This window comes from Primulina tabacum, chromosome 11 (genome assembly GCF_025594145.1).
Source record: "Primulina tabacum isolate GXHZ01 chromosome 11, ASM2559414v2, whole genome shotgun sequence".
In the NCBI taxonomy this organism is placed as follows: Eukaryota; Viridiplantae; Streptophyta; class Magnoliopsida; order Lamiales; family Gesneriaceae; genus Primulina; species Primulina tabacum.
Window position 1 is genome coordinate 27438627 of NC_134560.1, and position 72089 is coordinate 27510715.

General features: G+C 35.8%; 3 protein-coding genes and 1 long non-coding RNA gene across 7 annotated transcripts; 2 read left to right on the forward strand and 2 right to left on the reverse strand.

Moving 5' to 3' along the window:
* The first annotated feature begins 3718 nt into the window (after positions 1–3718).
* Positions 3719–4270, forward strand: LOC142517695 (uncharacterized). Its single transcript, XR_012813359.1, has 3 exons — positions 3719–3950; positions 4035–4153; positions 4240–4270. It is a non-coding gene; the product is annotated as an uncharacterized LOC142517695 (long non-coding RNA).
* A 15782-nt stretch (positions 4271–20052) lies between these two features.
* LOC142517660 (protein LAZ1) lies at positions 20053–26816 on the forward strand. Of its 4 annotated transcripts, XM_075620022.1 has the most exons (9): positions 20058–20423; positions 20504–20560; positions 21030–21061; positions 22178–22286; positions 22491–22678; positions 22784–22872; positions 23372–23633; positions 24327–24578; positions 26052–26816. In XM_075620022.1, exons 1-9 carry the CDS (start codon positions 20327–20329, stop codon positions 26403–26405), a joined length of 1440 nt encoding a protein of 479 aa, XP_075476137.1. In that variant the 5' UTR covers positions 20058–20326; the 3' UTR covers positions 26406–26816. The 4 variants fall into 4 exon arrangements, 2 of the variants coding, with proteins under 2 accessions (XP_075476137.1, XP_075476136.1); XR_012813354.1 differs by lacking the exon at positions 21030–21061 and having other exon boundaries at positions 20053–20423; positions 24304–24578; positions 26052–26293; XR_012813355.1 differs by lacking the exon at positions 21030–21061 and having other exon boundaries at positions 20053–20423; positions 24322–24578; positions 26052–26293.
* Positions 26817–27632: 816 nt separating this feature from the next.
* On the reverse strand, positions 27633–29280 carry LOC142518768 (F-box protein CPR1-like). Its single transcript, XM_075621581.1, has one exon. It carries the CDS (start codon positions 29203–29205, stop codon positions 28060–28062), a length of 1146 nt encoding a protein of 381 aa, XP_075477696.1. The 5' UTR covers positions 29206–29280; the 3' UTR covers positions 27633–28059.
* A 1932-nt stretch (positions 29281–31212) lies between these two features.
* LOC142519718 (uncharacterized) lies at positions 31213–34761 on the reverse strand. Its single transcript, XM_075622745.1, has 5 exons — positions 34325–34761; positions 34146–34230; positions 33844–33988; positions 33142–33317; positions 31213–31539 (listed from the first exon to the last, which is right to left on the reverse strand). The coding sequence occupies exons 1-5, from the start codon at positions 34759–34761 to the stop codon at positions 31213–31215; spliced, it is 1170 nt and encodes a 389-aa protein (XP_075478860.1).
* Positions 34762–72089: the final 37328 nt, after the last annotated feature.

The following is a 72089-nucleotide window of genomic DNA, read 5'->3' on the forward strand; positions in this document are numbered from 1 at the left end:
AAACACCGACCAGAGGCTCTTACCAACATCCTAGGATATGGTTTGAACCATGGCTAAGGGCCCTAGTCCAGCCACAATTCAAACCATACCTTAAATGCGCCGCACGTCCCACCGGAGACCAAATCTGCGCTCATGGGGAGTATTGCTTCGTTTGCTGTCATGGACCTTTCCACTGGCCATTTGATTGACCATGGCATGATCTAGACATCATAAGGTATGGTATGAACCATGGCTAAGGGCTAAAAAGCCAACCAAGGTCCACCCCAATACCATATACTTGAAACTCACACATGTAGAAATGAAAGGGGGTCGAAGGGATTGTCTTGTTTTGTTTGAAAACCGATGCAACCATGGACCAAGCCTTGAAAGGCCGACTTGATCACGTATTAGACATGCCAAGGAGGTGTCCCAACCATGGATATAGCCCCTAGGGCAGCCAAGACCAGATACGTCCTCCTTTGACAGCAAGAATCAAAAATCGAAACTCAAAGTGACACTAAGGATGAGTTGCTGTAAATTCTGAATTTCAGCATGCATAGGGCTTGAACCAATGGACAAATGTGTTCCTAAAATGTCCTAGTACATGCCTAGGAGCAGCCTTGGAAGACTGGAATCGAACCATACCCTGAAACCACCAAAAACGTAGGAATTGTGAAGCACAAGAGGAACCGAAAAATTCTGTACATAAGTTTTTGAAAGGTGCTTGATAAAATTTCGGTTTTTGGCTAACAAAACATGATCATGTAATGTTTAAAAATCATAATATGACTTGATTGAAGAGTCAATAAAAATATAAACATGCCTTGGTTTCGTTTTGAAAAGAAAACGAACGAAACGACGACGCGGCGCGGAGGAGGCGGAGTGATCTTCTTGATCTTCCTTCTACTCAATTATTTTCTCTCTTACTCAAGCTATGAGGCTCACGAAAATGCTCTGAAATGCTCTCAAATTTTCGGTGCAAGGGGAGAGGAAATGATGGTTAGGAGAGTGAGGGGGAAGGGGTTGCAATATAAAAGGGATGGCAAGACCAAGTCTTGCTCTCTTTTGAAATTTGAAATGGTTTGATATCAAAATGATTGTTGGAGGGTTAGATGGGGTGTGACCGATTCTTCATGCTAAACAAGGTTAGGATAATGATCTAATATTAATTAATGGGGTTTAATAGATTAAAGGATTATCATGCCAAGAAATAATAAAGAAGGAGTCAAAGGTGGTGAGTTGTCAAAGAATTGTTGTCTCACTAAGGGGTGGCTGAACTTTGAAATAAAATGAAGGGAAATATTGTTTAGTTAGTGTATTTTAAATCTTTAGAGCCTTACCTATCCTTTAAATAATTTAGTGAATTAACACCTTAATTATGGAACATAAATGAACTTATTTCCTACTTACCTCAAGTTACTTAAATAATTCCTTAAACCTCCTTTTAACTTAAACTAACTTATTAGCTAGCTAAAATAAATTCTGGGAATGATTTCTAAATCTTAAATTTTATCTCAAAACTCCAACTCCAGTCCGGCCTCACTGAATTAACTGAAAAGATAAAAATTTAAACTACTGCATAAAATAATTAACTTTAAAGGAAAGAATAAATACTCACGCAAAAATAATAAAATCATTTTAATTTAAGTTACTAGAATTATGCATGGTTTATACGTAGTCTAATTTACGGGTTCTACAAAAATATTACAAATGTGGGGTGTTTGTAAAAATATAACAATACAGTGTAAAAAACTCCGGATTCAAATTTTTTTAAAAAAAAAATTAAAAGTCACGAATTTAATGAATAGTCTGTCGCGGATTCATTGAGTCCCGTGACTCCAATTCCCCAACCCGTGACTCCGCCCTTCCATTCCCGTGACTCCTTTCTCCAATTTAAATTGCGCCGAAGACGTAACAATTCGAACACATTTTCTCAGCGCAAGTCTTCCTTGTTTTTCTTCTTCTCTAGTTTCACTCATTTTTTGTTTCGTTTTTTGCGGCGACAGTTTCTATTAATAAAAATTCGTCTCGATCGGACGTTGTGTTAATAAGTTTGATTTTATCGAAAATTATCAGGTATGAAATTATTTTATTTTTATTGAATTAAAGTTGTTTTATAATTTTTGTTATTATAATAATGCTTAACTTTGATAGGTTATTTCATACCAGTGAATCCTAAGAGATAACGTTATTTTTTTTTAAAATTTAATATATTATTGTTTTGGAATTAAATATATACGTGAAATAACGTTATTTTATTGTTTGGGAAATTAAAATATATTTTAATTTTTTTAATTTTCACATATTATTTTTTACAATAATATGTGAAATAACGTTAATTTTATTGTTTAGGAAAGAACATTTTTTAATTTTTTTTAAATTTTGGTAATTAATTTCCAAACAATAATAAAATAACGTTATTTCCCAAACAATATTTCATACGAGTGAATCAAAAAATTTATTATTGTTTGGGAATCTTAATTGTTTTGGAATTTAGAAGTTGCGGTAATCTTTTTTAACATTTTGGGAATTAAACAAATTAAGATTTTCATGTTCCTCTTAAAATATGAAAACAATTATTTATAGCTAGTAAATAATTTACAATTTTTTTAACATTTCATTGTTAAGTTACGGTAAATTTAAAAAATTACATTATTTATACTAATGACATTAATTTAAATATATTTATTTATAGTAATTAAATTTAGATAATAATAACATTAATTGTGTATTAATTTTTGCATCCACGTTTAAACAAATTTTTAATTCAACATAGAATATAAATATATTATGATATTAATTATTTAACTAATCGTTTCTATTTAGATTAATAATAGTCTTAATTTACAATAGTTTGAAATAATAACAATAATAATAATTATTATTATAATTATTTTAATTAAAATAACTAGAATATTTGGAGTATTAGTATAATCAAAATATTTATAGTTATTCATATTACTATTGTTATTAATATAATTATTTGTTACTATTATAAGTAAAGACAATATAATTATTTACAGTAAGTAGTTTATTTACGTATTATAAATTACTATTTATATTTTAAAAAAACTTATCATCTTTATAACATTTATCAATTTATCATCAGCATATACGTTTTATTATTTACAGCAGAAAATTAAAAATAAATTTCGTTTAATATAAAATATGTAGTTACATTTTTTGACAAAAATTATAATATTTGTTAACTAATGATTTTTTGTTTGCAAGATGGCTGAAAATACGGATAATGTGTTGTATTTGCGGGGTAGACACATATCAAATAGTATCAACGCTGAGAACATGGATGCACTAATTCCGCCGCGCCGGTCTGACAAATGTCTTTGGAGATTGCTTAGTGCTGGGATTCACCTCGGTGTCCGTCTATGTCTTGCACGCATGGGTTTCTATGGTGTCATTCAGTGTGGTCCTATTAAAAATTATGATAATCATTTGCTTACAACCCTTGTTGAGAGATGGCGACGTGAGACACACACATTTCACCTTACCGTGGGCGAGGCAACAATCACCCTACATGAAGTTGCCCTTATTTGGGGGTTGAATATTGATGGCATTCCCATCACTGGTGTAGATACCGCGTACATACATTACAAAAGCGTTTCGTTACTTAGTTGGGTTTTACGCCCACATCTTCTCAGATTAAAGGTGCACATCTTTATCTAATCGCTTTGCTAGACCATTTCCTAAATAATACGATTAATGATCAAAGCACTGAAGAGGACGTGACACAATATTCTCGTTGTGTTGCATTAATGATCATTGGTGGATATATTTTTCCGAACTCGGAAGGTGATGCTGTGAAACTTATGTATTTTCAGTTCCTTGAGGACATAGAATTAGTGGATACGTATAGTTGGGGTTCTGTTGTGTTGGCATATCTTTATAGAGAGTTGTGCGACACATCAATGAGATTAAAAGTCGATTTGTGTGGCCCAGTTCAGATATTCTAGGTATTTGTACACTTCTACGGTCGTTATATTTGTTGTACTTATTTTTTCTTATGATTTGACTATTTCTGTTGTATGTTATTGCAGATTTGGGTGTGGCATAGAATTACTCTTCTTTGCCCTGATAGAGCGCAACAGGTATCTATTTCAGAAGAGCAGGCTGCGGATGTGCTTCAGGGTCTACCATTCCCCTCATACGGCGCACGGTACTATTAAGAAATAATTAACATTTATTATTATTATTTTGTTATTTTGTTTAAATTAAAATATTGTGTACTTTTATAAATTACAGGTGGAGACGCGGATTCTCTTGGACACACACGGCCCATCATTCGGTCCGTATAATGAGATATGCTTGACATGATAGTAGAAGGGCATGTAGATATATAAATTAGTTGTTTAGAGTTTGAAATTTTTTTACAAATTCAGTCTGAATTATATATTATCAAATTGCTAATCTTTTTTTCATTTTAATTGCTTCAGTTTTTATGGACAGTTTATGACATGGAGTCCCCGGAGGTTGGCAGAATTCTTGATGGAAATAGAATTCATCTATGTCGATCGGCATGCGCATTGATAAATTTTCATATAGTTGAGATGCATAAATTGTAGACTATCATCATCTGTGATATAAACATGTTCTTCAATGTAACGCGAGCTATAACAATATTTCGTTGACAATTTGATGCAGAATTTTGATTGGTCAATCTCCAGCTTCCGATGCACATTCACCCGTTGGGAAAATGTAGTAGACCGAGGGATTTTAATGGGCTTGATCGCGGGGATACTATATCCAACCCTACCATCTTCAATAATGACGTAGCCACCTACATAAAATAAGGCTCTCACAGTATCCATGTCTTCATCAAAAACTATGACATAATGTATACAATCATAACAAAATTTAATTATGAATTTCTTACACATATATTAAAATCATGACATAATGTATACAATCATAATAAAAGTTCAAAAATCACTTACAAATTTTTTTCATTATTATTAAATTTATATTGTCAAATCAATTTAATTAAAATTTATATTTAATAATACCAATATTTTTTTAATAATAATAAAAAAATTAATATGACTTATATAAAAAAATTAAATTTTTAAACATTTGTAATTATAAGACGCTAATATTAACTCATTCTCATATTTAAATAATATAATATAATTACATTTAAAATATGAACTTTGAGATTTTTTTCAAACATCAACAATTTTAGTATTCGGCTTAATAATTTTAAATATAAAATATAACAAGCCGTTAAAATTTTTGCAAAATTCTCACACTTGTTAGATTTTATTAATTTATAATATTTTTTTAAAAAAAAGCCGTTAAGCTTCCGCACATTTATCATATTTAATTTAATTAAAATGTTTAGTAGTATCCTTAATAAGCAATAATACAGAATTTAAAAGTATTTAATTAAAACTAAATATTGTTTTACTACATATTATTAAATAATATGTACGTGTCATTTTTTAATTTTACTATTAATTTTATTTTGTTTATTAGCTAATTCCTGTCACTAATAATTATTATTGCCATTAGATCATTTTTTCTTAAAATATATCACTCATTAATATAAATCAAAAAGTATATAAAAACAAATTGAGAATAAGTTTTAAAATTTCACATAATTTTAACCGCCCTAATTTGGTATATAGGCTGGAAACCAATAACCTCCATGTGTGCGAAAGCCACTAAGGAAAAGTTTGGTGTAACAACGCCAAGTATCATATTCCTCATCTTGATCCCAAGCCCCAGATGGTATCAGAGCCATGGAAATAGTCTGGATAATAATTTAGCACTTTTTATTCAGATGAATATTTTCGGTTTTAGAGAAACTGTTCAAAACAGTTTAAATGAAGAATATGATTTACCTGATAATTTAGATTTATTGAATAAATGGACTATTCCTAAGATAGATTCTAAAATGATCTATAAGTTAGGAACCTTTGAAAAAATTGGTTTTAAACAAGTAGTTAAAACTACAGAATCATCAGTACCTCTTCATGATAATGAAATGGTTATTAAATTGTTAAATAATAAAGATATTTTGCCTTATAGGAAAAATTACAGATTCATGCATATAGGTTTAATTCAAATAGCTTTTAGACCTTTAACATTAAAAGGACTACCAGAAAGCTTCATAGCAGCTTTAAGAGATGGTAGAAATTTGAATTGGAAACAATCCCTTATGGGAATAATTCAATCTAGTCTGGCACATGGTCCAGTATATTTTGAAGTTTATCCGAATGTATCTTTATCTTTGTCTGATATTAATATATTAGATTCTTTAACATTAAATGTTAAAACTCATGGATATAATTATACTCCCGGTACAGAAGTTATATGTATTTGTTATCGTATTTATTATAAGCCATTATTTACACTAAATCCTATGTGTAAAAGAATAGATAAAAAATTAAATGAAACTATTCTTATAGAAACTAATTTTAATAGATCTAATATTACAACCCGTAGATCTATAAAATGGGAAGAAATTGAATTTCCAGAAAACTGGATAATTGAACAAGCTGTTCCTAGAAATCCTATAATAAATAGGGATTTACAACAAGTTATTCAGAATAATGAAGGATATGTTCAAATACAGTTTAATAATGAACAAAGAAGATTACTGCCATCTTCTATCTATACTAGATCAAGATCTAGTCATTCTTTTATTTCGCCTTTAGATTATTTGGTGGATATTCCTCAAACTTCTAGAGCTTCTACTTCTCAGATAAGAGAAGATGTTGAGTCTCATGTACAAAATACAATAGATGACTTAATCATTAATCAAAATAATATTGTTCATAAAAGTAACTTTCAAAAAGTTAGAGAAACTGATACAGTTTCAGATATGAATTTTAGTATTTAATGGATAGTAAAACTAAAATTGATTTTACTAAAGGATCTCTTGCTAGAGCAAGAATCAATGCAGAATTTTATTTATCCAAATGGAAATCTTTTAGAAATTGGTACTTTAAAAGTTTTTCTAAAGAAGAGTTTGATTATATTGTTGTGGAATTTTATAAGTATTGTGAAAACCAGAATAAATTGATTCATTTTGTTCCTTGGTTTTTTAAAACATTTATTATAGATTATATTTCTATTCTTGAAAGAAATTATAAACTTTCTTCTGGACAGATTCAAAAATCTGTCTATCCTCCTCAACAATCTTTTATTATAGAAAAGAATAATAAAATTTTAAATTTTACTGCTTTTTCTAAATTATTTGAAAATGATATGTTACAAATAACTGTTAAACATATTAATCAGATAATAGAAAAACAGAATTATACAAATTTGTATCTTACGATAATAGGTGAAGAAATAATTTCTCTTAAGGATCGTATTGATAAAATTATTCTGGCTATTAATCAAATTAAACCAGATGTTCATATTCAAACTAAAGAAGAAGAAACTAATATTGTTTCTATTGCTACTTCTTCTATTCAATCCCCTCCAGATATCAAGGATTTTAAATTTAAATCTTCTGTTTCTGATATAGAAAAATTATTAGAAGAAAAATTTAAAAATCTGAATTTGAATACTCTTAATGAAGAGTTTGATAATGATGATAATCATTCTGATGAAAAAATTAATAAAATTAAATGGGCAAATAAACCTACCCAAACCAAATATTATTATAATAGACCTACTCCCATGGATGTTCTTATTGAAGAACAAGAATATATATTTGCTAATAGTTATAATGGGAAAAGTATTTATGAATGGAATATTGATGGTTTTAATGATAAACAAATTTATAATACTGCTCACAGAATGCTTATGTATAGTACTGTGTGTAAAACTTCAGGCAATACTGATAAAAATATTGCTAAAATGATTATATCAGGTTTTATTGGCCAACTTAAAGGTTGGTGGGATAACTATTTAAATCAATTCCAAAAGGAAGATATTATTAATTCTATTAAGATAGAGAATAATATTCAATCAGAAAATGTTGTTTATTCATTATTAATGACTATGATTGAACATTTTACTGGAAAATTCACTGATGATAGTGAAAAGATTCGTACTTTATTAAGTAATCTAAAATGTAAAACACTTACTGATTTTAGATGGTATAAAGATACTTTTTTATCTCGTATATATGAGATACCAGATTGTAATAATAGTTTCTGGAAAGCTAAATTTATAGATGGTTTACCTTTTCTATTTGCTGAAAGAATTAGAAAAGTATTAAGAAAAGATGAGATTAATATTCCATATGATAATTATACTTATGGAAATTTAATTAATACTTGCATCAAAGAGGGTTTAGCTCTATGTAATGAATTAAAATTAAATAATCAAATTAAAAGACAGAATTTACTTGAGAAAAAAATAATTAGGTAAATTTTGTGATCAATTTGGTATGAACTTACCTAATAAAGGTAAGAAGAAAATTAAAGAAAAAGATGAAAAACTTTATAGAAAGAAAAGACATTTGTCTGATAGGCAAAGAGATAAAAAGAAGAAAAGAAAAGAAAACCGTGATTTACGGAGAGAAGAAAATTATAAAAACAAAAACAAATTAATAATTTGTAGAAAATGTAAAAAGCCAGGTCATTATGCTAATCAATGTTGGGCTAAAAACAAAATTAATAATTTAGATATAGATGATAATCTAAAAGAAACATTATTTAAAATAATAATGGATTCGAATAATAATTCTGACAGTGAAAATGAGAATTCTTCAGAATCTTATATTTCAGAAGAAATAATAGATAGTGAATCAGATATTTCTGATGATTTAAATGAATGTAATAATTGTATACAAGGAAAATCTTGTTTAAATCATATAGAAGATAAAAATGATGAATTTTATAAACTAATATCTCAATTCAATGATTTAAATATTAATGTATTAACTAACAATAATATTATAGAATTTCTTAAAATGATTAAGGATCCAGTATTAAAATCCACAATTATTGATCAAATGGAGAATACTGCTTCAACTAGCAATAATAATAATAATATTCTTGTTAAACAAGAACAAGCTTACTCTATGAAAGAAGTTAAAAATCTTCTTCAACAGAAATATAGTAAACAGAATCCAGTTACTATACAGGATTTAGTTAAAGAGATTGATAATCTTAAAGAACAAGTAAAAATTTTACAACACAATAATAATAGTTTAAATTATCGTGTTTCAATCATTGAAACTAATAATAATAATTCGGTTAATAATTCTGATAGTTTTGATAATTTACAAGATATTTCTTTTCCTGATCTAGATAAAAAACATTTATCTGTTTTAAGCATGATTATATCTCAAAAATGGTATACCAATATAACTTTATTAATTGAAAATTCTTATAAAAAGAATTTCATTGCTATGATTGATAGTGGTGCAGACTTAAATGTTATACAGGAAGGATTAATTCCTACGAAATATTTTCATAAAACCACTCATTCTCTCTCTCATGCAGGAGGAGAACCATTAGAAATAAATTATAAATTACCAAAAGTTTATATTTGCAAAGATAAAAACTGTATTCAAACCAGTTTTTTATTAGCAAAAGATATTTCTAGCCAACTTATACTTGGTCTTCCTTTTATTTATCAAATTTATCCTTTAACTTATGTTGATTGAACAGGTATTATAGGTACTTTTCAAGGTAATCCTATTTCCTTTAAGTTTACAACTAAACCTGTTTATAGAATTCTTAATGAATTACAAGAAAAGATTTTTAGGAAGTTTAAATTATATTTCTCCTTATATTAAAGATCTTACTAAAGATTCTGCTATCTTATATGATAGATTAAAGAAAAATCCTTTACCTTGGTCTGAAAGACATACAATAGCTGTTAGAAATATTAAGGAAAAGGTTAAAAACCTTCCTTGTCTTATGCTTGCTAATCCCCAATGGGATAAAATTGTGGAAACAGATGCATCAAATATAGGTTTTGGAGGAATCTTAAAACAAAAAGATCCCCAAAATAAACAAGAATATCTTATTAGATTTTATTCTGGTAAATGGAATAATGCCCAGAAAAATTACTCCACAGTAGCAAAAGAAATCTTAGCTATTGTCAGATGTATTTTAAAATTTCAAGATGATTTATATAATCAAAAGTTTATTATAAAAATTGATTGCAAATCTGCAAAATTTATGTTTAATAAAGATTTTAAACATAATGTTTCTAAACAAATGTTTGCAAGATGGCAAGCTCATTTAGCTCCTTTTGATTTTGAAATCATTTATAAGAAAGGTGAAGATAATCACTTGCCAGATTTCTTAACTCGAGAATTTTTATCCTAATGTTTTCATTTACAGATATGTATTCCCGAGGAAGAGGAGAGTCCTCTTATAGAGGGCGAGGAGGTAGGGGAAAACCCCCTAATATCATTGCACAGCATGGAAAACAGAGGCTTATAGCCCAAAACTTATCCAGTTCATCAGCCAGTAATACTGAGCAAAATAATGAGTTATACAATGATTTCAAGAATTCTTGAAACAAAAGAGAAGTAATACAGATTCTCAATCTTCAGCATCATATGCTAATATCATAAAAGAAGATGATAATGATTCAGCTCTATATACAGAGACAAAACATCGAGAATTGATTCTTCTTATAGAAGAAAAAGATACCCAATGGGAAAAAACTCCATGGACTATAATGGAAAGATATTTAACCAATACATCATATGTATATGGTTCTTACAAGCAAAGAGGATTTTATGAAAATCTTCTGATATCTACAAAAAGTGTTGACATAACTCACTTTTTCAGTAATACTCAGCAGAAAGGAAGTTATAACTTCTCAAAATTTATCATCAAGAAGATTATATCTATTGAAGAATGGGGTATATCTCCATTGGTTTAAAAAGAATTTTATTCTGAAAATCATAAAATGAGTTTTAAATTCAATTTTTTGGATTATATTGAAAGTTTTAATAAAACCTTGTTTTATGAAAATGAGAAAAGAAAACATACTTGGTTTTTAAAGATTTGTGAAAATGTTTTTCATTACCCAGTTCCAAATTGGTTTTTAATTTGGTGGAAGATTTTTGGTCCATCCACAAAGATTTTGCCAGAGGTTTTTATAAAACCCATGAATACTTGGTTAAATGTTTCTCCAAGTATTAAAAAATCATTTTCTGAACATTGGATCGATGGTAAGACTTTATGTATATTTTTCATGGAATTTGGTATCCCATGGATTTGGAAATGGCAGCCAGAATTCGGTTACACTGATGAAGGTATCCCTTGCATATGGAGGGTCAGTTCCACAAAATTCTGGGACAAATTATTAAGAGATGATCCAGCAACTGGAAAACCATATGGTTATGAAACTCTTCATCAAATGGAAGAAAAAATTTCTTTATATCAGCAAGAAATTAATAATCAACAAGAAAAGGAGAAAGCCTCTATGAGTCCTTTCAAGATTCTTACTCAGAAATATTCTGAAATATATTCAAAAGAAAAAATGATTGAGATCTATATTGAAGAAATGAAAAAAGATCTTTTCCAGAATATTGGAGGTTCTGATTCCAAATCAGATAAATCTATGGCGTCCGAATCTAGTGAAAACCAATTTATTCATCTAATGAAGATGCAAGATGCTCAAAACCCTGAGGATGATATTCCTCAATTTTCTCAGATCGATGATATTTTTGAGACTTTGAAAAATTCTTTAAAAGACAATATTAAAGATGATTAAGATCATCAGAAGAATCTGCAGTTAGTGGAATATCACATCTTATCATGACATATCGTGACAAAAAGTGGGTGGCATATCACTTTTACTTTTTGAATTTTGTAACTATGTTACTATTTGCTTTAATAAAGCATTTACTGTTTTTATTTTAAGATGGAATCCGGGGTTTGATGTCCGGCTCTTCTATCTATAAATAGGTTCATTCTGTGTCTTTAGAAGGACACGGTTGAGTTTGCTCCCCTCTATTCTCTCTTGTAAAAACCCTTCTGAAGTATTATCAATAAAAGTTTAAAGTTCAGATAACAACTTTGTAAGTTCTTACTGTTTTTATTTTCTATTTTTATTTACTGTTTTATATTTTTATTTTTTATAAGTTTAGCCTGAATGACAGGCTAAAGTATTCGTGCTAAATTATTACCTTACTATGACATGATCTATATTTATTTGTTCTTGAGATCAAATTGAGATAATAAAAGATCTATTTAAATTATTGGAATTTAATGTAATATAAGGGTCTTTGGTTAGAACATAAGGTAAAGAGATGAACCAAGAAATGGTAAACACAAGGTTCGAGTTTAACCAGGAAAAATAAATTCATGTTATATCCCTTTAGCCTGCTTAGCCGAGAGATGGCGTTTAAGGCGTTCATGGGTATTTTTTATGAATTTATGATTCTGAGGTGGACCTCGGTAAAATCCTCTGTTGTTTAATTTCTTTGGTATATCTTTTATAAATCCTTTTATGTTCTGTAAAAGTTCCAAATATGAATCTTATATTCATTTTATTCTGGGATTTAAATTCTTCCTTTTCTTAGCTCAATACGAGTTGAAGATGGTATATAGGCTGGAAACCAATAACCTCCATGTGTGCGAAAGCCACTAAGGAAAAGTTTTGTGTAACAACGCCAAGTATCATATTCCTCATCTTGATCCCAAGCCCCAGATGGTATCAGAGACATGGAATAAAATGAATATAAGATTCATATTTGGAACTTTTACAGAACATAAAAGGATTTATAAAAGATATACCAAAGAAATTAAACAACAGAGAATTTTACCGAGGTCCACCTCAGAATCATAAATTCATAAAAAAATCACCCATGAACGCCTTAAACGCCATCTCTCGGCTAAGCAGGCTAAAGGGCTACAACATGAATTTATTTTTCCTGGTTAAACTCGAACCTTGTGTTTACCATTTCTTGGTTCATCTCTTTACCTTATGTTCTAACCAAAGACCCTTATATTACATTAAATTCCAATAATTTAAATAGATCTTTTATTATCTCAATTTGATCTCAAGAACAAATAAATATAGATCATGTCATAGTAAGGTAATAATTTAGCACGAATACTTTAGCCTGTCATTCAGGCTAAACTTATAAAAAATAAAAATATAAAACAGTAAATAAAAACAGAAAATAAAAACAGTAAGAACTTACAAAGTTGTTATCTGAACTTTAAACTTTTATTGATAATACTTCAGAAGGGTTTTTACAAGAGAGAATAGAGGGGAGCAAACTCAACCGTGTCCTTCTAAAGACACAGAATGAACCTATTTATAGATAGAAGAGCCGGACATCAAACCCCGGATTCCATCTTAAAATAAAAACAGTAAATGCTTTATTAAAGCAAATAGTAACATAGTTACAAAATTCAAAAAGTAAAAGTGATATGCCACCCACTTTTTGTCACGATATGTCATGATAAGATGTGATATTCCACTAACTGCAGATTCTTCTGATGATCTTAATCATCTTTAATATTGTCTTTTAAAGAATTTTTCAAAGTCTCAAAAATATCATCGATCTGAGAAAATTGAGGAATATCATCCTCAGGGTCTTGAGCATCTTGCATCTTCATTAGATGAATAAATTGATTTTCACTAGATTCGGACGCCATAGATTTATCTGATTTGGAATCAGAACCTCCAATATTCTGGAAAAGATCTTTTTTCATTTATTCAATATAGATCTCAATCATTTTTTCTTTTGAATATATTTCAAAATATTTCTGAGTAAGAATCTTGAAAGGACTCATAGAGGCTTTCTCCTTTTCTTGTTGATTATTAATTTCTTGCTGATATAAAGAAATTTTTTCTTCCATTTGATGAAGAGTTTCATAACCATATGGTTTTCCAGTTGCTGGATCATCTCTTAATAATTTGTCCCAGAATTTTGTGGAACTGACCCTCCATATGCAAGGGATACCTTCATCAGTGTAACCGAATTCTGGCTGCCATTTCCAAATCCATGGGATACCAAATTCCATGAAAAATATACATAAAGTCTTACCATCGATCCAATGTTCAGAAAACGATTTTTTAATACTTGGAGAAACATTTAACCAAGTATTCATGGGTTTTATAAAAATCTCTGGCAAAATCTTTGTGGATGGACCAAAAATCTTCCACCAAATTAAAAACCAATTTGGAACTGGGTAATGAAAAACATTTTCACAAATCTTTAAAAACCAAGTATGTTTTCTTTTCTCATTTTCATAAAACAAGGTTTTATTAAAACTTTCAATATAATCCCAAAAATTGAATTTAAAACTCATTTTATGATTTTCAGAATAAAATTCTTTTTCAACCAATGGAGATATACCCCATTCTTCAATAGATATAATCTTCTTGATGATAAATTTTGAGAAGTTATAACTTCCTTTCTGCTGAGTATTACTGAAAAAGTGAGTTATGTCAACACTTTTTGTAGATATCAGAAGATTTTCATAAAATCCTCTTTGCTTGTAAGAACCATATACATATGATGTATTGGTTAAATATCTTTCCATTATAGTCCATGGAGTTTTTTTCCATTGGGTATCTTTTTCTTCTATAAAAAGAATCAATTCTCGATGTTTTGTCTCTGTATATAGAGCTGAATCATTATCATCTTCTTTTATGATATTAGCATATGATGCTGAAGATTGAGAATCTGTATTACTTCTCTTTTGTTTCAAGAATTCTTGAAATTCATTGTATAACTCATTATTTTGCTCAGTATTACTGGCTGATGAACTGGATAAGTTTTGGGCTATAAGCCTCTGTTTTCCATGCTGTGCAATGATATTAGGGGGTTTTCCCCTACCTCCTCGCCCTCTATAAGAGAACTCTCCTCTTCCTCGGGAATACATATCTGTAAATGAAAACATTAGGATAAAAATTCTCGAGTTAAGAAATCTGGCAAGTGATTATCTTCACCTTTCTTATAAATGATTTCAAAATCAAAAGGAGCTAAATGAGCTTGCCATCTTGCAAACATTTGTTTAGAAACATTATGTTTAAAATCTTTATTAAACATAAATTTTGCAGATTTGCAATCAGTTTTTATAATAAACTTTTGATTATATAAATCATCTTGAAATTTTAAAATACCACAATAGCTAAGATTTCTTTTGCTACTGTGGAGTAATTTTTCTGGGCATTATTCCATTTACCAGAATAAAATCTAATAAGATATTCTTGTTTATTTTGGGGATCTTTTTGTTTTAAGATTCCTCCAAAACCTATATTTGATGCATCTGTTTCCACAATTTTATCCCATTGGGGATTAGCAAGCATAAGACAAGGAAGGTTTTTAACCTTTTCCTTAATATTTCTAACAGCTATTGTATGTCTTTCAGACCAAGGTAAAGGATTTTTCTTTAATCTATCATATAAGATAGCAAAATCTTTAGTAAGATCTTTAATATAAGGAGAAATATAATTTAAACTTCCTAAAAATCTTTTGTTGTAATTCATTAAGAATTCTATAAACAGGTTTAGTTGTAAACTTAATGGAAATAGGATTACCTTGAAAAGTACCTATAATACCTGTTTCATCAACATAAGTTAAAGGATAAATTTGATAAATAAAAGGAAGACCAAGTATAAGTTGGCTAGAAATATCTTTTGCTAATAAAAAACTGGTTTGAATACAGTTTTTATCTTTGCAAATATAAACTTTTGGTAATTTATAATTTATTTCTAATGGTTCTCCTCCTGCATGAGAGAGAGAATGAGTGGTTTTATGAAAATATTTCGTAGGAATTAATCCTTCCTGTATAACATTTAAGTCTGCACCACTATCAATCATAGCAATGAAATTCTTTTTATAAGAATTTTCAATTAATAAAGTTATATTGGTATACCATTTTTGAGATATAATCATGCTTAAAACAGATAAATGTTTTTTATCTGGATCAGGAAAAGAAATATCTTGTAAATTATCAAAACTATCAGAATTATTAACCGAATTATTATTATTAGTTTCAATGATTGAAACACGATAATTTAAACTATCATTATTGTGTTGTAAAATTTTTACTTGTTCTTTAAGATTATCAATCTCTTTAACTAAATCCTGTATAGTAACTGGATTCTGTTTACTATATTTCTGTTGAAGAAGATTTTTAACTTCTTTCATAGAGTAAGCTTGTTCTTGTTTAACAAGAATATTATTATTATTATTGCTAGTTGAAGCAGTATTCTCCATTTGATCAATAATTGTGGATTTTAATACTGGATCCTTAATCATTTTAAGAAATTCTATAATATTATTGTTAGTTAATACATTAATATTTAAATCATTGAATTGAGATATTAGTTTATAAAATTCATCATTTTTATCTTCTATATGATTTAAACAAGATTTTCCTTGTATACAATTATTACATTCATTTAAATCATCAGAAATATCTGATTCACTATCTATTATTTCTTCTGAAATATAAGATTCTGAAGAATTCTCATTTTCACTGTCAGAATTATTATTCGAATCCATTATTATTTTAAATAATGTTTCTTTTAGATTATCATCTATATCTAAATTATTAATTTTGTTTTTAGCCCAACATTGATTAGCATAATGACCTGGCTTTTTACATTTTCTACAAATTATTAATTTGTTTTTGTTTTTATAATTTTCTTCTCTCCGTAAATCACGGTTTTCTTTTCTTTTCTTCTTTTTATCTCTTTGCCTATCAGACAAATGTCTTTTCTTTCTATAAAGTTTTTCATCTTTTTCTTTAATTTTCTTCTTACCTTTATTAGGTAAGTTCATACCAAATTGATCACAAAATTTACCTAATTATTTTTTTCTCAAGTAAATTCTGTCTTTTAATTTGATTATTTAATTTTAATTCATTACATAGAGCTAAACCCTCTTTGATGCAAGTATTAATTAAATTTCCATAAGTATAATTATCATATGGAATATTAATCTCATCTTTTCTTAATACTTTTCTAATTCTTTCAGCAAATAGAAAAGGTAAACCATCTATAAATTTAGCTTTCCAGAAACTATTATTACAATCTGGTATCTCATATATACGAGATAAAAAAGTATCTTTATACCATCTAAAATCAGTAAGTGTTTTACATTTTAGATTACTTAATAAAGTACGAATCTTTTCACTATCATCAGTGAATTTTCCAGTAAAATGTTCAATCATAGTCATTAATAATGAATAAACAACATTTTCTGATTGAATATTATTCTCTATCTTAATAGAATTAATAATATCTTCCTTTTGGAATTGATTTAAATAGTTATCCCACCAACCTTTAAGTTGGCCAATAAAACCTGATATAATCATTTTAGCAATATTTTTATCAGTATTGCCTGAAGTTTTACACACAGTACTATACATAAGCATTCTGTGAGCAGTATTATAAATTTGTTTATCATTAAAACCATCAATATTCCATTCATAAATACTTTTCCCATTATAACTATTAGCAAATATATATTCTTGTTCTTCAATAAGAACATCCATGGGAGTAGGTCTATTATAATAATATTTGGTTTGGGTAGGTTTATTTGCCCATTTAATTTTATTAATTTTTTCATCAGAATGATTATCATCATTATCAAACTCTTCATTAAGAGTATTCAAATTCAGATTTTTAAATTTTTCTTCTAATAATTTTTCTATATCAGAAACAGAAGATTTAAATTTAAAATCCTTGATATCTGGAGGGGATTGAATAGAAGAAGTAGCAATAGAAACAATATTAGTTTCTTCTTCTTTAGTTTGAATATGAACATCTGGTTTAATTTGATTAATAGCCAGAATAATTTTATCAATACGATCCTTAAGAGAAATTATTTCTTCACCTATTATCGTAAGATACAAATTTGTATAATTCTGTTTTTCTATTATCTGATTAATATGTTTAACAGTTATTTGTAACATATCATTTTCAAATAATTTAGAAAAAGCAGTAAAATTTAAAATTTTATTATTCTTTTCTATAATAAAAGATTGTTGAGGAGGATAGACAGATTTTTGAATCTGTCCAGAAGAAAGTTTATAATTTCTTTCAAGAATAGAAATATAATCTATAATAAATGTTTTAAAAAACCAAGGAACAAAATGAATCAATTTATTCTGGTTTTCACAATACTTATAAAATTCCGCAACAATATAATCAAACTCTTCTTTAGAAAAACTTTTAAAGTACCAATTTCTAAAAGATTTCCATTTGGATAAATAAAATTCTGCATTGATTCTTGCTCTAGCAAGAGATCCTTTAGTAAAATCAATTTTAGTTTTACTATCCATTAAATACTAAAATTCATATCTGAAACTGTATCAGTTTCTCTAACTTTTTGAAAGTTACTTTTATGAACAATATTATTTTGATTAATGATTAAGTCATCTATTGTATTTTGTACATGAGACTCAACATCTTCTCTTATCTGAGAAGTAGAAGCTCTAGAAGTTTGAGGAATATCCACCAAATAATCTAAAGGCGAAATAAAAGAATGACTAGATCTTGATCTAGTATAGATAGAAGATGGCAGTAATCTTCTTTGTTCATTATTAAACTGTATTTGAACATATCCTTCATTATTCTGAATAACTTGTTGTAAATCCCTATTTATTATAGGATTTCTAGGAACAGCTTGTTCAATTATCCAGTTTTCTGGAAATTCAATTTCTTCCCATTTTATAGATCTACGGGTTGTAATATTAGATCTATTAAAATTAGTTTCTATAAGAATAGTTTCATTTAATTTTTTATCTATTCTTTTACACATAGGATTTAGTGTAAATAATGGCTTATAATAAATACGATAACAAATACATATAACTTCTGTACCGGGAGTATAATTATATCCATGAGTTTTAACATTTAATGTTAAAGAATCTAATATATTAATATCAGACAAAGATAAAGATACATTCGGATAAACATCAAAATATACTGGACCATGTGCCAGACTAGATTGAATTATTCCCATAAGGGATTGTTTCCAATTCAAATTTCTACCATCTCTTAAAGCTGCTATGAAGCTTTCTGGTAGTCCTTCTAATGTTAAAGGTCTAAAAGCTATTTGAATTAAACCTATATGCATGAATCTGTAATTTTTCCTATAAGGCAAAATATCTTTATTATTTAACAATTTAATAACCATTTCATTATCATGAAGAGGTACTGATGATTCTGTAGTTTTAACTACTTGTTTAAAACCAATTTTTTCAAAGGTTCCTAACTTATAGATCATTTTAGAATCTATCTTAGGAATAGTCCATTTATTCAATAAATCTAAATTATCAGGTAAATCATATTCTTCATTTAAACTGTTTTGAACAGTTTCTCTAAAACCGAAAATATTCCTCTGAATAAAAAGTGCTAAATTATTATCCAGACTATTTCCATGGCTCTGATACCATCTGGGGCTTGGGATCAAGATGAGGAATATGATACTTGGCGTTGTTACACCAAACTTTTCCTTAGTGGCTTTCGCACACATGGAGGTTATATAATAATTATTGTAGATATAATAGTATATCACGTAAATTAAATATAATTATTGTAATTATTGTAGACATAATATTATATCTCGTAAATATAATTATTTTAATTAAATTAACTATAGTTATTATTATTCCAAAAAATCTAAATAACAGTAATATAATTCTAATAATACAATTAATATTATAACTATTGTTACTACTTAAAACTGGTATAATGAACGAACAATAATAAATATAATAAATAAAAAAATTATCCTTACCACTTAATATTTTGAAAAACGTTGAAAACTTACGCTATGCTATAAAGAGTGTTCGATGCTCGGTGATCGAAAGAAAGAAATTTGCTCCTAAGACTTTTGCTCGACTTCGGTGAGAAAATGAAGAGGACGCACCACATTTAAATAAGCGGAAAGAACACAGAGAGGGGAGGTCACAGATATTGAATCCGTGGTAGACTGTCACGGATTCTGAATCCGTGGCAAGGTCACAGATTCAATAATCCGTGGCCTCTTTCGTTAATTTTTTTTTTAATTTTTTTTAATTTTAACTGAGAATCCGGTGCAGTGGCACGCGGATTGCATTAGTTTTGTATATTGTTTAATTTTGCAACATTTTTATAATTAATTTTTTTATTTATAATATTTTTTAAAAAAAGCCCACAATACATGACTTAATAATCATGTCGGCTCCTCTGGAGAGTCTCCTACCAATCATATAGACTATAGTCTCTGTCCAAATTCAAACCCTTTCTCTTCAATAATCGAAATCAGAAAAATCGAAATTTTTTGCCAGAAATTATATTATCTTCGATCAGGAGGAGAGGAAAAATCAAACGCTCGATTTGTGATTGGAAGCTAAACTGAATTGATGCTGCAGAACATAGTAAATCAAGGTTATTATTGTTTGAATAGGGCCGTCATAATCGTCGGCGGCGCGTATTCCACACCCACATGGGCCGCTCTGATCGCTGGAGTTTCTGCCGTCCTGACTCTGACCCTTTCCGTTTATCTCATCTTCGAACATTTATCTGCCTACAAGAATCCCGAGGTATTCCCCTTCATAATTATACCTGTATATGTGAATATGGATGTTTTTGTATTGGGTGTTGAGCTATTTTTGTTTTCCAGGAACAAAAGTTTTTGATTGGAGTGATATTGATGGTGCCCTGTTATGCTGTGGAATCAGTACGTTTTCCCTTCTATGGGTGTTAAACTACTGTGTTTTTGTATTTACTTTAATTTTATTTGAAGTAAAAATATGAATAAAAATATGAAAAGAATTGAAAAAATTAACAGAGGGATCATATGCATAAAAATATGAAAAGAATTGAAAAAATTAACTTATGAAACTCGCCACAAAAACAAAAAAATTGAATGCGTGGTTTAGTACCTTGATTGTACTCCTCTATTCATGAGTGTGTTTGTTTTGCTTTTGTTTTCCGCACTTGAATCTTGATATAATCCATCCCTCATTCTGGGATTTGCCAGCTTGGTGTTCTTGGTCCCGGCACATCTAATTTTGCTGATAGTTTAATTTGAATTGTCTTAAGAACAATGGAAGGATATATCACATATTGAATAGTTGTATGAGCATGATTTCGCTGTAGATGTAATATTCACCTTTAAAAGGTTTTGGTCAAATGTGTCATGGCAGTGGCTGAGAATGAAAGGAGCTGCTGTAACAAGGTATAATGTATTATGTTTTTGTTTGCAAGTTTTATGACAGGCATAGAACGAAAGGAGCTGCTGTAACAAAGAATCATGTCCTTTGGTTATTGTTTTATGTATAATAATGTAGAAATCAAAGCTTTTTCTTCTTTTGATTTTGAATTGGTCTATATCCTTTATTTTAAAGTCTTGCATTATTTGAACTTTGTTTGATGGATGACAGTTAATGTTTTTCATATATGTTATCATGTTTTGAATCTGAGAAACGTTCAACAGACTTGAAGAATATGCCATGTTTTACATCATAGTAGCTAATCGACATGTTGTTTGTAGCCTTGGAAAATTAACGGTTGTTTACTCACATTATAGCTAGTCATTTATCTGATAAAAGTAAAAATCATGTAGCTACTTCATGATATGCTTTTTAACCAATCAAAGTTGATTTGTAGTCATTCTGGAACGTTTGAATCTTTATGTCCTTCAAATAAAATCATTACATTAAGATTTTGTCATATTTGGCTTGGCATGATCACAGTTTTTGTTCTGACATCTACAACTGTATACTTTTTTACGCTAGAATTAAAGTTCAATTTTTGTGATTCACATGCACTTCTCCGCTTTATTATTCCTTTATTTGTCTTCTATTTCTTGTTGTGCTATTTTTTTCCTCTTATGCTGATCTTATTCACTATATTTTTTGGAAATAAAGACTTTCTTGTGATCCTTTGAGCTCGGAATCACAAATTTGGATTCTTTTTTTCCTGTAGGTGATTCTAACATTCAATTTCTGAGAAATTATTTTACTCTTTTAATTCGATGTGGTTCCTAGTTGTCAGTTGAAGGGTCTCTGTGAACTCTTTCTGCACACACAATTTTATCTCTTCCACTTGAAAATCTTCTTGAGTTCCATGGTTTCTGTTATTTTTACATTTTTCAAGATTAGTTTTTCTATGTTGTTTCTTAATATGCATATCTAGAGGTCTTCTGAAGGGGCTCATCAACTTAGACTGTCTCATTTTCCACCTGGAAATCTGCTTGAATTTCATGGTTCCTGTACTTATAGCTGTGAAGAATTTTTCTGTAGAGCCTTTTTATTGATATATTTTCTTCTCGGATACATGGTTTTTCGTGCAGTTTGTATCACTTGTAGACCCAGCAATTAGCGTCGATATTGAGATCCTTCGAGATTGCTATGAATCCTTTGCCATGTATTGCTTTGGAAGATACCTAGTTGCTTGTCTAGGTATTGTTATTACCATCCATTTTTAAATTTAACATTTTTTTCATGTAAAATCTATGAATTCATACTTAGCTTTTCAATTTATTTCCTGTTTTTAGCACATGATCGAGATTCTGACCTAAATTGTTATTAGTCTGGGAGTTTTGCTACCCTAATTGGCTTTTGTTTTTAGAGATCAGCTCAATGTATTTTCTTGTGGTGAAATAGGTGGAGAAGAGAGGACAATTGAATTTATGGAGAGGGAAGGGCGCACAAGCATGAAAACACCCCTCCTAGATCATCATGGCTCTGAAAGAGGAATCGTAAAGCATCCCTTTCCCATGAATTGTTTTTTAAAGCCTTGGAAACTTGGTCAGTGGGTATATCAGGTCATCAAGTTTGGAATAGTTCAATATGTACGTCTTCATCTGCAAAAGGAAAATCTCAATATGTTCCATTATTGGCTCTTCTCCATATTTTATCTTCCCATGATTAATGAACCACCTAAATTTTGGTAACAGATGATTATAAAAGCATTTACTGCTATTTCAGCTGTAATTCTCGAGGGTTTTGATGTATACTGTGAAGGAGACTTCAAATTGAACTGCGGGTAAGATAGTTCTGCATCTAAGGACTGGATTTTGTGCACAATTGGAACATTTATTTAATTCAATCAATTTCCTAATAAGGAATTCTAAACTGGTGGAAACTGAGATGAAATGCTATACATACTGGACTCTGGACTTAGTGCTAATGAGTGTGGTGTTTAATACCTTAATGCATTACAGCTTTCTTGCTTGTCTTACTGGAGATTCAGAAATATCTATTGTTGAATTAATTTTTGAATCGCCCTCATCTAGAGGGGTAAATGTACCTCAAATTCATCATTTATTGATATTATATCATGCCTGCATATATACAACAGATTGATGGTAGATTGATGCAACATTAGTAATTTGATTTTGCTATTGTTATTGTGTCCTTTCTCCTCATAATTTCCTGTGATAATCTATCTGAAAATGCTAATTTACTCGAGCTTGAGATGTTTACATGTGAAACAAAATGGAGATCAAATAGCTCTCATGGTATGTTATTTCATTTCTTTTCAGGTACCCATACATGGCTGTAATTTTAAACTTCAGTCAGTCATGGGCTTTATATTGCTTAGTTCAATTTTATACTATTACGAAGGATGAATTAGCACACATCAAGCCGCTGTACAAGTTCTTGACATTCAAGTCAATTGTGTTCTTAACTTGGTGGCAAGGTGTTGCTATAGCTCTTCTCTATTCAATTGGTTTATTCAAAAGTCCAATAGCTCAAGCATTGCAGTTTAAGTCGAGTATTCAGGACTTTATTATTTGTATTGAGGTAATTGTTTTAAGCTGAGTTTATTTCTTTAGTGCAGCTCTTCTAATGTTCTTATTTACCACTATGTTTTGTTTCTGAGATTAGAAAATAGAAGAGTGCATATGTTCTTATATGTTAAATGTTCCAATGCTTGTTCAGTTCTTTTGGAAACACCTAGAATTATATAGGATGAATAACTGAATTTGGAGCATCTAAGATGTGAAGTGTTATTCTTGCAATGGAACATATCCATGAGATATAAATAGCAAATAAGAAAATGGGAATAGGAAGGCTGAAATCCAAGGAAACGTGTGTGGGTTAATAATTGCATTAAGGAAACTAGTGATCTAGAAATAAGTGAAGAGTCAACTTATGTACTGGGGAAGCAAGCAGTGAGGACAAGAGAGGCAAAAGCATTACAAAGATCTAAGGATCTGAAGTACAGAACGAGAAAGCTGTGTTTATAGGCCAAAAGATGATGGCTGATTTGTTGATAGTCCATCAACCAACAAAATATCCAATTACTCATTGTTTTTATTTATGTGACAAACTCGAATTTTACCCAAATAATTATAGGCTAAAAAGTTCCGAACAAGTAATTTAGCATGCAAATCACCTATCTTTTATTTAGAATTCGTGATTTATATTTATTTTATTCCAAGTTATTAAGGTAAGGATTAAAGTTTAACAGGTATATGCATTCATCCAGCACAGATGGGCATTGCTTCCGTGGCTCACCTTTATGTGTTCCCTGCAAAGCCTTATGAGTTAATGGGAGATCGTTTTTCTGGAACCATTGCAGTCCTCGGAGATTATGCATCTGTTGATTGCCCTCTAGATCCTGATGAGGTTAGGGATAGTGAACGACCCACAAAATTGCGCCTTCCACAACCTGACTTTGATGTTAGGAGTGGAATGACCATAAGAGAAAGTGTGAGGGATGTCTTTATTGGCGGCGGTGAATATGTAAGTCTTTCTCTCATTAAACATGGGTCTACTTCATGATATTATCGCTCAATGATATTTATAATCATCGTAACTCTACTGGCATAATTGTCCATCATCAGCATATTAATCCTTCTCGCCAATGCTATGCCTTACACAAAAATTAGTGGCGAAATACAACTGTTTCTGCTTTTATATGAGGATAAACATTTTCTGAATAATAGGAGAAAATTTTGACTTACATGATAGTATTGAGGAATCAGGGATATAGGTGTGTTCATTCTTGCTGCTTCTTCAAGCTGCTTTTGGTTGTTATTTATTCTGCATTTTTTCCTGTTCCTTATAATTTCAACAAAATTTTATTGGTCAGGTTACTATTTTGGTTATGAAGAACTTGATTTTCTATGGCTGCTTTTACAAATACAAATCCAATGATTGGCAATTGGAAAAGAAATAACTCAAGGCTGCATTTGGATTTATCACTTTTAATACGACTCTGGATTCAAAATGAAACAGAATAAGTGAATTTGAAATAACCTCTTTTTACAGAATTTCAAATGTTTCAAAATTTTCCTAAAAATATCTGAGTTTGAAAAGAACGAAGAATGTAAAATGCAGAACTTTGTTCATGTCACCGAACAGCGTGATGGATTTGGAAATGCATTGTTAACCCATGGAGATCAAATTGATGAATCCAAATGCATCGTTGGATGATATGATATCCCAGTTTTGATATTCAGCTACCTTAATCAGATTTACGCAGGGAGATATCTATGCAGTCCCAACTCTACTTGACTATAATCAGGAATATCTCTAAATTGAGAGAAAGGAAAAGGATTAGAGTTTGTCATGCTTATCTTTTTGAAAGAATCTTTCACACTTTCGTGCACAACAGGAACTATATTCCTGTCCATAAAACATTACACATGAACCAGAAACTGAATTTACACACCAGGCATGAAATTGCACCCGCGAAATGGATTTCATACGTGGTAAGCATGAAATTCTGGGCTTAAGACAGCATCTGTAGGTCAGTGCCCTGTCATGGTGTGTGCATATTTGATTCAGAACTTAATCTTTTAATCAAGTCAAGCCCCAAATCTAATTTGATTAAAGCTTCCATCCCCTTTATCTGATTTTTGTTTGATAGTAATGTAGATTGGAACTTTCAGGCACCAGGTTGAATTAAACCTTTATCTTGAATTCAACTCTGCCTCTCAAAGTGCATGCTGTTTCATTTGACTGAAGTTGTTTCTTTGGAATAAGGTTTAATATACATAGTTGTCTGCTGCATTGTAAATATAAGGAAAACAACAGGTTTCTTAACTTTCATATTGCCACACTGAGCAAAATATGGAGGTAGTGTGGTACTTGATAGTATCTGTCTTTTTAGCTTTTCTGTTCTCATAATTGACCTAAAGATGTAGCTATTTCCTCGTTTTGTGACTAATGTTTAGAATTGGATCAAAGCATTTTGTTGCTGTGGCTTTGCAGATTATGAACGATGTCAAGTTTACAGTCAATCAAGCAGTGGAACCTATGGAGAAGGGCTTCACTAAGTTCAATCAGAAGTTGCATAAGATCTCTCAGAACATTAAGAGACACGACAAAGGTAGGAAAACCATGGATGACAGTTTCATAGCCACATCATCTCCAGCACGCAAAGTGATCCGAGGAATAGATGATCCTCTCCTAAATGGAAGCATGAGTGACAGTGGTAATTCAAGGAGAAGGAAGCATCGTCGTAAATCAGGATATACCAGTGCAGAAAGTGGTGGTGAAAGTAGCAGCGATCAAACCTTTGGTGGTTATCAGATTTGTGGCCGTAGATGGCTTATCAAAGATTAGCCCAAAAACTTATTATCAGAAACAGGAAGAGAAATGACTGCTAGTGGATGATATTATCACCAGGGAAAAGTTTCCAGATCTCGCGATTAAATTTTTCACTGGTTTCTTATGATCAGTGAAGTAACTATCTTCAATGGATTATGATATCTGGGATCGGTTTTCACCACCTTTGCTGATGGATAAAACTGCACGGAAGGGCCTATAGATTGTCACCCCGAGTCGATGGGATTTGAAAAAGCATTCATCTGGATTGGAATTATTGTATAGGAAATTTATATATATGTTCAGAAAATATGAAACCTAGTGATTTTGGTTTAATATCAGTTCACTTTTTTGTGATTCTACGTGTAATTTCGATATTCTGTATGAACAGATTCTTCCATGATTAATCTATTCACTATATTGTTATTTCGGATTTGTGGTCTATTTATAATCACCATCCAAATCTTCAACAAAGAAATTGTGTTGAGACCGTAGGCCTGTGAGTCTCCCAAATTCACAAGATTTTGTGTTGAGACCGTACGCCTATATGAGCGCCATTGCAGCAGCTTATAAAGTTTTGAAGTTAAAATATAGAACAAAATCTTGTGAATTTGGGAGAGACTTGCAATGATCCCACAGCAAAGAACAAGAAACATATCACTCCAATATTGCTCCGAAACATCGTAAAAATACGTACATCCATCCTTTAGCATCATACAAGGAATGAATATCCGGGTGTAGCATATAGCAAACAGTAACATAGAACTGCATTGTCTTGTGTTCGCGTGTCTCCAAACAAGAAATTTAGCATCTCTTCAACTATGTAACTTTGTATTTTGGTGAAAAAAGGTTATGTTTTAATGAATTTAAACGAGAAACTAAAGAAGACCATCAAAAGCTAAATTTTATGGCTTTTGGCTTCCTTTGTGCATTTCAAAAGAAAGCATTTACAACCACCATTTTTTTTGGGAAAAAATTTGCCCGCGTTCCAAAAGCTTCTGTTCCCAACACACACTTAATCTGACTTCGGATACGGAATAAATATTAATCGAAGGAAGCAAGTGTACTCGAGATATGCATTTTTTTATGCACAAAAAAATAAGTGAAGTCCACCAAAACAATTGGTTGCGCCTTGAAAGCCATTTATGAAAGTGAACCAATCTTGAGTCCAAGAAGCTACATGATGAATTAAGATCAAATTTCCAATCCTAAGCTAAATACCTCCAAGGAGAAAAAGGCTGTAAGAGATAAAATTCACGAGTGAATTTTATTACATGATAAATCGAACATTTGTCTTCATATAATTTAGTATGCTGACTCGTTCATCCTGAAGCAAATACATCATCCCATGGTCAGACAACAAGTTACAAAGTTTCACAAAACAGCAAGTTTTCAATACAAAAAATGTCATACCTTGTTAGTATCTAACAAAGGTAGCAAAAAAACACACAACAATATTATTCTTCCAAGTACAAACATTCACTTCAAACCAAACCACATTTTGCTCCAAGAACACATGAAACTGTATAACTTAAATCACAAGCTTGCCCGTGTCTAGAAACTCCATGTCTTTCTTCGACCAACCACCATTAACGCCATGTCAGAATCCAAATACTCTCACTTGATGCACCAGCCACCTCCAACAACAGTTCTTCTGCCCCTCCGAGAACTCCTACACTGCAACGCCACATTTTCCTCTCATTAAAAGAAGGCTTTCCACATAATTAGCGATGTAAAACGAGTGTGCAGTGCCAAAGATACCAAGACCCTTGATATGCCTTGTATGGGGATTATATGTAACCAAACCATGGCCCTGTGAGGCCACTAAAGCTTCACCATTTTCAAAAAACGAAACTACTTTCTCCAACCTTTCGACCTTCTCCAAACTTTCGACCATAACTATCCTGTACAACTTAGTCCAAGATTCTTGGATACCATACTCCATCATCACCCAAACATCACAGTACTCACTACCCACCGTTCTCTCGTATCTGATCACTCCAACTGAATCCATGATTTTTGTGATAAACATGCTCATGGTGGGCACCCGAGACAAATCATCAGGTAGCATTATTTCACCAAAAGTCTCATGCCCGAAATCGAAAGTCAGAATCGAATTCCTGCTACTATTGTCAGGGAGGAATCGATACGCAATCCAATGTACAACCCCATTCAAAAACACTTGATACCACATAAGTTCAACTATCTGAACCCTAACATCCACGCCCATCATCTTTCGCCATCTTCCAGTCTTGAGCGAGAATATCTCAACCTCCGGCGGGACGCTGTAACAAAAATCATCATCTTTTTTACAATAGACCACCCTGACAACCTTGTAATCCTGACCGTCAGCTCCAAAGCCAAGAACAAAAACGTGGGCTCCGCTTGGATTGATGGTGGGCTTGGGCAAATCGAGATGATTCTTCACAGACGGGTTCCACAAAAATATGGGTCGAGAACGATTAGCAAAGTAATCATCGCACAAGCAAATCAACCCATCACAAGAACCCACAATTCTGAAGTACCCAATTTGGGATTTGAACGGGAACTCGAGTTCGGCAGCAGAGTTGACGGAAAAGGGTACGCCGCCGCCGCGCTCAAGCAGTGAATAGTGTTCTGCGTTGTCGCGGGCATCGTAACGTCTGAGGAGAAGGGTTGTTTTCTGATTCTTGCGATTCGATAGGTGTGAGGAGATGAATTTGGGATTGGAGATAAGGGAGTGCCACGATTTGCAGACTGTGGCGAAGCGGATTACCGATTTGACGGGGAGTCTCGAAAGGATTTCAACGAGAAGCTCGGCTGGAAAGTAATCGGACATTGCGACTGAAACAGAACGGACTAGAAGAGTGGTGAACGCGGTCGTTTTGTTGACCAAAATAGAAAGTAGTTTTCATAGCTTAGCCTTAGGAAATTTGTTTCTTTTTTCCCCTTCAAAAAGCTGTTTTTAATATTTTATCTAAATTATTAATAATCCAACTGAATTATTAATAATCCAATGATTTATTCAATTTAGACAAAAACTTCTATTGCCTCACTAATCAAACTTATGTGACATGAATTTACATCTCTTGTGAGATGGTGTCACGAATTTTTATCTGTGAGACGGGTCAATCCTACCGATATTCATAATAAAAAGTAATACTCTTAGCATAAAAAGTAATATTTTTCTGTGGATTACCCAAATAAGAGATTTGTCTCACAAAATACGACCGTGAGACCATCTCACACAAGTTTTTGCCTATGAAAAAATATTATGTTTATATTAAAAAACAAGATTTTCTAACGATAAACCTACTCTTTAGTTTAACAATAAAAAATACTAATTTTCAAAGTATCTCTTGATGTTAGATCGGCCTTGTAGTCTAGTGGTATCACCCGTCAGATTAGTTGGCTTCTCTCCCCGGGTTCGATCCCCCTCTCCGCCGCGTATGTTGTAATTTTTTTTAAAAAAGTAACTCTTGTTGTAACATTTTATTTTTTTGAAAACACGATTGAATTTTCATTGTTTAGCAAGTAAATTTCGTACAATTGGACTGGGTTCAGACCTTAATTTACCTGCTAGATTGAAATTACTATGACAACGTATGTTTATGTAGTTGGTAATACCACATAAAATGGAGCAAACGATTTAATTCCACTTTTTCAACGCGTTTGTTAACAAAATATGCTTCTATACGTGCCCAACGTTTCTTCCACATTTTGTCTTTTAGAGTGTAATAATAGGCAATGAAAAAGGAGCTTGAGAGAATATATAGGATGGAGTAAATAACTTTTGATGATAATGGAATATGTGTATATATGTCATGAGTAGGTCTCTTGTGAGACGGTTCACGAATCTTTATCTGTGAGACGAGTCAATCCTATCGATATTTACAATAAAAAGTAATATTCTTAGCATAAAAAGTAATATTTTTTCATCGATGACCCAAATAAGAGATACGTCTCACAAAATACGACCCGTGAGACCGTCTCATACAAGTTTTTGTCATATGTCATATTAGTGTTCCCTTTGAAATGAGATCGAAAGAATAGATTCTCTCATCATACTTACAAAATTTCGTTTCATACTTCCAATTCTACTCTTTCATCCATCTCATCCCAATAGATCGGTGATCTACACTTTCTCCCATAAATTACCTCGTAAGTAGCCATACCAATGGATGCCTAATAGTTGTTGTTGTACGTGAACTCCACAAGAAGTAGCTTCAGTTCCTAGTTGCCCTGAAAATCGATTACACAAGCCCTGAGTAGATCCTCCAAGATCTGAATAACCCTCTCAGACTGACCGTCGGTCTGAGGATGAAAAGCTGTACTGAATAGCAACTTGGTACCTAATGGCTGATGAAGACTCTTACAGAATGCAGACGTAAACCTTGGGTCTCTGTCGGATACAATCGACACAGAAATTCCATGCAATCTGACTATCTCTCTGATGTACAGCTCTGCGTAATGAGTCATGGAGAAAGTCTTCTTAATCGGTAGAAAATGTGCTGATTTAATAAGTCGATCGACTATCAACAAGATGGCATTATACCCTCCAACTGTCCTGGGTAACCCTGTCACAAAATCCATCGTGATGTTCTCGCATTTTCGCTCGGGAATAGGGAGCGGTCTAAGCTTTCCTGCAGATCTCTAATGCTCTGCCTTAACCTGCTGACATGTCAAGCACTTAGACACAAAACACAAAATATCTCGCTTCATGCCCGACCACAAATACAAGTATTGCAGATCCTTATGCATCATCGTACTCCCTGGACGAATGGAATACGGAGTACTATGAGCTTCCTTCTTAATGTCTTCTCTAATCTCCACTAGGAATCCACAGTTAGTCATGATATTGGACTATGTCATCCTCTACAGAATACAATCTCAGACCCTTGGACTCATCCCTCAATCTCCACTTATGCAACTGCTCATCAAAAGGCTGACCTGCTCGAATCCTGTCTCTCAGTGTCAAATGAACTGTCAAGGTATAAAGATTGAGAGCATCTCCCCTAGCAAACACTGAAAGCTCAAATCTCTGAATCTCCGCCTGTAGTGGTCTCTGGACTGACAACTGAGCAATCACTACATTTTTCCTTCTCAAAGCATCTGCGACTACATTAGCCTTTCCCGGGTGGTAGCTAATGTCGCAGTCATAATCCTTAACCAGCTATAAACATCTTCGTTGCCTCATATTCAGCCTTTTCTGTGTGAAGAAATACTGCAAAATTTTATGATCTGTGAAAATCTTGCACTTCTCCCTATACAGATAGTGTCTCCAAATCTTCAGAGCGAATACTACCGCTACTAGCTCGAGGTTATGAGTCGGATAATTTTTTTCATGAAACTTCAGCTGTCTGGACGCATAAGCTATCACTCTCTCATGATACATCAGAGTTGTGCCCAAACCTAGCTTCGAAGCATCCGTGTATAGCACATACTATCCTTGCCTTGATGGCATCGGTAGAACTGGGGCTGAAGTCAATGCTTGCTTCAGCTTATCAAAGCTCTCATGGCACTCTGATCCCCAAATGAATTTGGCATTTTTCTTTGTCAAGTCGGTCATGGGTACCGTAATAGAATAAAACCCTGAATAAATTTCATGTAGTACCCAGCTAGACCCAAGATTCTGCGAATCTCTATCACACACTTAGGCACTGGCCAATCTCTGACTGCCTCAACCTTGCTGGGATCAACCTCAACTCCATCCATGGAAATAATGAGGCCTAAGAACGCCACTCTGTCGAGCCAGAACTCACACTTGTTGAACTTGGCATATAACTGTCAGTCTTTCAATGTCTGCAGTGTCGTTCTCAAGTGCTGACTGTGCTCCTCTATGCTCTTCGAATAGATCTGTATATCATCTATAAAGACTATGACGAACTGATCCAAATACGGTTGAAATACGCGGTTCATGAGATCCATTAAGATCGCTGGCGCGTTATCAATCCGAAAGACATCATCATAAACTCTAGTGCCCATAACGCGTCCTGCAAGCCGTCTTGTGAACATCTGCCTCTCTCACCTTTAGCTGGTGATATCTTTAACAAACATATATCTTTGAAAACACTGATACTCACTGCAGCTGATCAAATAAGTCCTCGATTCTAGGCAGGGGATACTTATTCTTGACGGTGACTCTGTTCAGCTCTCTATAATCGATGCAGAGTCGCATACTGCTGTCTTTCTTCTTCAAAAATAGTATCGGTGCGCCCCATGGAGAGAAACTTGGGTGAGTAAAACCCTTGTCCAGTAGATCCTAAATCTAATCTTTCAATTCTTTCATCTCTACAGGTGCTAGACAGTAGGGTGCATTCGAAATTGGCACTGTTCGCGACATCAATTCGATAGAGAAATCCACCTCTCGGTCTGGTATGATGCCAGAAACGTCCTCAGGAAAGACGCTAGGAAAATATCTGACAACCTCGACATCTTCTAGTCTCTGACCGACTGCTTCAGATACTGACACAATGCTTGCCGGAAATGCTTGGCAACCTTTTTTCAAAAGTTTCCTCGCACAAATACAGGAGATAATGTGCGGTATCTTCTTGTTCCTTGATGCTTCAAAAACAAAAGACTTCCCGCTGGGTGCTCAAACAATCACTGACCTCTGCCGTAAATCTATCGAAGCTCCATTAGACGCTAGCCATCCATGCCAAGAATGATTTCAAACTCAGGCATCGGTAGCACAATCAAGTCTGCCTGTACAACATTTTTATGTAATTGAAGCTCCAAACTTCTCACTATCTTCGAAGCAAACATCTAATCTCACCGGATGGAATCGAAATTCTAAATCCAAATCCATGTCCTCTGGTATAATTTCCAGTCTCCTCACGAATGTCTCGGATATAAACAAATATGTAGCTCCTGAATCTCGCAGTGCATACGTAGCTACACCTGCAATGAAAATTTTTCCTGCATCAGAAATACCATCAAAACCGTTCAAGCCTAATAAATTCAAAAAATTCTAACAGTAATAACCCATAAGTCCCGAAAATTACTCCGATAAATGCTTAAAAGTTTCGAATTACACAGAATGAACCTCATAATTTTGCATAATTGCATTTCGGTCCTTGAATTTCTCGAATTAATTGCAAATTTCCCCTTAAAAGTTTCGAGCAATATCAAACAAGCCCTAATAAATTTTCTTTTTTTGTCCTACAGGACATGAAATTTTCAAATTTGCAATTTAGTCTCTGCATTATCGATTATTGCATTCTAGTCCCTCAATTTTTCAGCTTATGCAATTCCACCCTCAATAATTCTTAAATTACTACAATTCAACTCTTTTACAAAATAAAGTTGACATATCAAGTCTAATTTTTTGAAAATTCACTGTTATCCTTTAAATCCACCTAATTAGAGCATGCAATCTAATTTCCTTCTAAGTTCTTGATTCCAAAAACAAATCTATTGATCAATTTAACATTTCATGTGAATCAAACAATGTAAAAATGTTAAACAAATAGGTTACCAGTAATCAATGTCGTGTCCGGCTCCGCTTCTACTTCCTTAGCATGTATAAAATAAGCCCTGCCGGTAGTGGCTCTTTTGATCCTTGGGCAATCAGCAGCCTTGTGACACTCTTCTTTGCAGATGAAGCATTTGAATGTTCCCCACTAGCATTTATCATAATGGAAACGGTTGGACTGTTTTCATGTTTGTCTTTTATACTGATTTGGGGCACCTGTGTTCTGAGTGGGCTTCTGCTGCTCCGGCTTTTGAAACTGACCTTGGGGCTTCTGCTGCCCCTAAATCCTATAAGGCCCTATGAACTGCTTTTTGTGGGGTTGTAAACTCTGATGAGCCTGGTGCCTTTTCCTCTGCATCTCTACATCTATATCTCTCAAACCCGATCCGCCTAAAAGGCACAATCAGTGGCAACGTCATAATTAGTCGGCCTCATCAGTATAACATCACAACGAATGGTAGGTTTGGGGCCATCCATCAAGTGCCTCATATTTTCTGCAGCGTCCCTAACAATAATGGGCACAAAGTGACAGCCCCTGTCAAACTTCCGGATGAACACTGCAACTGTCGAGTCCCCCTGTCGGAGACTTATGAACTCCGTAGTCAGACGCCCCCTGACGTATGCAGAGGAATAGTTGCCATAGAATAGGTCTTTAAACTGATCCCACATGAGAGTAGCTAGATTAACCCCATGTGCTGCTCCTTCTCGCAACAAAGACGCATCATCCCGCAGCATGTAAGTGGCACATCTAACCCTGTCAGCATCCCTCATGTCAAGATATCGAAAGTGTAACTCCAGGAACCTGATCCAACCCTTAGCCATAAACAGGTCTTTAGTGCCACTGAACTCCTTCGGATTCAGCCTCCTGAACTGCTCATAAATGTCTTGCTGAGGCCTAGGAGCTTGCTGGGCTTGCTCCATCAGTCGAGCTATTCCCTTTGGTATTCACCGAAAGGGATATCTTCAAAGAAATTGGAGATGTCAATTCAAATAAATTAAAATAAAGAATGATAAAGTAAATAAATGAGAAAAAAAATTGTAACTTAACAGTCCCCGGCAATGGTGCCAAAACTTGATCGAGCAAAACTTACACTATGAAATCCTCTGTAAAAAGTCAATAAAATTTAAGCTCGATATAATCGCAAGTGCACGATGTCAAGTAATAATATAGTGTACACGAGTACGAGTATCATTCTTCCAGAGATTGTATTTCACAATTATTATTTCCTATTATTAAACTTTTAAGAAAGATGATTTGAATTATTACTGACTACTAGAATGATTAAATAATAACTCAACGAAATGATTAAATGATTAGATGATGAAATGATCAAACATAAATGATTAATTAAGGATTCAATGAATAATGAATTTGTTGAGAATCTTGGTTCACTTACCCCTCTTTAATTTAATCAATTCGATTCGACAATGATCTACGCTTTTGACAAGATTTCGTAACCAACTGAACACGCCCTCTCAGGCTATGCCAAACTAATTCAAAATAGTGAAGTAATTAAATCTCCTTAATTATTTATCAAAGGTGAATTTCATGTCGCTCTATGAAATTCCCTAGCTTTTGACCTATTGGACTATGACTATCAACGTGTATCCGATTTCATATTTCTATGTAAATTGTAAATCCACGAACTATGTACTCATTCTTATCATAAGCTATTCTCTCGAACTCACTCGCAATATGAGACTATTATTAAAGTTAGCTACTCTTTAATAATGCGATGAAAAAAAATAGCATAATCAAGAATCAATCAAAAGTCGAGCGTTAAATTAATTAAACAAGATTTCGGGGTACGATCTCCTTAAATCCCAACAAATATGAAAATTTAGCTCCTAGAGTTCATGATAAAAGTTTGCAAAACAATATTGAAACTAGAAGTTCTAAACTAGAAATACTATATTTGATAAGAACGAGAAGAACGGTGTTCGGAATTCTTGAAATTCTTCAACTCCAAGCCAATCCTCTCCTCCAAGCTCTTGTGGCCGCTCTTTTTCTCTCCAAAACATGATCAGCCGCTTGGATTCATGTCTTAGGGTTTTTGTGGCAGCCTCCCTCCTTCCAATTTGAAAACAAGTCAAATAGGGAAATTTTCTTTTTTACTCGCGCTGGGAGGTCAAAAATTATTGTCCTAGTGATAGGGCCTCTGTCTTTCTCTTAGCCCTCACACTCCCTAAGGAATGAAAGGCTATTTCTCAGCATCTCGCGCTAGGACGGTCGAGAAATACTGCCCTAGCGCGAGGTCCTCTGTCAAACTAATTATTCTTTAGCCTCTGGCGCTCGGGCGGTCAAGACATACCGCCCTAGCGCGACATACCACCCCAATGCAAGGTCCACTGTCCCAACATCTTCAGTTCCGGTTGAATTTTTTCTTTTTCTGCCATTCTCTTGCACATTCGTAAAACTCGGTGAGCTGCAGTCAAATGCAATAATTTACAAAAACCAAAATGTGGACTTCATGCAGACAAAATGATGCAAACTTAGACTCACAAGATGCAATAAAACACTTAAATATGACCTCTATCACTGATTTTGATCGAGTCCAGTCCGTAATCGCCTCTATTTTCTTGGGTTCTACTGAAATGCCTAGTTCAGAGATTATATGTCCCAATAAGGCGATACTTGTTAGACAAAATTCAAATTTCTTAAATTTGACATGCAGTTCTTTTTCTTTGAGTGTCTATAGAGTGAGGCAAAGATGTTTCTCGTAATATTCCTTATTTGGTGATTACACAAGGATGTCTTCTATAAATACAACCACGAACCTGTCAAGGTATTGTATGAAGACTCTATCATGAGGTCTATGAATGCTGCTGGAGCATTGGTCAAGCCAAACGGCATTACCTGAACTCATAGTATCCATATCTTGTCCTGAAGACTGTTTTAGGAATATCCACTTCCTTGACCTTCAGTTGATGATAACCTGATCTCATATCAAGCTTTAAAAAGACATTGGCTCCTTTTAACTGAACGAAAAGGTCATCTATTCCCGGGAGATGATTTCTCCTTTGTTTGGAGTTCGAAGTTTGAAACTCTTACTCTGACAATCTACCAAGGCATGATTTTTATCCAACCAATCCATTCTTAGGATGGCATCGAACTCAATCATATGGAGTTGAATCAACTCTGCCTTGAAAATTTGTTTGCCGATGCAAATTTTGCAGTTTCGGAGTACTTTATGAAACGACCCTTACTTCTTATCTTTTAAAATTTGAATAATTACTAGGAATTTTTTTTATAAATATTTTCCTCTAGTTTCAAAACCATCAAACATAAAAACTAATTTTTAAAAAACTTAAATACATAAAAATCCATAAATAGTTAATTCTAAAACATAAGTCGACTTAAAAGAAAGCTCAATGTCAGACTTCAAATCAAAGCCTAAAATCTTTATAACATAAATCCTCAAACTTTATTTAAAAACATTAAGGTTAAATCTAGTAATGCGGAAAATAAAAGTCTATCAGGAGTATACTGTCGGGCCCGATCCAGTCAAGCGTCAGCGTCTCCCTCAATATCATCCTCACCTACACCCATTCAAATCTAGCGAGTCTAATGACTCAGCACGTTCTAACCGTAAATAACAAGTAATACATATACATGCACATGTATGTAAAAATCATAATTTTATTTAAAATAAGCTGGCATAAAATTTGTAAGCGTAAATAAATCATAAATCATAAATTCTTTCATTATCGTATATCATTTTGGATGAAGTTTGATCATGAAAGTGACTATCCCTTATCATTCATCCTCTGGTCGACTGATCAATTTATACACCGAGTACCTAGGGGCGGGGCAAACGGGCTCCCTCTGAGACCTTTTCCCTTTCGATATTCCTATTGTAAGTTAACGTTCCTTCTTAAAACAAATCCCCCACATATCCTCTGTGTTACAGTCAATTCACATCATTCAAAATATTTTTCTTTTCATTTTATTATAAATTATCGTGTCCTTCAAGAATCGTACAAATAGCATTTCGGGAAAATCAAACAGTTTTTGCATATATCATAAAAATATCACATTTTCATCATAAACATTTTAAATATCAGTTAGTATGTATTATGATTTTTCGGTACACTGTCAGACCTTTCGAACTACCCAGGACGTAAAATGACCCCAATTATGACTTTTTCTCACTTTTTTGACTCGAGCCTATCCCCATAGCATCATCTAATCTTATTCTTGACTTCTAATATTTTTCTTAGACGTAAACCTGAGCCTTTCAATTTAATGATTTAATAGCTAAATCGTAAAGCGTTTCGAACCTGAATTAATTCTAAACTTAATATTTTCTTTCAAAATTTTACACATACAATTTTCATCCCTAACTACCCCCGTGAACCACGATTCAACCCCCGTGGACCACGGTTCGAGCCCCTTATTTTTTCTAGCCATTTTCGAACCTCTTTCTCTCAAAACAAGTCGTGCCCCTACAAAACCTGAGCCACCCTCGAGCCAGCCATGGACCAGACCCTAGCCTACCCTCCTGAACCCTCACAGGCTGATCTGGACCAGCCGCACCCAGCCTAACCCCCCACGCGCACGGACTGCACATAATTGAGCCCTAAAACCTTTCATATGGTCACAGCTCCTTCTTCCTTCACGCGTCAATGAGTCCAGCCATGACAGGAATCTCCCTGGACCTAGGACACAGCCCTCACAGTGTCATGACCAAGCCTGTTTGAGCCCCTGGTATAGCCGCCCCATAGCCGTCCCATATAACCCAAGAAAAACCCTTGCAAACCCTTGTTCTATCGTCCCAATCACATGCACGCTTCTAGCCTCTGTCCAACATTTATCATGCGCCCTTACATGACACTTTTCCCATCCCTTAAACATCTTGTATTGGCAACGTTCCCGTTAGAACTCATAGCACAACTCAAACAACGTAAAAACACCAAAAACTTTGAAAATAATCGTCAAAACGTTAAATAATTTGGTCAATATAATTTTCATGCTTCAAAACATAAAACACACATATTATGAATTGGATGGTGCAAAACAAAATTCAGAAACGTGCCTTTGCGTTTAAAACGCTTGAAATACGAATACCGAAGCGGTGGAACGTCGGTCACGAATGAATGATGATTTCTACCCTTTTTCTCGTCAAAAATCTACTGAAAACCCACCTTGGGATGCAAGGGAGTTGGGTGATCATTGTGGGAAGAAAGAACGAAGAAAAAAAATCGAATTCTTCCCTTGACAAGCCAAGGAGTGTGTTCGGCCACTTTTTTCTTTCTCACGTAATTTAGTGTGTGTGTTTCGAGGTGTGTGTGTGTTTAGTTGTGTGTGTGATTCTTTTAAAAAGAATTTTAAAAAAGTTTCCTAAACACTTAATTAATGGGATTAATTAACACTAGTTTTTAAATAATTAATTAGGCACATTAAAATTAATAAAATTATTAGGCCTCAAATTAAAAGATATACAAATATCTATTTCAAAAAAAATCTCTAATAAAATACATAATTCCTTCCTCCCACTAATTAATTTAAATTTGACCTTAAAAATGCAATAATTCTTAAATTATTTAAATAAATATTTTCTTAACTAAAAATAAAATTTTAGCCTTTAAATCTTTAACACCTTAATCGTCTTCGGTCCTACGTCCCCGGCCAACTACCGATATTCGCCTAAAATTCATTAAAATTATGCAATCGAGAAAATTACACAATTAATCATTTAGTCACTCAAAGTATATCATTCATGCATCCAAAATCATTTATTTAAAATATTATTGTAATTTAATAATTTTCATGCATGCGGTCTACATGGACTGATTTTCGGGAATTACATTTTATGAGTTTCAATTGCTTTGCCAGCAAGTGTTGCCACTCTTAATGGTTTACTAAGAGTTTCGCATTCAAGTTTTAGTTTCTTAGCGAATCTTTCAGATACAAATGAATGGGTCGCACCACAGTCAAACAATACATACACAGACATTTTATTGATTAAGATGGTACCTGCTTCAACATCGTTTGTATTGTCCGCTTCTTCATAAGTTATGGAAAATACTCGGGCATTGGGCTTGTTTTCTCTTGGCTTGTGGGTTTTCATGTTTGGCTTAGCTACTTTCTCCTAATTTTCCGGAAAATCAGCGATGCGATGTCCTAATTTCCCATGTTTGAAACAGGCACCTGTCTCCCGTCAGCATTGATCGAGCAAAACTTGCACTGTAAAATCCTCGATAAAAATCAATTAAATTCAAGCTTGTTATAATCGCAAATGCATGATATCAAGTAATAATATAGTAAACAAGAGTATGAGTATCGTTTCTCCAGAGACTGTATTTTACAATTACTATTTTCAATTATTAAACTTTTAACAATGATGATTTGAATGATTTCTTACTACTAAATGATTAAATAAACAATTATTAAATATTTTTAGAATTAAATGATGATTCTAAAAAAACTAAAATAATTAATCAAAGATTCAATGTAGGATGAATTTGTTGGTAATCTCGGTTCACCTACCCATCGTTCATTTACTAAATTCGTTCGACAATGATGCACGCCTTTGACAGGATATCCTAAACAATTGAACACGCCCTCTCGAGCTATGCCAAATTAATTCAACTCAGTGAAGTAGTTAAATCTCTTTAATTATTTATTAAAGGTGAATTGCATGTCGCTTTATGAAATCTCTTAGCTTTCGACCTACTGGACTATGACTATCGATATTTATCCAACTTCATATCTCTACATAAATTGTAAATCTACAGACTATGAAACTCGTTCCTATCACAAGCTATTCCCTCGAACTCACTTGCAATATGAGATAATTATTAAAGTTATCTACGCTTTAATAATACAATGAAAATATTAGCATAATCAAGAATCAATCAAAAGTCGAGAAATAAATTAACTAAACACGGTTTCGGGATATGATCCCCTTAAATCCCAAAAAATATGAAAGTTAGATACTAGAATTCATGATAAAAATAAGTAAAACAATGTTTAAACAAGAAGTTTTAAGCTAGAAAAACTCGACGTTACGAAAACGAGAAGAACGTCGCTCGGAAATCTTGAATCCTTCAACTCCAAGCATTTTTCTCCTCTCCCAAACTTTGTGGCTGTTGAAAAGTCTCTGTTTTTCGTGCTTATTTTTCCCCATATTACAACTTTGCATCCCCACTTAGTAAGCATTCAGCGGAAGATAAGAAACCATCTTCAAAATTTTTTCCTATTTGAGTCTCGCTCGGGCGATAAGATTCTACTGCCCGAGCGTCGAGTCCTCTGTCTTTTTTCTTCCTTCGTGCATCACTTTCTACCGCTTGAGCACCGACTCTTATGTTTTTCACTGTTAAAAGGAACCAACTCACGCCTTAACGGTAAGATCCTGCCACCAGGGCGCCAACTCTTCTGTCCGAAAATCAATCTTCACGCCCGAGAGGAATGATTCTACTGCTCGAGCGCCAGTATTTCTGCCAAATTCACTCCCTTTTCTGATGGCTAATATCCTTCTCCTCCGATTTCAATTTTTGGCCATTTCACCTGCAAATTTATCAAGTTTGAATGAGCCATGACCATATGCATATGTTAATTATAAAATGAACAAAATGTAGATGAAATGCACACAAACACAATGCAAATGCATACAAAACTAATGAAATAAAACACATAAAAACAACACCTTTCAACCACCTCATACTGAATTTTTGCTTGCCCTCAAGAAAAATAGGTCATAGACCACAATTACGACACGAACAAGACACCAAATAGAAGTACTAAAACAACAAACTCAATGGCGAAACAACAACTAGTATCTCTTGCCCCTGTGGGTCTTTGAAATACACCTCATCAATCACATCACAACATCCATTATCACCCCTTTTAAATCACCACATAACATTTTTATTTGGATATAAAATGTGTTCGTGTGTGTGTGGGATGTGGGTTCTAGTAGCTTGTACTTCAGATAGCTTCATTCTCAAATCATGTGAGTCAACAAATCAGCAATTTGATGCAAGTTTTCACTCTTCCGAGTTCCGTTTCCATTCGTGATCAACCATTAAACACAAAGCAGTAGAATTTCATGGTTGCACAACGATGTTTAGGGAGGTATTATCAACATGTCTTCAAGTGGTTTAAAAATATTTGGAGTACACCGATCATTTTCATTATGAACTTGTCAGAATTTTTATCCGACATTCCCCAACTCTGTCTTCTCCACCTTTTCAGACTAAGCATAGAATTTCATCCTTTTTTTGGCTTCCTTCACCTTACATCTCCTTTGTTTTTCTCTTTTTTTAATAAGTGCATAATTTTCTCATGTGTACTCTCTAGGCTCTGAATATGTGGCATGTAAGTTTATTTGTCCCAAAGAATAATTTTCAGGCTTCATGCATGATTTAGAAGAAGGTTATTCCAGGTTTACATAAGCTTCCTACTCGAGTTCATGCTACTAGTTAGTCACTCATTTCCACAGACATTCGTTCTACTCAAATCTCATGTCTCCAATTTCCCCCACAAAATTTTAAACTTAACTACCATTCACACAACTACTGAAACCCACTCTATGTGCATAAAAAAATTTCAAATTTCAAGCGAAAATGCATGCTTTGCTAAATGGGATCTCAATAACGAGTGACAAGACTAAGGGCATGTAAGTTATCAATCCATAATCATCATCGGCTACCAATATATTTGTTTCACCATCAATGGACAACACGTGAAATACTACAAAACTAACTGACCACCCCCTCATACGAAGTGCGTGCAATGTCCCCGTTGCACAAATGACTGAAACACACAAACTAAACATAGATGCATAACATAGAAACTAATGGAATGTAAATGAAAAAATGAAACAGTGATGATGACCAAAAACATAATGCAGCAGAAAATAAAAATGAAAAGAAGGGAAAACAGTGAACTTCCCTGATCAAGGCTCGTCCTTGTCGTGTTCTTGTGGTGGTACCCCAGGTGCATCCCCCTGCTGCTGATAGTGAAAGGATCGGATAGAAGGTGATAAGTGTTTAGAAGAGGGGTTGAATAAACACTCACGGATTATGTATATTTTTCAAAAATTGGGTTCAGTTTAGTGACAAACTGACACTCGGTATCTCGTCAGTCGATAACAATCAGTTTAACTGAGAAAACAGTTGCGGAAGTAAAGTGACTGAGAGATAGAATAACTGACTGAAAATAATGACTGAAATAAAATGCACACGGTTTGTTTCTGGATGTTTGGAGAATAGAATAACTCCTACGTCATCCCTTCTATCACGAAGATAGGATATCCACTAAAAGATTTTGATCGAATACAAGAGTTGTACTGACCCACTTCAGTTTTTACTTAACAATGCCAAAACTGAAACTCTTAGTTCACAAAAACTTTTACAGTGCGTGACTGAATTTAACACGACTGAATGAATCTAACAAATATTTCAAAGTGCTAACAAGCTTGTAAATGTAGCCTTGATTGCTACTGATCAATCTGATAAGAGTGAGCTTTTGATATTTGAATACGAGTAGTGATTTTAGCAGCGTAACAGCAAGCTTGAATAGAATAGTTGTTCGTCGTTGATGATTATTTTTCTCGACTGCTCTTCTTGCCTATTTATAGGCTTCTCTTCCAATGGTAACATTAAATAATATTTGAATCTTATATCCGTTGATTGCCACGTCAATATTCTCTGACATTCGTACACTGTAGATTCTGAAACGCGGCGTTCCACTCCGAGTTGCAGTCTGCTTTGTACTATTGTCGGTTGAATGTTCTTTTCAACTGATGACGTGATCAGCTGAAGAATCAGCTGCTGAGCAATAGCTGGTGTGTTTTCGACTGAATAAACCGATCACTCAGTTGACTTGAAAATTCAGTTACGCTGGTATCAGTTGCCTTTAATATTATGCACATTAATATTCAGTTAGGCAACTGATAGTTGATATGAGAAGCCTGGTTACTTGATCAGTTAGTCCAATACGATGCTTAGTTTGTCAAATCACTGAAATTTATTTTCCAACAATTTCCCCCTTTTTGGTGATTGACAAAACTTGGAACTTAATAAAATGATCAGCAGAAGTAGAGAGAATACTTTAAAACCTCGTAGATAAAATAATTTTTCTAGTGTACAGATTCGTACAAAGAAAACAAATATCCTTCAACTAATAACTGACAACAGTTGTCTCTTCAGTTTATCTATTCAAGAAAACAAATATCCTTCAACTAATTACTGACAACAGTTGTCTCTTCAGTTTGTCTCTTCAGTTCTGATCCTCTCTTATTCCTTCATCAATCTAGCTGTTTCCCCCATTTTGTCAAGCACATCGACTTTTCGAGATAAAATTCGAACATCAGCTGCAATATCTTTGACATCAGACAATACAGTGGTTTGCAGCAAGTCGATTTTCTTTGAAACAGATATATCCATAGATTCAACTCGTTTGCTGATTGAGTCATGAGTTAGGGAGAGACTCTCAGCTAAGCCTCTGTTCTTTTTAAGTTAATCGATCGTAAAGGAGATAGAGGTCACAACAGCTTGAATTGACTTCAGTTTCTCTGAATTGAATTCACTTGAGGAGTTCAGCTTCAGAGAGTGAGCAAGTTGAGTGCGTTGAATTTCCTTAATTTCTTTCATTATCTGTGACATGTTGTTCTGAATGTCCTGAATCTCTTCAAGTACTAAGTCCATTTCTGAGGATGAATGAGGAGATACAGGTCCAGATGGCCCTGGTTCTTGTTCGTTGGTAGTTTGATCAAAGACCACCAAAGTCCTGTCAGAAACTTCCGTTTCAGCATGTATCAGCTCTTGTAGATTCCGGGGAGGAGAAGAGATAGTAGAAGGATCTAATGAAGAAGATGGTTCTTCAGTTTGTTGAACTATTGGTACTTCAGTTTGCATATTTTCAGTTGAAACTGAGTTCAGTTGAACCTCTTCTGTTGAATTAAGAACTGCCTGTTCAGTCACAACCACCGACTGAACTGGTTCATAAAATACTTCAAAATTATCCATTTCGGCTTGTTCTTCAGTTGCTTCAGTTTGAAAATCTGCTGGTTTTTCAGTTGATGCAACATCTTCAGCTGTTCTGACTGCTTCAGTTTGAACATCTGCTGGTTTTTCAGTTGATGCAACATCTTCAGCTGTTCTGATTGCTTCAGTTTGAATGTCATTCGTAACTGACTCGATGACCTCATCTAGATTTGCCAATGTCAATTCAGCTTCAGAGTAAAGCTGTGGATTATCAGTAGGAGGTGCAGAAATTGGTGATGTTGGAGCAACTGAAGTTGAAGGAACAATTGCTTTTTGAGAAGAAGTAGCAACATCCTGAGGAGACTCTTGAACTGAATCTTCAGTTGAGAAGTTTTGAGTGGCTGCTGGGATGATTAACTCTTGATCCATTTCCCAATGTTTGATTTCCATCTGTAGACTGATAAGATCCATTTCCATTTGAGCATACACTGCTTTATCATTGAATGCGATTGGACTGGTCGGATCAAATTTTTGCTGCGGCTTAGCAACTATCTTCTGTAGTCTCTGTACTCTCATAAGATCGAAGAAATACTTCTTTCTTTCAAGAACTTGAGTAATGGTCGATGCCTTTACTGTCTTCATCACCATTTTTCAAGATCAATAAACCTCCTCAGTTTGGATTTCTTCTGAATTTCTTTGGCAAAGACAAAAGTTCTGAATCTGACCCATTCGTCAAAAATTTTGAGCTTCTATGCTGAAAATTTTTTAATATCCTGCCAAACGAGATCAATGTGTGTCTGTATAGCATTTGTAGGTCTGGGCTCTTCTTGCATCTTTTCTTTGCCCTTTGGATCAGTCAGGATATGTGGGATGCTTAATCCTGAAGTAGTTGAATCGATACCTTCTCTGATCACTACACCTTTTGGTATGGCAAAAGGTAAAGAACTATATCCGGAGATTTTGATCAGTGGAGCCGTAACTCCAACAAGCTTCTTCTTGTCACTAGATTCAGTGACTTTCTTCTGTAGAAGAATCTTGGATATAGGTAACTGATCCTCAGTTGAGGGTTCAGCTGGGATTGCTTTCAAAGGGACAATCTGGATGGGCTGTTGAGTTTCTGATACAGTAACCCTATCAGTTGGGATAGTGCCAACTATTGTAGCAGGCTTGGTCTTCAAAGTCCGTGGTTTTTTGATGATCTTTGGAGATGGAGTCTTCTTAGATTCGGATTCAGTTACAATCAACTTGCGTTTAATTGTCTTTTTCTGAACAGCTTTCTTCTTTTGGACTGATTTGGGAGCTTGTTCAATCCCAATCTCATTCTTGATCTTGAAGAATTGTTCAAGAGACATTTGCAACTTTGATTTTGGTGGCTGAACGCTTTTGGCGTTGAAGATTTTCAGTTTTGATGATCTCTCTGAATCATCAGCCACCAGTCCTTTGACTTTCATCAAATAACTCAGCTGCACTGCGAATCCTTTGGACTGCTTGGTTGATTGAAACATATTCCTCAAGTTATTGAAGATAAGATGCTTCCAGTTCAGTCTTCGACCAGCCATAATAATAGTAATGGCTTGAAATTTCTCCAAGGTTAGTGCAGCAAATGATCCTGCCTTTGCTAATAGCCCCTTGGCTACAATATCAGCCAGCAACTGAACTTCTGGCTTCAGTTCCTTCTTTGGATCGGAAACTTTGATTTTCCGTCCATCAGCAGAAAGTAGAGTTTGCATCTCTTCGATATCATATTGTAGAACCCAAAATCAGTACACGTAAAACCCATGCATTTATTTAATTGTTAAATCATTTAGTTAAATTTAAAATGAATTTAGTGATGCATGATTTATTAAATTGCATTATTTTAAATTATTGATGTTTATGTGATGCACGTTAAAATGTTTTCTTGAGTTTCATGTTTCAGACGATTATCCGATGCGGGATCGAGGAGAAGAGACTGGGGACTATTTTTGGTAATTTTTAAAACGTGGTAAGTTATTTTAAGTTAGGATTGGGGCATTTTAATGATTTATAAGTTTTTAGCATTTTAAAAGTCAAATTTATTTATTTAGTGATTTTGGATTTTTAAAACCTTTAAAGACTTAGTGCTTGTGCCCTTTATTTCAATTAGGGGACTTTTATTTAAGGATTAGTAGGGATAGTATTTTATTTAAATGGTTAATTGAGTTAACTTTTAATTAGCACCTTAATGGTAGAATTAAGCCAATTTTTACTACCTAATTATCACCTAAACACACGCACACACACACTTTTACACACACATGTTCACGCCTACACACACACACACTATTTCTCTTGCACTTTCATTTTATTTTGGAGAGCAAACCTAGGGTTCTTGGCCTTGAGAGCATCCGCCCCCTCCCTTTGAAATTCCAGCAAGGTTTCGTTGAGTTTTCTTCAAAGAAAATCGTTCCACGTTCGTCCCGGATCAACCTCGCATCTTTCTCCGCGTCGGTATCTTCGTTTCGGTACTTTTAATTATCAAGAGGCACGTATATTTTGTTATTTCTGCATCGATCATGCCATAGTATGTGTTGCGTTGTGTTTATGCGTAAAAACACATGTGTGATGTTTAAAGTTTGAGTGGAAATTGTTTAGATCGTATTTTGAACGTTTCTGGATCTGAAAATCTCGTTTTTGCTGTTCTTTTAAAAACTACGGTTTTTCGATCACGATTTTGAGTAAACTTTCAACACAAAAACCGTAGAACTTTTTGATACCTTCGATTTGATATCAAATTCGAAGTATTTGGATAAAAATTGAGTGAGTTATGGTGATTTTCGAGGGGCTGCTCAAACTGTATTTTCTGAAAATTATGATATTGATGCGTTCTTGAAGTTTTATGGTTGCAAGCTTCGTTGGGGATTGACGGGTGATCGCTGGTGCGTTTGGGTATGTGGTTAATGATGTTGGGAATGTCATTGACGTTTTGTTTTGCGTCGTTAGGCACTTGGGAGAGCGAGTAGTCGTGAAAACTATTTTGGTGTTAAAAATTGAGTTTATGGGTGTATTGTGTTACGTGTGGTGCGTCGTTTCTTTGAGAACGTTCGGGGAATTTTTGTGGAGTCGAGTCGGTGTCTTAGTGTCCTAGGATGGTTCTCGAGGCATTGTTCACTGTCGGTGTAATCGAATTTGGAGAGAATAAGTTTCTAAATCGCGGAGCACAGTACACTCGGTGCCCGAGCGGTAATTTCTTACCGCCCGAGCGCCACCTTCACTGTTGAGAGTTTTATTTTTGTAAGCTCGGTGCCCGAGCGGTAATTTCTTACGCGGCCCATTTTGTGAGGGTGTTTGGTTTCCACTTCTTTTCAAGTTCTAAAAGTAAGTTCATGTCTTTTATGGTTGGGAAATGTTCACACGTCATCTTAGGGTTTGTTTCGGGGTTTGAAGTAATGGGTTAGTACGACGATTTAACGAGGTCAAGTCCCGAGTGATCTAGAATGTCATAAGCTATTCATGCACTTCGGTGGTGAGCTCGAGTACCTACGTCTAAGTTATGCAAGTTAAGTGTTGAATTCATGTTAATATGTTGCAGCAGCGGCCCCAAGCGAAATCGAACGAATCCCTCAACGCCAAGTAAGTATGTTGACGTGCAAAGAAAATATTTCAAGTTTTTGAGGTATGCTAAATGTCTTGTGACCAAATTTATGAATGGGTTTGGAAGTCGGTGAACGTGGCCGAGGACCTCTCCACCCCGTTAAAGCATGAACGGGTTTAGATCAGGATTGGAAAGCATTAAAACATGAACGGGGACCAATCCACCCGTTAAAGCATGAACGGGGATCTCATGTATGTGGCAGTGGATTCGTCCCTGTCGGCCCAGTACTGTGGTTTAGTCTGATCAGGTGATTTATGTTATGGGTCACTTGCTTTGAAACATGCCTCTACGCAAAATGATGAAGTTTAAGTATGTGCAAGTAAGCAAGCACGTTTAAGAAAAGTTTCATGTTATGGCACGTCTATGTATATATGTACGTATGTTCAAGTTTATTTATGCAAGTTCAAGTTCCCGTATGTATGTTCTATTTTAAAGCTGCATGTGATTTTATTACGTATTACTCGTTACTTCCAGTTTATACGTGTTGAGTCTTTAGACTCACTAGACTTTATCGATGCAGGTGAGGATGACTTGGAGGAGACTAGGGGTGGGGACCAAGGAGCTGGCTTGGACTGAGCGGGAGGCTAAACCCGAGGACCGCCATGTTTTAAGCTTTTTGAAATGATGAAAATACTCTGATTTATGTTACTGGTTATGAGATTTTAATCAGATGCTTTTGGTGAACTTTATTTTTAGATATTTGGTTGCAACCACTTTTGGAGACGTACAGTTTATTTTAAATCAAAATTGAGAGTTATTTTATAATCAAGAAAATTTTTATTTTTCAACAAATTTTAAGTAGTAAAAAGTACGGTACGTTACAGTTGGTATCAGAGCGAGGTTCTTGTAAAGTGTTATGCCTACTGCCAGTTACGAGAAGCTCACGAAGTCACACCTCAACTCTGTAGTTTTAAGGTTTTAAATTTATGTTATGTCGTAAGCATGAAGTTCTGAATTCAGAATGTGCATATTTTAAAGTTCAAGTACGTGCATCTTATGTTATTGATATCATGTTTATGCATGTGAGGCTTACGTGTTGGGTAAATTCTGGAACAGTATGCCTCCTAGACGTGTGATTGACCGTGAGGCAAGGGAAGAGAACCGAGAGCCTCGAGATGAGGGGAGGGCCAATCCCCCCCCCCTCCACCACCAGATATGCAGGCACAGATGCTTGCAGGCATGACTCAGTTCTTCGCACAGTTTTCGGGGAACCAGGCAGCAGTGGATACAGGGGCGAGGCCCAGACCGGAAGCATTGTATGAGAGGTTCAGGAGGATGAACCCAAAGGAGTTTTCGGGGACCACTGACCCGATGATAGCTGAAGGATGGATTAAGTCTATCGAAGTAATCTTCGATTTGATGGAGCTGACAGACGCAGACAGAGTCAGGTGCGCCACTTTCCTTTTGTCAGGGGATGCCAGACTATGGTGGGAGAGTGCGTCAGTATCAGTCCATTTGCAGACGTTGACTTGGAACGGATTTAAGGAGATATTCTACTCCAAGTACTTCACTGAAGAAGTACGATCCAGATTGACCAGGGAGTTCATGACATTGCGTCAGGGGGATAGCAGCGTTGCGGAGTTTGTGAGGAAGTTTGAGAGGGGGTGTCACTTTGTGCCCCTGATAGCTAATGATGCCCAGAGTAAGTTGAGGCATTTTATGGATGGGTTGCGGTCGGTCTTGCGCCGTGACGTCCGAGTTGCTGGTCCTACTATCTACACGATTGCCGTGTCAAGAGCTTTGGCAGGAGAGCAGGATCAGAGAGATATTGAGGCTGACAAGCAGGGCAAGAGGCCCTATCAGGCTCCATAGCAGCAACAACAGCAGCATCGACCCCAGTATAAGAGGCCGTTCCAGGGGCATCAAGAGAAGAAACCATACCAGGGACCACCGAAATGCAAGGGCCCTATCCCGCAGCAGAAGGCTCCGCAAAATCCTGGTAATTTCCCAGTGTGTCAGAAATGCAATCGCCAACATCCGGGGCAGTGTCTATGGGGATCAGGGAAATGCTTTAAATGTGGAGCTAGTGACCACATGTTGAAGGAGTGCCCACATTGGACGCAACCGACTCAGGGTAGAGTGTTCGCCATGCATGCGCATGAGGCGAACCCAGACACGAATTTACTGACCGGTAAACTTTTCTACCTAATCTCAGTATTATTTTGCCTTGCATGTTGAAATTTTATTTGGGATTATTAGGGTGCTAGTAATATTTTGAGTTACTTGGGATATTAGTTTCTACGATGCTTGAGGTTAATGTAGAATTTTGGGGATATAAGTTTTGTGTTGTGCTAACGTCTCTCAGGAAATATTTTCATTAAGAGATTAGCTACTAAGGCCTTGATAGATTCCGGGGCCACTCATTCATTCATTTCGGAGACGTTTGCTAACCACTTGGATATCAAGACCATCGGCCTTGACGTGAATTATTCCATGACAGTTCCATCAGGGGAATATTTGTCAGCTACTAGCGTGGTCAGAGACATTGATCTTGAACTGCAAGGCCACCTAGTGTATGCAGATTTGATTGTGTTTCCGATGCCAGAATTTGACATTATCTTGGGTATGGACTGACTGACGAAGAATAGAGTCCTGATTGATTTTCAGAAGAGATCAGTATTGGTTAAACCGTTGGGCATGGAGCAGTTTCTATTTGAACCAGCCAGATGGAGAAGTTTCCCTCGCATGATCTCTTGCATGCAGGCACGGAAACTTATTTCTAAGGGGTGTCAGACCTTCTTGGCCAGCATTTTTTCTTTACCTGACATACCACTCCGTCATTATCAGATGTGCCAGTAGTCAAAGACTTCCCAGACGTCTTTCCTGACGACGTCACAGCTCTTCCACCAGAGAGAGAGGTGGAGTTTGCAATCGATCTTATGCCAGGCACTGTGCCAATCTCTAAAGCGCCGTACCGATTAGCTCCAGCTGAGATGTTGGAACTCAAGCAACAGATTCAAGAGCTTCTTGACAAGGAATTTATCCGCCCTAGCTTCTCACCGTGGGGCGCACCAATGCTCTTTGTGAAAAAGAAAGATGGGAGCATGAGACTGTGCATCGATTACCGAAAGTTGAACAAGGTGACGATCAAGAATAAATAACCACGTCCTAGAATCGAAGACTTGCTTGATCAGTTGCAGGGAGCTACAGTGTTCTCCAAGATAGATCTTCGATCAGGGTATCACCAGCTGAAGGTGAAAGAAGCAGATGTGCACAAGACAGCCTTCAGGATCAGGTATGGGCATTACGAGTTCTTAGTGATGCCGTTTGGACTGACGAATGCTCCAGAAATTTTCATGGACCTCATGAACGAGTATTTCAGCCGTACCTTGATTAGTTTGTCATAGTATTTATTGACGACATTCTCATTTACTCGAAGAGCCATGAGGAGTATAGTCAGCATTTGAGGACCGTTTTACAGGTTTTGCAAAGTCGGAAGTTGTTTGCGAAGTTCAGTAAATGTGAGTTTTGGTTGGAGAAGGTAGTATTTTTGGGTCATATAATATCTAGCAATGGTATTGAGGTGGATCCAGCTAAAGTAGCGGCTGTTAAGGATTGGGTCGAACCGAAGAATGCATCAGAAATCCGCAGTTTTCTGGGTTTAGCCGGTTACTACCGTAAGTTTATTCAGGGATTTTCTTCAATAGCAGTGCCACTCGCTTCACTGAACAAGAAGAATGTTAAGTTTGCGTGGAGTGATGAATGTCAGAAGAGCTTCGATACTTTGAAGCAAGATCTTATTTCCACGCCAGTGTTAGCCATGCCATCAGGGCAAGGAGATTTTGTGCTATACACTGATGCATCTAAGCTCGGTTTAGGCGCAGTTTTGATGCAACATGGTCGGGTCATAGCTTATGCTTCCAGACAATTGAAGGTGCACAAGAAGAACTACCCGACTCACGATCTCAAATTAGCACCTGTTGTCTTTGCATTGAAAATATGGAGACACTATTTGTACGGTGAGAAATGCCAGATATTTACTGACCACAAGATTCTCAAGTATTTCTTCACGCAGAAAGAGCTGAACATGAGATAGAGACGGTGGTTAGAATTGGTGAAAGACTATGATTGCGAGATTAGCTACCATCCAGGGAAGGCTAATGTTGTCGTAGAAACCTTGAGCAGAAAAGTCGCAGTTGTAGCACAGTTGTCAGTGCAGAGATATCTTCAGTCTAAGATTCAGAGGTTTGGTTTGGAAGTTTACCGTAAGGGTAGAGCTCCTAGGCTGTCTAATCTGGCAGTCAAGTCTGAATTGCTAGGCCATATCCGTCAAGGACAGTCTTCAGACGAACAGTTACAGAAATGGAGGCTGAAGGATGAAGCCAAGGGCAGCGTACTCTACATAGTGTTAGATGGTATTGTGAGATACAGAGGTAGAATATGGGTGCCTAATGTTGATTCAGTCAGCAAAAATATTCTGACAGAGGCACATGCATCTCCGTATTCCATTGACCCAGAAGGTACCAAAATGTACAAGGATCTGCAGATTTTGTATTGGTGGCCAAGGATGAAGCGAGACATCCGTCGATTTGTGTCTGAATGCCTCAGTTTTCAGCAAGTGAAGGCATAGCATCAGAGGCCGGCAGGAATGCTTAAGCAACTCTTTATCCCCGAGTGGAAATGAGAGAACATTACAATGGACTTTGTGGTTGGTTTGCCGAGGTCAGTCAGAGGATTCAATGCCATTTGGGTTATAGTGGACCGACTCACCAAGTCAGCGCACTTCTTGCCAGTGAAGACGACTTTCTCTATGACGCAATATGCGGAGCTTTATATCAGGGAGATCGTTCGATTGCATGGGATTCCAGTTTCTATCGTGTGCGACAGGGACCTGAGGTTTACATCTTCCTTTTGGAAGAGCTTACATGCAGCCATGGGGATGAAGTTGCTTTTCAGTACCGCTTTTCACCCGCAGACAGATGCCCAGTCTGAGCGAGTGATTCAAATTTTAGAGGATCTATTGCTAGCCTATATGATCGATTTCCAGGGGACTTGGGAATCAAAGCTACCTCTAGTGGAGTTTACCTACAACAACAGTTTTCAAGCATCTATAGGTATGGCTCCCTATGATGCATTGTATGGAAGGAAGTTCAGATCGCCGATTTATTGGGATGAAGTCGGTGAAAGAGCAGAACTTGGTCCAGAGATAGTTCAGCAGACTGCAGTGTGGTGGTCAAGATTCGAGACAGAATGAAGACTGGCCAGAGTCGCCAAAAGAGCTACGCCGATAAGAGGAGAAGAGATCTAGAGTTTGCAGTGGGTGATCACGTTTGTGTAAAGATAGAACCTACAAAGGGTGTTATGAGATTTGGGAAGAGAGGCAAGCTGAGCACGAGGTTTATTGGTCCGTTTGAGATTCTTGACAGAGTTGGGACACTAGCTTATCGTGTTGCCCTTCCGCCGAATCTGGCCGGGGTACACAATGTGTTCCATGTCTCGATGTTGAGGAAGTATCTAGCTAATCCTTCGTATGTCCTGAGCTATGAGCCGTTGCAGTTGGCTCCAGACCTGTCATACGAGGAAAGACCCACCCAAATCCTAGACAGACAGGAGCGTAGACTTCGGAACAAAGTGACCAAGCTGGTCAAAGTCCGGTGGCTGAACCAATCAGTAGAGGAAGCCACTTGGGAGACCAAGACAGATATGAGGTTTCGCTACCCGGAGTTGTTTGGTAAGATTTAATTTCGAGGAAGAAATTTATATAAGTGGGGGAGGAACTGTAAAGCCCCAAATCAATACACATAAAACCCATGCATTTATGTAATTGTTAAATCATTTAGTTAAATTTAAAATGATTTTAGTGATGCATGATTTATTAAATTGCATTATTTTAAATTATTGATATTTATGTGATGCACGTTAAAATATTTTCTTGTGTTTCATGTTTCAGGCGATTATCCGATGCGGGATCGAGGAGAAGAGACGGGGGACGATTTTTGGTAATTTTTAAAACGTGATAAATTATTTTAAGTAAGGATTGGGGCATTTTAATGATTTATAAGTTTTTAGCATTTTAAAAGTCAAATTTATTTATTTAGTGATTTTGGACTTTTAAAACCTTTAAAGACTTAGTGCTTGTGCCCTTTATTTCAATTAGGGGACTTTTATTTAAGGATTAGTAGGGATAGTATTTTTTTTAAAGTGTTAATTGAGTTAACTTTTAATTAGCACCTTAATGGTAGAATTAAGCCAATTTTTACTCCTTAATTATCACCTAAACACACGCACACACACACTTTTACACACACATGTTCACGCCTACACACACACACTATTTCTCTTGCACTTTCATTTTATTTTGGAGAGCAAACCTAGGGTTCTTGGCCTGAGAGCAGCCGCCCCCTCCCTTTGAAATTCCAGCAAGGTTTCGTTGTGTTTTCTTCAAAGAAAATCGTTCCATGTTCGTCCCGTATCAACCTTGCATCTTTCTCCGCGTCGGTATCTTTGTTTTGGTACTTTTAATTATCAAGAGGCACGTATATTCTGTTATTTCTGCATCGATCATGTCATAGCATGTGTTGCGTTGTGTTTATGCGTAAAAATACATGTATGATGTGTAAAGTTTCAGCGAAAATTGTTTAGATCACATTTTGAACGTTTCTGGATCTGAAAATCTCGTTTTTGCTGTTCTTTTAAAAACTGCGGTTTTTTGGTCCCGATTTTGAGAAAACTTTCAACACAAAAACCGTAGAACTTTTTGATACCTTCGATTTGTTATAAAATTCGAAGTATTTGGATAAAAATTGTGTGAATTATGGTGATTTTCGTGGGACTGCTCAAACTGCGTTTTCTGAAAATTATGATATTGATGCGTTCTTGAAGTTTTATGGTTGCAGGCTTCGTTTGGGATTGACAGGTGATCGATGCTGCGTTTGGGTATGTGGTTAATGATGTTGGGAAGGTCATTGACGTTTTGTTTTGCGTCGTTAGGCACTTGGGAGAGCGAGTAGTCGTGAAAACTATTTTGGTGTTAAAAATTGAGTTTATGGGTGTATTGCGTTACGTGTGGTGCGTCGTTTCTTTGAGAACGTTCGGGGCGTTTTTGTGGAGCCGAGTCGGTGTCTAAGTGTCCTAAGATGGGTTCGAGGCGTTGTTCACTGTCGGTGTAATCGAATTTGGAGAGAATAAGTTTCTAAATTGCGGAGCACAATACACTCGGCGCCCGAGCGGTAATTTCTTACCGCCCGAGTGCCACCTTCATTGTCGAGAGCTTTATTTTTGTAAGCTCGGCGCCCGAGCGGTAATTTCTATCCGCCCGAGCGCCACCCTCTCTGTCCGAGAATAGTGCCCAGTAGACCTGGCGCTCGAGCGGTAATATATTACCGCCCGAGCGCGGCCCATTTTGTGAGGGTGTTTGGTTTCCACTTCTTTTCAAGTTCTAATAGTAAGTTCATGTCTTTTATGGTTGGAAAATGTTCACACGTCATCTTAGAGTTTGTTTCGGGGTTTGAAGTCATGGGTTAGTACGGCGATTTAACGAGATCAAGTCCCGAGTGATCTAGAATGTCATAAGCTATTCATGCACTTCGGTGGTGAGCTCGAGTACCTACGTCTATGTTATGCAAGTTAAGTGTTGAATTCTGTTAGTATGTTACAGCAGCGGCCCCAAGCGAAATCCAACGAATCCCTCAACGCTAAGTAAGTAAGTTGACGTGCAAAGAAAATATTTCAAGTTTTTGAGGTATGCTAAATGTCTTGTGACCAAATTTATGAATGGTTTTGGAAGTCGGTGAACGTGGCCGAGGAGCTCTCCACCCCGTTAAAGCATAAACAGGTTTAGATCAGGATTGGAAAGCATTAAAACATGAACGGGGACCAATCCACCCGTTAAAGCATGAACGGGGATCTCATGTATGTGGCAGTGGATTCGTCCTTGTCGGCCTAGTACTGTGGTTTAGTCTGATCAGGCGATTTATATTATGGGTCACTTGCTTTGAAACATGTCTCTATGCAAAATCATGAAGTTTAAGTATGTTCAAGTATGTACAAGTAAGCAAGCACGTTTAAGAAAAGTTTCATGTTATGGCACGTCTATGTATGTATGTACGTATGTTCAAGTTTATTTATGCAAGTTCAAGTTCCCGTATGTATGTTCTATTTTAAAGCTGCATGTGATTTTATTACGTATTACTCGTTACTTCCAGTTTATACGTGTTGAGTCTTTAGACTCAATAGACTTGATCGATGCAGGTGAGGATGACTTGGAGGAGACTAGGGGTGGGGACCAAGGAGCTGGCTTGGACTGAGCGGGAGGCTAAACCCGAGGACTGCCATGTTTTATGCTTTTTGAAATGATCAAAATACTCTGATTTATGTTACTGGTTATGAGATTTTAATCAGATGCTTTTGGTGAACTTTATTTTTAGATATTTGGTTGCAACCACTTTTGGAGACATAAAGTTTATTTTAAATCAAAATTGAGAGTTATTTTATAATCAAGAAAATTTTTATATTTACGCAAATTTTAAGTAGTTAAAAGTACGGTACGTTACATAGATGCCTTAACTTCAGCAAGGTTTGCTAGCCCATCAGAAGGCAGCTGGAATGAGTAAATGAATAAAAAGTTTATCTAGTTTATCTTTGTCTTTTATCTTCCTGCAAGAGTTAATCTCATAAGTAAATCACGAACTGAACATAATAGCTGACAAATAACAAACTGACAAGCTGACATCAGTTAAAAATTAAAAACTGATAGATGACACAAATTAATTAACAACTGATATAATAGCAGTAAAACTGATTAGGATAAATCAATTAATCCAAGTATATTGCGAAAGTAAGAAAACTTAGTCTCGGGCAATGTCTTGGTGAAGATGTCAGCTGCTTGTTGTTCAGTTGAGAAATATTCCAGTCTTATGTCCTTCTTCAAGGCATGTCTCTGATAAATAGATTCCTGACATCTATGTGCTTGGTTCTTGAGTGAAGAACTGGGTTGTAGGTAATAGCAATTGTGCTTGTATTGTCACAAAATATGGGCGATTCTTTGGCAATAATTCCATAGTCTTTCAGTTGTAGCTGAATCCAGTGCAGTTGAGCACAGCAACTCCCAGCAGCAAGATATTCTGCTTCAGTTGTGGAAGTTGCAATGGATGTCTGCTTCTCGCTGAACCAAGAGATCAGTCTGTCTCAAAGAAACTGATATGATCCACTTGTACTTTTACGATCAAGCTTACATCCTGCATAATCTGCATCTAAATAGCTAACTAGATTGACAGAGGAGTCTTTAGAATACCATAACCCAACATTTTGAGTGCCTTTGAGATATTTTAAAATACGTTTAGCAGCTGAAAAATGTGATTGCTTAGGGTTTGCTTGAAATCTGGCACACATACAGACAACAAATACAATATCATGACGACTAGCAGTTAGGTACAATAATGAACCTATTTAACCTCTGTAAAGTGTCTCCTCAACTGATATTCCCCCTTGATCAGTGTCTAGTTTGACTGATGAACTCATGGGAGTACTTGCAGCTGAACACGATTCCATGCCAAATTTCTTCAGCAACTCCTTTGTGTATTTAGACTGATAAAAATGCCTGTCTCCAGTTGCTTCACTTGTAGTCCACGAAAAAATGTCAGTTCACCCATCATGATCATTTCAAATTTATCCTGCATCAACTTAACAAATTTCTCGCATAATTTGGGGTTAGTTGACCCAAATATAATGTCATCAACATAAATTTGAATGAGTAAAATGTGATCATTCTTTGAAAAATTGAACAATGTCTTATCAACTGATCCAACAGAAAAATAGTGATCAGTTAGAAATTTTGAAAAAGTTTCATACCAAGCTCTTGGAGCTTGTTTAAGACCATATAAGGCTTTGTTCAAATGGTAGACATGATCAAGAAAAAGATGATTGATGAAACCGGGAAGTTGTTCGATATAGACTTCTTCTTGCAACTAACCATTTAGGAATGCGTTCTTTACATCTATCTGGTAGACTTTAAATTTCTTGAATGATGCATAGGCAAGCAATATTCTGATAGCTTCCAGTCTTGTAACTGGTGCATATGTTTCATCATAATAAATTCCTTCTTCTTGCATGTATCCTTGTGCTACCAGTCTTGCCTTATTGCGCACAACTGAACCATCTTCGTTCAGTTTATTCCTGTACACCTATTTTGTACCTATAACAGTTTTTGAAACTGGTCTTGGAACTAGGTTCCAGACATTGTTATGGGTAAACTGATTCAGCTTCTCTTGCATTGCATTTGTCTAGTTTGGATCAGCAAGAGCTTCATCAATTTTCTTTGCTTCCAATTGCGATACGAAAGCTGAATGGATAAATAAATTGAGCATCTGATTTCTAGTTCTCACCGGATCAGATGGGTTACCTATTACCAATTCTAGAGGATGTGATTTCTTCCATCTGTATTCAGCATTTGTTGTATCCAAGTCAGCAACTGCTTCAGTTTGCAACTGGGGGTTTTTTTCAGTTTCAGTTGCTGCTCCATCAGTTGGTAAGGCTCCGCCAACTGATTATCAGGAACAGCTTCCTGTTCAACTCGTTGATCTTACACTTCTGGTTCAGGTGTTTGGAGGTTGTCTTGATTGATATGATTTTCTTCTTCATCATCATCTTCTAAATTGATGTCTGTAAATCTATCCACTAGCTCAACTGGATCAGTTGGCTTGTTAGTTAGTACAGTTTCATCAAAAACAACATGTATAGACTCTTCAACATTTAGTGTGCTCTTGTTAAAAACTCTATAAGCTTTGCTGACTGAAGAGTATCCCAGAAATATTCCCTCTGCAGATTTAGCATCAAAGGATTTTAAATGATTTTTGCCATTGTCAAGAATAAAACATCTGCATCCGAATATTTTGAAGTAAGAAACCACACTTTTTCGTCCATGCCAGATCTCATAAGGTGTTTTCAAATGATTTTTATTAATCATCGATTTGTTTTGAGTATAACACGCAGTGTTTACTGCCTCTGCCCAAAACCTTTGAGAAATACCAGAATCAGCAAGCATTTTACACCATTTTGCTGAGGAGTTCTGGCTACTGAGAGCTCATGCTTAATTTCAGCATTTTCTAAAAAATTTGAAAGAATTTGATTGATGAATTCAGTTCCTCGATCGGATCTGATTCTATCCATTCCAACTGATTTTTCATTTAATAGTCTTTTGAAAAGCTTGATCAGTTGTACAGCAGTTTGGTCTTTGGATTTGAGAAAAATAACCCAAGTAAATCTTGAAAAATCATCCACAACCACTAAGGTGTATTTCATTCCCCTTAAGCTTATGACTGGTACTGGACCAAATTGATCCATATGTAACAGCTCTAAGCATCGGGAAGAAGATTTATGGCCCTTGTTTTTAAAAGAAGATTTTACTTGTTTACCAAACTGACATGCTGAACAAATATTATCTTTGGTAAAATCCATTTTGGGCAAACCAGTGACAAGGTCGTGATTACTCAGATATGCAATAGATTTAAAGTTCAGGTGGTTTAATCTCTTATGCCACAACCAGTTTTTAGAAGATTTTGAAGCAATAAAACATACTGGTGCATAAAGTTGATCATTCCAACTGACTTTGTAAGTGTTTCCACACCGTTTGTCAGTTAGTATGACCTCATCAGTTGAGTCTTTGACTGAACAAGAATGTTTGTCAAACTGAACTGAGAATCCATTATCGCATAACTGACTGATGCTAATCAGATTATACTTGAGATTCTCAACTAATAAGACATCATTAATGATAAAGTTACCATGGATAAGCTTATCCTTACCCACAGTTTTACCTTTGGAATTATCTCCGAAACTGATGTTTGGTCCAGTGTACTTGATCAGTTGAGATAACAAGTTTGCATCTCCCGTCATGTGTCGTGAGCATCCACTATCCAATTATCAGATTGATTCCTTGCTTGTGCCTGTTACCTGCAATCACACACAAGATATAATTTTGGTACCCTTAGTTATTTGGGTCCTACACTGATTAGTCCTTTAGGAACCCAGACTTGGATCAGTCTAACTGACTGTCCAGTTGCTGTATTCCAGACGGTCTTTCTTGATTTGTGTGTGCTTGGTGTGTAGTGTGCAGATGAAACATGTGATTTGGCTTTGTTCAACTGATTGTTCAGCCGATATCTTTTCTGAACTGGCTTGTTGTTTGTTATAGTAATTGGAGTAGCCATTTGAATAATTCCTGCTGAATCTTTTTGACGACTGACTGCGTGAATCAGTTAAAACTTTTGGGCTATAACCAATACCATATCTTCTAGCCTTGTTCGTACTTTCAATAGGCTGTTCAACCAGTTTACTTGGCTCATTTTGTTCTTGTACCACAACTGATTTGACAAAGTGAATGTATTTCCCTTTATCCATATTCAGTTTTGGTTGAGTATCATTGGAAGACATTTCATCTTGGTTACTGAAAACTAAACCAGTTTTATCAGTAACTGATTTCTGTGAGTTCTGTATCTCAGTTAATGCAGCAGATGATTTGTTCCACACTTGAATAAGCTCAGTTTGCTTTAAATTTTCAAGCATCAACTTCTGAATCGTTGATTGATTCCTGCTTCTTTCAGCATTGAGCTCAGCAATCTCCCTTTTTAGACTCAACACATCAATTGATTCATCATTTTTAGTTTTTTGTCTATGAGATCAGTTTGTTTTGCTCTGGCCTTTTCAAAAGATAAGGCAAGCTTGTGTACTCATTAACCATGTCATGAAGAGTTGAAATGAGTTCTTTTCTAGTGAAATCAGTTGAGGTGAAGTCAAATACCTGTTGACTGCTTGACTCCACTTCTATATAACCAGCCATTAGACACTTCACTTCCTCTTCACCATCACTGGAACTGCATGAGGTTTCTGGCTCTGACTCCTTGCTGTCAGTTTCTGCCCATTTAGATTTACTTTCTTCAGCTAAGAGCACCTCATGCTTCTTCCTGAAAGACTTCTTATCGTCCTTGGATCTCCTTTTGTGCTCATATGAATTCTTGTTTCTTTGAGTCAAGCCTTGACTGTCCTTCTTGGGCTTGGGGCAGTCAGAAATGAAGTGACCGGGTTTGCCACAGTTGTAGCAAGCATTTGATTCCTCTTTAGAATTTTTTCTCTGATAATGCTTCTGAAAGTTCCCTTGATTCTTCCTCATAAACCTTCCAAATTTTTTGATGAACAATGACATAGCATCATTGCTCAGTTGATCAGCAACCTTCTCGACTGAACCAGTTGGTTCTGTTCTGACAGCAGCTAAGGCAGTTGTGGCTGCTGGAGTAGAAGGTTCTCCTTCTCGAGTTTGCAGCTCAAACTCATAGGCCTTCAGATCAGCGAATAGGTCATGAAGCTCAACCTTGTTTAGATCCTTGGATTCCCTCATTTCCATGGTCTTAATGTCCCACTCCTTGGGAAGACCTCTGATCACTTTTAATACAACTTCTTTGTTGGTATACACTTTTCCAAGTGCATTTAGATAATTGATGATACAACTGACTCTTTCATCATACTCATGCATCGATTCTCCAGCTCTCATCTTGATGTTGTCAAACTTCTGAGCAACAACAGAAAGTTTATTCTCTTTCATTTGTTCATTTCCTTCACAAAGTTGGATCAATTTTTCCCAAATTTCCTTAGCTGTCTTACACATCTTGATTTTGCTGAAAGTTACTTTATCCAGCGTTTTGTACAGTATATCCTTTGCCACATTGTCCAAATTTTCTTTTATTTTATCCTCAGCAGTCCATTCATCTCTGGGCTTTTCAATTCTATGAGGTGCCCCATCGGTGATTGCAACTGCTGTGTTGGCTTTCAATATTTTCATCAGACCTTCAGTGATGACATACCACATGTCATCATCTTGTGCAGCTAAGTGAGCCTGCATCCTGATTTTCCAATCAACGAAGTCTTCTCTGGAGAACATAGGGATTTTATTGAAAGATGCCATGATAATCAGTTTGATTAGAAATATTCTGAGACGAGATACAACCGCTCTGATACCACTTGAAAGGATCGGATAGAAGGTGATAAGTGTTTAGAAGGGGGGGTTGAATAAACACTCACGGATTATGTATATTTTTCGAAAATTGGGTTCAGTTTAGTGACAAATTGACACTCGGTATCTCGTCAGTCAATAACAATCAGTTTAACTGAGAAAACAGTTGCGGAAGTAAACTGACTGAGAGATAAAATAACTGACTGAAAATAATGGCTGAAATAAAATGCACACGGTTTGTTTCTGGATGTTCGGATAGTAGAATAACTCCTACGTCACCCCTTCTATCACGAAGATAGGATATCCACTAAAAGACTTTGATCGAATACAAGGGTTGTACTAACCCACTTCAGTTTTTACTTAACAATGCCAAAACTGAAACTCTTAGTTCACAAAAACTTTTACAGTGCGTGACTGAATTTAACACGACTGAATGAATCTAACAAAAATTTCAAAGTGCTAACAAGCTTGTAAATGTAGCCTTGATTGCTACTGATCAATCTGATAAGAGTGAGCTTTTGATATTTGAATACGAGTAGTGATTTTAGCAGCGTAACAGCAAGCTTGAATAGAATAGTTGTTCGTCGTTGATGATTATTTTTCTCGACTGCTCTTCTTGCCTATTTATAGGCTTCTCTTCCAATGGTAACATTAAATAATATTTGAATCTTATATCCGTTGATTGCCACGTCAATATTCTCTGACATTCGTACACTGTAGATTCTGAAACGCGGCGTTCCACTCCGAGTTGCAGTCTGCTTTGTACTATTGTCGGTTGAATGTTCTTTTCAACTGATGACGTGATCAGCTGAAGAATCAGCTGCTGAGCAATAGCTGGTGTGTTTTTGACTGAATAAACCGATCAGTCAGTTGACTTGAAAATTCAGTTACGCTGGTATCAGTTGCCTTTAATATTATGCACATTAATCTTCAGTTAGGCAACTTATAGTTGATATGCGAAGCCCGGTTACTTGATCAGTTAGTCCAATATGATGCTTAGTTTGTCAAATCACTGAAATTTAGTTTCCAACAGATAGTCATACTAAAAATGGAATGGAGGAATGAACGACGGAGGTGGTGGTATGGCAGCTGGGTCAACACCCCCATGGACGAGCATGGTGAGCTTCAGGGACTCAACATAGGCAAAATGATAATTAAAGTTCGCATTGACTTGGTCACGATGTGCCATGAAGGAGAGCGACTCATCCATCTTATCGTTTGGGACCGTCTCAAGGGTTGTGATTGCCGGCAGTGCTGGGAAGCGGTGATCGATCCACCCTCATCTCCCTCGTGAGTGTGAAAGACAATTTGCCGCTTTGCACTCTTCCGCTGTAGGTCCTCTACACAAATGGCCTTCATCGGTTGCAGCTCATTCCTCGTCATCACGGAAGACAACTCCCGCTCTTGCACACAAATCTGGGATGATAATGGGAAAGAATAGACCAATGTGGCTGTTGTGAATACTCACCATGATTTGAGAATTTATGAGCTTGCCCACATTGATGTCGTAATCCTCGGATAAAGCAAATAGCACCACTGCCCTCTCCTTTTGCACCTCGCTCTTATGCGAGACCGGCATCATCCTTCTTGAAAAAAATAAATACCATTGGGCATTTTGGGCCCTAAAAAATTTCTCATCAAAGCAACTCAACCACCCCCTAATGGTTTCCAGTCGCGCCTGGATGACACAGCGTCTCAATTATCATAGCATTATCGGGGTTAGCGATCAATGCCTCGAATTGGGAACCATCAACCTCGACCGTGTCTAACAGTGTGTTAATAGTGATAGAATCAAAGGTAACGAGTCTACCTCAAACAAAAGCCTTACCATCTGTCCTTTCAGCCGCATTTGAATAAGTTCCCTAATAATCGATACAACAACATCATTGGTGTAATGCCCGAGAATTTGATTATCGTAATCTGATATGATTTATTGATTATGAATTGATATGATTATAGCCGAGCCAGTCCGAAATCAGATTTGGGCAAAACATGTGAAAAGTTAAGATTTTGGGCCGAAGGGTTGGTGCCCGGGCGGAAGTCTTTGACCGCCCGAGCGCCATTGAAGAGGGGAAGAAACCCGAACACCCCGCGCCCGGGCGGTAAGTTATATCCACCCGAGCGCGACTGCAGAAAATGAGAGGGCCGAGAGTTCCGCGCCCGGGCGGAACTTTATGTCTGCCCGAGCGCGAGACGTGTTATTTGAAGAATAAGCCACCTAGCTTGGACATGCATATATAATATGTAAAGCTCTTCATTTGCCTTCTGAATCCAACGAGAGCTTCCGGGGAAAGTTGTAACTTCTTTGTGCTTCAAGTTTCAATCGTGCAAAATCCGTCAGTTAGATTTTGAATCTGACTTCAGTACTGTGTTTCTATCGACGCAGGATACAACTGGACGTAAGTTTTGTTAAGTTTTGTTACGTCTTGAAATTATGATATTGTCATAATCGGATATGATTCATATATGATGTTATTGACATGTTAGACATCGTAGAATCGAAGTCAGATTGAGAAACAGATTGATTATGAAATTGTCATGATTTTTCAGAGTATGTCGATTGATATCAGACGAATTTGGATCATTGATTAATTACCGGTTGTATTGGATATTGGTTATGGATTGTAATTAATATCTGTTGAGATCGTATTGACCGGGATATCGGGATTGTGCGGTTGTGCCGTTGATTTTGAATTAAATCCAGGTTAATCAGATTGATATTGACTTGAGCGGTATATTGATATGGTATTATTGATATTGTCATTGCCAGATTGAGGGTTGACAGAGTTTGAATTCCAGACAGAAACGACGTCTGAACTGCAATACAAGAAAGGTATAAGTCAATGTGGTATTGGGAGATCGACTCAAGTAGAATATAGTTGAGTTTCCCTAAATCACATACATCTTATTATTATGTTCATTGATTTGATTTGATATTCTTGTTCTATGAATGTATAGAAAGCAGGTATTAGTCGAGTGATCTTGTGACATCAGTGCCGATAGTGGTGGAATCGTCACTGGCACATTGCACGTTGTCACAAGATAGTTGAATTGGCGATAGTGCCATAGTCTGTGACGGATAGGTCAAGACACCGGATGTTTGGTTATATCGAAGTGGATAGAATTAGATTTTATTCTATTACTGATGTTCGATATAGGAATACCAACGCCTGGAAACCGGGATCCCTAGACTAGAATTGAGTCTAGTCTGAGACGTGGAGTCACGAGTCTGATTTACGATTTTATATTGATTATGTTTCAGATTTTGATACATGTCATTGATATATGTTACATGCTTTTACATTGTTTATATGATTGCATGTTTCATTGATTTATACTGGGATTTTATTCTCACCGGAGTTATCCGGCTGTTTTCGTGTTTGTATGTATGCATGACAACAGGTGGGACAGGTTCAGGGTCGAGGAGATGAAGATAGATCGTGATTAGAGTGGAGACTACGGACTTGGATTAGAGATAGGGTTTGGACATTTGACATTTAGTTGTTAAAACCTTAGTTGAATGATTGTATATATAATACAAGATTTGTACTTTAATACTGATATGTATATTAGATTGAATCTCATTACATTCCGCATTTAAAAAAAAAATTTAAACCCTGTTTATTATAATTGATTAAATTGTCCTAATAATGATTAAGAGTATGATAAGCGTTCGGGTCCCCACAACTGGGTAGATTTCCAAACGTCTCCATATAAATATATATATATATATATATATAAAGTGAAGAGTTCAGGGGCTAAAGTGCAGTTTTGGGTTTAAGTGGACACTTGTCATTGCCATGCAAGTTTGATATATATAGTGTCAAATTTCCTTCAACCCACAACAAGAAAGAACCGAGAGATGCTCTGTGAAATTCTCAAGTTTCCTTGAATCTTAAACTTTTGATTTGGCAAGAAACGGTTATCAGAATTTCGATCCGGACACAGTACCGTACTCCTCTCGTTAAAGGCTTCGAAAGGACGTAAGTTTTAATATGTTCTAACATGATTTGAAATTATGATTTTGGAGAAATTGTGATTTGATCATTATTATGTGTTCTGGGAATACTAGACATTGCATAATCAAAGTCGGATCGAAGAACAGATTGATTATGAAATTGTTATGAATTTCTGATTATATCGATTGAAATTGGACAGATTTGAATTATGGATTGATTACAGACTATATCGGATATGGGTTATGATTTGTAATTGATATCTGTTGAAATTGTATTGACGGGAATACTGAGATTGTGCAATTATGCCGTTGATTTGAACTAAATCCAGATTAATTAGATTCAGTGGTAAATTGAGAATGAAATATTGATATTATGATTCTCGATATATCGTTTCAGATTTACAGAGACGGTCTTGAGTTCAGAACTGATATTGCTTCAGACCGAGACTTCAAATGAAAGGTATAAGTCAATGTGGTATTGGGAGATCGACTCAAGTAGGATATACTCGAGTTTCCTTAAATCACATACTTATTAATGTTATATGCATTGATTTGATTTTATATGCTGTTCTATTGATTTATAGGAAGCATGTATTAGACGAGTATTAGACGAGTGATCTTGTGACAGAAGTGCCTGATAGTGGTGGGATCGCCACGGGCACATTGCACGATGTCACAAGATAGTGTATTGGCGATAGTGCCACAGTCTGTGACAAATAGGTCAAGACACTGGATGTTTGGTTATATCGACGTGGATAGAATTAGAGTTTCTTCTATTACTATTGGTCGATATAGGAATACCAACGTCTGGAAACCGGGATCCCTAGACTAGGATTGAGTCTAGTCTGAGTTGTGGAGTCACGAGTATGATTGAAAGTTTGATATTAATTATGTTTTAGACTTTGATATATATCTGATATCTGCTTCATGCTTTATATTGATTATATGATTGCATGTTCGTTGATTTATACTGGGATTATATTCTCACCGGAATTATTCGGCTGTTGTCGTGTTTGTATGTGAGCATGACAACAGATGGGACAGGATCAGGGTCGAGGAGATGACGAGAGATCATGATTAGAGTGGAGACCACAGACATTGATGTTGCTGTAGATAGGGTTTGAACACTTGATAGATAATTGTTGAACCTTAGTCTGTATTGAATGTATGCCGTACAGGACTTGTACCTTATTCTATACTGATATGTATATTAGTATGATTTCCATTACGTTCCGCATTTAAAAAAAAATTTAAAAAATTTAGACCCCATTTATTATAATTGATTAAATTGTCCTAATGATGATTAAGAGCATGATTAGCGTCCGGGTCCCCACAACAGGTGGTATCAGAGCGATAGATCCTTTAGATTGAGATAGAAGCTAGTGAGTGGGGTAGATTGAGTTTTATTTTCTGCTTTTGATTGCTAGCATGATTTATTACTTTATAACACATGTTTATCTGTTTATTTGATTTGATTTGAAAACATGTGTTATTGAGAACGAATCAGAACTAATTCTGGATCAGCAGTAAGATGATCGAAGGAGGACTGAAACATAATTGTTGTATTTGGTTGCTAACCCTTTTGATAATCAAATATGCCTCCTCGAAGAGTACCGGAACAGGGTAGCACTTCGAATCCTTCAATGGATGTGACAGCAACACCGATGGAGACATTATTGAAGAGATTTCAGTCTTTTCATCAGCCAACTCTGAGGGGCACTGAGACTTCAGTGGATTGTGAGAGCTGGTTAGACGACATAGAGATACTGTTTGACTCTTTGGACTACACTGATGAGTGGAGAGTGAAACTGATAGGACACCAGTTGCATGATGTTGCCAAGAACTGGCGGATTACGACCAAGAGGGCCTTGGAGCATCAAGGTACGACTATTACATGGAATGTGTTTAGAACTGAATTTTATCAGAGATTTTTCCCTGTGTCATACAGAAAGGATAAAGGTGCTGAGTTTGCGAATCTGAGACAAGGGCAGTTGAACATTGAGGAATATGTGTCTAAATTCTCTACACTACTGAGATTTGCTCCACATGTGGCCGAGAATGAAGAAGCGGTGGCTGATCAGTTCATCAATGGCTTGAATCCGGAGATATTTACATTGGTGAGCACCGGGCGAGCAAACAACTTTGCTGACGCCCTGAACAGAGCAAAGGGAGCAGAAGCTGGTCTGATGAGACAGAGAGAAGCTTCATATTTTGCCCTAGCACCGATACCACAGCAACCCCCTCCCAAATTCGAGAGTGGTAGCAGCAGTGGTGGAAAGAAGGACTATTTGAAAGCCAGAGGAAGACAATTTAAGAAGTCTGGCATTAGTTCTTCCAGTTCCAGTGGCTCGAGACAGACTGGTCAGAGGCAAAGTTATACAGGACCATATTGCAGCACTTGTGGAGGGAAGCATTCCACAGAGCAGTGCAGAGGAGTGTTTGGCTCTTGTCGTATATGTCGACAGCAGGGACATTTTGCCCGAGTATGTCCCCAGAGAGGTGCACAGGGATCCCAGGCAACAGAGTCATCTGGATCAGTGGCTCAGACCGGGAGACGACCATCTGCTGTCCATTCTTTCCAGCCAGCACCGTCTACCCAGTCACAGCAGAGGCCAGGAGGAAGCCAGATAGTAAGCCAGCCTCCGAGACAGCAGGCCAGAGTTTTTGCTTTGACTGAGGGGCAGGCACAGGATGCACCTGATGATGTCGTTGCAGGTAACTGTTATTTCTGGTTACCCTGCTTATGTATTGATTGATACTGGTGCATCACATACATTTATTTCTGAGAGATTTGCATTGATGCATGCATTACTTGTTGACTCCCTATCTACTGTAGTATCTATTTCTTCTCCTTTGGGAAAAGGTTTTGTATCAGTGACTTCTGTTAGATCTTGTATACTACGATATGACGAGCATGAGATTGAGTTAGACTGTATTGTGCTTGGGTTGTCTGATTTTGACTGTATTATCGGAATTGATATGTTGATCAAGTACAGAGCTACAGTTGATTGTTTCCACAAGATTGTGAGATTCAGACCTGAGATGACTGAGGAGTGGAAATTTTACGGAAAGGGTTCTCGAGCCAGAATTCCTTTGATATCAGTATTATCTATGACTCGATTATTGCAGAAAGGAGCGGAAGGATTCCTTGTATATTCAGTTGATTTACTGAAGTCGAGTCCATCATTGGCGGACTTGCCAGTGGTGTGTGAGTTTGCTGATGTCTTCCCAGACGAGATTCCTGGATTGCCTCCGATTCGAGAGATAGACTTCAGCATTGAGTTGATGCCAGGTACAGTTCCGATTTCTAGAGCTCCGTACAGAATGGCACCGATTGAAATGAAAGAGTTGAAGGATCAGTTGGAGGATTTATTGGCCAAGGGATACATCCGACCAAGTGTATCTCCTTGGGGTGCTCCCGTGTTGTTTGTGAGGAAGAAAGACGGTTCAATGAGACTCTGCATTGATTACCGGCAACTGAACAAAGCAACGGTAAAGAATAAATATCCATTGCCCCGTATAGATGATTTATTTGACCAGTTGCAGGGTTCTTCTATTTATTCCAAGATCGATCTGAGATCTGGATATCATCAGCTGAGAGTCAGGGATTCTGATATCTCGAAGACAGCGTTCAGAACCAGGTATGGACATTATGAGTTTATTGTCATGCCGTTTGGTTTGACCAACGCGCCAGCTGTGTTTATGGGTCTGATGAACCGTGTATTTCAAAAATATCTCGATGATTTCGTAATTATTTTTATTAATAATATTTTGATTTATTCGAAGAATATGATTGAGCATGCAGAACATTTGAGAACTGTGTTGAAAATTCTGAGAACTGAGAAATTGTATGCTAAACTGTCAAAATGTGAGTTCTGGTTGAGACAAGTAGTATTTCTGGGTCATATCATATCCGGAGATGGTATATTAGTTGATCCCAGCAAGGTTGAGGCTGTGATTTCTTGGCCGAGACCGACATCAGTGCCAGAGATTCGCAGTTTTATGGGTTTGGCAGGATATTACCGTCGGTTTATTAAAGATTTCTCGAGCATTGCCAAACCGATTACTCAGTTAACTCAGAAGAATGCTCCATTTGTGTGGTCAGAAGACTGTGAATCCAGTTTTCTGGAATTGAAGAAGAGATTGACCAGTGCACCGATATTGACTATCCCCTCAGGTACTGGTGATTTCGTGGTTTATTGTGATGCTTCTCACCGAGGATTGGGATGTGTTTTGATGCAGCGAGGGCATGTCATTGCTTATGCCTCAAGACAACTGAAACCCCATGAGACTCGATATCCAATTCATGATCTTGAATTGGCAGCCATCGTCTTTGCATTGAAGATATGGCGACATTATCTGTACGGTGAAAAATTTGAAATTTATTCTGATCATAAGAGCCTGAAGTATCTGTTTTCACAATCCGAGCTGAATATGAGGCAGCGAAGATGGCTTTATTTACTGAAAGATTTCGATTGTGAAATCAAGTACTATCCGGAGAAATCGAATGCAGCAGCTGATACACTAAGTTGAAAGGTATGTTCTTTGTCCTTATCGACTGTTGGTGTTTCAAATTTGATATAAGACTGCTGTTTGTCTGGATTAGTATTTGAGACAGATTGTCAGCCTCTAAGATTATGTGCTATTCGGGCTGAACCAGAACTATTATTGAGAATCAAAGAAGAACAGAAAGTTGATCAGAATGTGCAGAATTCGATCGCTATGGTCAGAGCAGGTCACCGATCAGAGTATCAGGTACGTGACAATGTACTGTATGTGAATAATCGTATTGTTGTGCCGAATGTTTCAGATTTGAACAGCAGATATTGACTGAAGCGCACAACAGTCGATTCAGTATCCATCATGGTGGCAGAAAAATGTATAATGATTTGAAGGCACAATATTGGTGGAAACAGATGAAATCTGATGTTACTGAATTTGTATCCAAGTGTCTGAATTGCCAACAGGTTAAGGCTGAAAGAAAGAAACCAGGAGGATTGTTACAGAGTTTGTCCATTCCTGAATGGAAATGGGATCACATTTCTATGGACTTCGTGACACAGTTACCACGATCCTCCAAGGGTTCTGATGCGATTTAGGTCGTGATTGATCGATTGACCAAATCCGCATGTTTTATTCCATACAGGATGACATACAGATATGACCAGATGGCTGAGATTTATGTCAAGGAAGTGGTCAGATAGCACGGAGTGCCGAAGTCGATTGTTTCAGACCGTGATCCTCGGTTTACTTCGCACTTTTGACAGAGTTTACAGCAGGCTCTAGGTACGAAGTTACATCTGAGTACCGCGTATCATCCACAGACCGACTGACAGTCAGAGCGGACTATCCAGACATTGGAAGATATGCTGAGAGTAGTAGTGCTTGATTTTAGCACTGGATGGCAAGAGGCATTGCCACTTTGTGAGTTTTCGTACAACAATAGCTATCAAACGAGTATTGAGATGGCACCATTTGAAGTGTTGTACGAAAAGAAGTGCAGATCCCCTTTGTATTGGGACGATATCTCTGAAGTACCTGAGATTGGACCAGATATGATCAGAGAAATGACAGAAAAAGTGAAACTGATTCAGAAGAGAATGTAGACAGCTCAAGACAGACAGGCCAAATATACCAATGTTCGACGTAGACCGCTGGTATTTGAGGCAGGAAACCGAGTATTCCTGAAGATTTCACCTTTCAGAGGAGTTGTCAGATTTGGCAAGAAAGGGAAATTGTCTCCACGTTATATTGGGCCGTACGAGATTCTCGAGAAGATAGGAGATCGTGCCTATCGACTCGCA

Coding starts and splice junctions, on each gene's coding strand:
- LOC142517660 (XM_075620021.1), top strand. CDS start 20,244: ATGCTGCAGAACATAGTAAATCAAGGTTATTATTGTTTGAATAGGGCC. Junction 22,679..22,783: donor AGTTTGGAATAGTTCAATAT/GTACGTCTTCAT, acceptor TTTTGGTAACAG/ATGATTATAAAAGCATTTAC. Junction 23,634..24,326: donor ACTTTATTATTTGTATTGAG/GTAATTGTTTTA, acceptor CATCCAGCACAG/ATGGGCATTGCTTCCGTGGC.
- LOC142518768 (XM_075621581.1), bottom strand. CDS start 29,205: ATGTCCGATTACTTTCCAGCCGAGCTTCTCGTTGAAATCCTTTCGAGA.
- LOC142519718 (XM_075622745.1), bottom strand. CDS start 34,761: ATGGAGCAAGCCCAGCAAGCTCCTAGGCCTCAGCAAGACATTTATGAG. Junction 33,318..33,843: donor GGACACGACATTGATTACTG/GTAACCTATTTG, acceptor TGAATTTATTAG/GCTTGAACGGTTTTGATGGT. Junction 31,540..33,141: donor TAGAATTTCGATTCCATCCG/GTGAGATTAGAT, acceptor AGATGTTTATAG/CTGGTTAAGGATTATGACTG.